The sequence below is a fragment of the Ostrinia furnacalis genome, unplaced genomic scaffold, assembly GCF_004193835.3.
Source record: "Ostrinia furnacalis isolate ACB-3 unplaced genomic scaffold, ASM419383v2 OfSCF4519, whole genome shotgun sequence".
NCBI lineage: Eukaryota > Metazoa > Arthropoda > Insecta > Lepidoptera > Crambidae > Ostrinia > Ostrinia furnacalis.
This window is the reverse complement of record NW_021134758.1, coordinates 336,982-404,402: the sequence shown is the minus strand read 5'-3', so window position 1 is coordinate 404,402 and position 67,421 is coordinate 336,982. Positions and strand designations below refer to the sequence as shown.

The 67,421-nt window shown below is 36.0% G+C and overlaps 1 protein-coding gene across 1 annotated transcript; it reads right to left on the bottom strand.

Annotated features, from left to right (window-relative positions):
- Nucleotides 1–9,981: 9,981 nt before the first annotated feature.
- LOC114359629 (neuroligin-4, Y-linked) lies at nt 9,982–46,732 on the bottom strand. The gene is made up of 10 exons (XM_028314097.1): nt 46,365–46,732; nt 41,275–41,492; nt 27,918–28,070; nt 25,524–25,724; nt 24,069–24,567; nt 23,567–23,657; nt 17,033–17,206; nt 14,909–15,060; nt 12,317–12,435; nt 9,982–11,738 (listed from the first exon to the last, which is right to left on the bottom strand). Exons 1-10 carry the CDS (start codon nt 46,730–46,732, stop codon nt 10,720–10,722), a joined length of 2,994 nt encoding a protein of 997 aa, XP_028169898.1. The 3' UTR covers nt 9,982–10,719.
- Between the last annotated feature and the right edge of the window lie 20,689 nt (nt 46,733–67,421).

Below are 67,421 nucleotides of genomic sequence, written 5' to 3'. Positions count from 1 at the left end.
CGATATTAATTGATTTTAGTTGTGTATCGTTGAGTGTTGCAATTACAGACATTCAATAAATACTTTACGAAATATGAGGGTGGTACAATTTACCCGGCGGTACAATATACCGAACTCTCCCCTAGTTTAATAGAACATGCCATTTTGTGTGATAAAAAAGTAGATCAAAATATAAAATGAAAGTTATCTCTTTCTCTCTATCTATCTGTCTCTCTTCCTCTCTTGATCTTATTTATCGCAAAAGAGTAACTATTAGATCGCTAATCGCCAACTAGTAAATCATTTTATCGAGTTAGATCGATTAGAAAAAGAATGAGGAGTTTCTACATCTCCACACATTTTATAGTTCATATTATTATAATATAATTTTAATTACATTATTTACTACGATAGTTGCCACTTTAAATATCTTTATCAATAAATTTATCTTCAATTTGTAATAGTATAAGTGTTGTAAATTGTGAAGAGATTAAGATTCTGGCAATAAAGTTGTAATATTTTAAAAATAAATTAGTGATGCACTATCCAGAAACATGCCGTTGCCAAATTTTCACCAAAAAAATAAAATAAAAAGAAAGTCTTTCAAGTGACAACCCTACGTGCAGTTGCATACGCGTGGCGGGCGAGAGCCCTCGAGCTCGGAGGGGCCGTAATTTGGGTCAGCCCTAGCTAAAGTTTCTATCTTGCATTTTTTCAAATTTGATTAGATGTCACGTTCGGGTCGCTGGACGTGATTTAAAATATTTTGGGTGTGATCTTTTACGGTGTTAGAAGTCAAGGAAACACCTTTTTCTTTTTTAGGGTTCTGTGTGGATGTTATGAAAGTAAAAAAAAGCCCTGTAAAAGATTTTTGTTGCTTTGAATACTTGCACAAACAGGTTATTTTCATATAGCTAAGAATAAACCTTTTAAAGTGTTTTAGGTAGTATTTGATTTAGGCTTGATTTTTTAATAGCCGGATAACTTTTTTTTTAGGATGGAATGTCCCGCGGATAACTTTTAACTGAAGAATAAGTTTGGAACATTGACAGTTTCAGTGGGAAAATGTCAAAATAAAGTTTATTCTTCACTCTGATTTCCCTTCAATACGAATACGAATTTTATTCTTCAGTTAAAATTTATCCGACGATTGAAAAATCTTCCCTTATGCCCGATTCGACCACTTTTATCTGAGATTATCTGGTAACCTGGTTTAATTGGCACATTGACAGTTTCAGTATGACAAGTTTATTCTGAGATTAATATTTACTCTTGTTTGATCGAACCTACCCTTAGTGACTTGTCTTATCTCTATGTTTAATGCTTTTTTTTAATAATTTGTCAACATCTTAACATGACATCGTGAAATGACAGTCTGTATTGTGTTTAACTTATCACATTATTTTTAAGCGATATCCGTTGGTTAGTTTGTCAATAAAGTACCAATGATTTACTCTGCCCTATGAGTGACGTAATAAACATACCTAAGGTTTCACCTCGACACGCGCCAACTACTGGACATTGGAAGCCAATCTCCAACACCTAACACACTTACGTGACACCCAACACGTTCACTTCACAATATCCTGAAAGTTAAACCTACCTTTTAAAGCAGAGTTCCGCAATTTTTTGTGTCTATCTACGATAACATTTTTCTGGAGGTAGTAGGTTGGTACACTAGAAACTCATTTTTTAAGTAATTACCTTTATTAGTCTTACCCTTACTTACTTACTAAAAATCTTATTTTTCCAAGGCACACCATCATGACAACGGTACACCAGTGTAACAATTACGGTACACCCTTTGCGGAACACTGTTTTAAAGGACACTGGCGCAAAACGAACATAATGTTCGCTATGAAAAAGATTCACAAGATAACTTTGTCAAAGGTGTCTCTATAACGAAAACAGTGAAGCCGAGACTCTGCAGGAAAGTGCTATCCTCTTTGGAGGACCGCCTTTTTGTAGTTTCTGATGAGTGGTAATAGAAGAGGGACGGTGTAAAAGGTTTTAGGATTTACAATGTTTTAAAACACTTGCCTCGCTTTTAGTGGTGAGGTGAAATCGATGAAATTCTGAGAAGTATTCTAATTATTATCTTAATCTTATCGTTATTAATTGTTGAATTCTTGTATTTTCACCATACAGTCTGAAAATTAGGTTTTTATTTTGAATGCTAAATCCAAGTCGGGTTGTATTTAGATATACTTACTATGTTATACAACAACAAAAAATAAGTTAAATTATGCGACTTTTTTCGGATATTATTCCACTCATTATTAAATCAAAAATATACATACTATCAATCAGCCGTACCCTCTAGATTCAATGGTCATTGGCTTCTATTCAATGCTCAATAGTTTATTCTAAAAAAGTAATTACCTAAGTACGAATAAGTACTTCGTACAGAAAAGTTCTCATGTTGCAACCACGGGCCGGAAGACGTAGCGTGGGCAGGCCTCCTACTAGGTGGACCGAAGATTTGATGAAGGTCGCGGGAAGAACCTGGATGTGGGCAGCGCAGGACCGGTCATTAGAGCGCTTTGACATTTAGGCGATTTAGCAGCGCGACAAACGCGCGACAGACGCGCTGCCGAAAATTTCATATTCTATGTGACAGCAGATGCATGCCTTTACATTGTAAAAACGCCTCTGCCGCACTGCTGTCGCGCTTCTGACGCCCTGAGGTGAAAGCGCTCATATGGAAAGCCTATGTCCAGCAGTGGATGTCATTGGCTGAAATGAACGAATGAACGAAGTACTTCGTAGATTTTATCAATGTTTCTTACTTACCCACTACCTACGAGTATAATATTATATCAATAACCCTGGAAGTCGACCCACGACCCTTTCCCGAATTAACCAACTCGTCAAACTGTCGTCCTTAGCCGTCAGCAAAAAAGGAAGTGAGGTTTTGAAATACGGCCCTAAAAGCAGTACGCCATTAATAACAACTTTGTCACTTCGGCCTTAAATCGATATCTATCACAATTTATACCAAAGTTTTTCATGAAAACAACTTCCTAAGTCTCCTAACGAAATTGTTCCTTACCCCTCCAGAGTGAAGTGTTGGGGCAAACTAGTTTTGCCAAGAAAGTTAGAAAATTAGCGATCCGCCGATATCGGCTCGATTTACGTACTAATACATAGTTTAAAGAGATCAGCCGTAACTAATTACATATTTTTCAGCATGGCGGGAAGATTAAATTAAGATTATACTAATTGATCGATCTCATAATGGTTCATAGACAGAATTTTGAAGCAAAATTATCCCCTTTTCAATTACGTAAGATCCCACAGTGGTTTTTTATGCGTAACAAGGCAGGTATTTGACCGCAATCGCACCTGGTGTTTAACTTGACGTACCGTCGTCAGTATTTTCAATAAACTCAAATACATTGCAAACATTACCTTAATCCACTCCTGAGGAAAACCTTCCTCAATGCATCTATCCATGCACCCACATAGCCCACCTCTCGATTATTGTCTTTTAATGTCGTCGCTTCATGTAGATGTGCATGTTTTAATGTATTCTTTAATTTTTTTGCTCAATTGACAAAATGTAACCTAGCATAAAACTAAAATAAGTACTTTATAGTTTTATGGGACTAATCCTACCTTTTGTTCCCACCGTTGCAACTCCTGTTTAGCCAGGATCTACAGCTTGACCGCCAATAAAAACCCAACCAGTGAAGTTCAAGTTTTGTGCAAGTAAGTACTATAATGGTTGTGATGTATTGGTTTATTTACTTTAGCTGCGACTAAGAACTGCTGAACCAATTCGATTTGGCTAAGCCTTGCTTGTATGAATTTTCCTGATCCCATCTTAGTTAGTTAGTCTGGAAGTCCTGTAGGAAAAGATTTCCCCTTTAGAACTGCAATTATATATCCGTTCCTTTCACGACGGAATAGAGTTAAGTGTGTACGGAAGTGTACTTTTGATATAAAATTCAACACGAAAAAGGAATTGTGCAAACACAGGTGGGAACAAAACAAAAAATATGTATTAAATTTTTATAGGTAAGTGCGTGAAATTGTCGCTATTCAGAAGAGAATGGACCATTTTATAACTGCTTTGGCTCTAAGTTACAGTCAGCATCAAATGGTTCGTGACACCCAAAGTAGCCAAAAAGATCGCAACACGTATTCGTTTGGAATAAGGTTGTGTTGTCAACTTTTTGGCTACTTTGGATGTCACGAATTTTTAGACGCTGCATGGTGATGAAAGATGACACTGCAGTTTTTAGTCAATACCACTGTGATACTACGTATTAAAGAGTATAGGTATATTATGTTTAGGTATGGATTATGGACCTGTTTCCATCAAGGCGGAGCGGACAGAGAAGTGTAGTTTTGAATAACCAATCAGATATTTTATTATTACCACTTCTTTTCTTCACTCCACCCCGCGCCGCGCTGTCAAATTCTATGGAAAATTTGACAGCGCCACTTCGCCGCTCAGCTTCGCTTTGGTGTAAACCAGGCCTAATACACCTACAGCAAAAGTAAAATGAAGCATGTTTTGCAGGGCTTTATTTTAAATTAGATCGATCCTCTCTTGATTCTTAGCAAAGCGGTTTACTTTTTCCTTTCGCTGAAAGAACCCATTCATGCGTTCCCTTTGTGTTGTGAATTTGGGAATACACGCGATCGGAAAGTTTTACTCTTTTGTAGCACCTACCTATGCCTTTTTAATATTTTTAATTCTCCAATTTAGCTACAAGTTCTTACCTTGGCTTTGCCTGCAAGAGTTTTGGTCTACTATAGCCTATATTACTTAACAATAATGTAACAATCTAAAGGTGAGTATAAACTAGAGCATTGTAACAGAACAACGAGCCGCTCTTATGATTATGTTCTAGTGTATCACCCTTTAACGAACCAAACGTAGAGCGCGCTTGCCGTTTTGTAACAACCTGAATTTACACACCAACGAGCGTAATAGTGTAACATTTCGTCGAGCTTTTGGACGAGCATAGGCTATGCACATGTGAAAGTGTGAAAGAAAGGTACAGCGATACGATGTACGCTCGCTGTAAGCATTACGGCGATCAAAGCGCCGAGCATTCGCCGGAATGTTAATAGAAACTGAGTTTTAACTTGTGTCATACCATTCATAAGAACGTTACATTACATAGAAATGCTTTAGTCTATACTCATCTTAATGATGAAATATTTTCTCAAATCGGCCTTGTGGTTTATGAGTTAATTCGTAACAAACATTCAATAAATAGAAACATTACCTCTTTACAATATAGTATCACTAAGACTCCATAAATTATTCATATTATTAGCTTTCATCGACAAATGGATGACAGTAATTTTTACCTACTTACCATGGTAATTATCCTCCCACTGTTTTATTATTCATACAGAATGTCATTTGCTTAACTGGGTCACATCACACTTCTTACTTTACCTACATAGCCTGTGTTGTGAAACAATACTATAGCATGTAATTGAGAAAAGAATCGGCTTTAAAATAGCTCTAAATTATGTTCAAAATGAGTTGATATTATAGGATTGGCAACAAATTGTATCTAGTGAACAATCATTCAATAGCCAGCATGTAACTGAGAATTAACTGAATATAAAGGTTCTATTCCAGTTAAAAATTAATAACTTTATTATTTTTAATAACTGTTCTTATTGACTCTGGGAAAAAATAAAACCAAAATTTAGTTTCACGAATTTTATTCTGTTTTATTTTTTTAATTTAATACTTGTCATAAGATTTCGTAGTAACGGTTAGATAACATGTTATCTCATAAACCTTCAACATATCTCGATAATATGGAGTTGCAAAATTTACACAAAAATATACATAACATTACATAAGTTTAAATAGGTACAAATAACAATTAAAACAATCACATAAATAATTCAACTTAAAATGCACGGTGAAATCTTTTCTTATCGATAAGATCTAAATACAAAAAATTTAAAACATTTTGGCCGCAAGTTGGTTTAAATGTTTTTTTCTGTACGCACAACTGTCTTCCCAACTAATATTATAAATGCGAAAGTAACTCTGTCTGTCTGTCTGTCTGTCTGTCTGTCTGTCTGTCTGTTACGCTTTCCCGCTTAAACCTCGCAACCGATTTTGATGAAATTTGGCATAGAGATAGTTTGAGTCCCGGGAAAGAACATAGGATAGTTTTTATCCCGGTTTTTGAAACAGGGACGCGCGCGATAAAGTTTTTCTGTGACAGACAAAATTCCACGCGGGCGAAGCCGCGGGCGGAAAGCTAGTAACAAATAAAAACATAATACATTTTACGGTCGCCGAAAACAAAAAATCCACAAATAAATCGATCAGTTGTTACAATGCTGTAACAAATAATATTGAACGTCAAAGAAACCGAGACAAAAGACATTTTTAAAGTTTTCTCCACTCTGAAAGTACTAGGTAAGACAAAGAATTTCTTGCAAATGGAACTTCAAGATTTATTGCGCACACCACAAATCTTGGAAACATATAATTTGTTCACTTCAAGTGCGGTATGCGGTAGAGAAAAATACGAATACAACGCATGTTTTGCTTCATAGTTTTCTTTTTAATAACAACAGTTTTGAGTTAAAGTATAAATAGCACTTGTAATTACGTAAACAAGTTGGCAAAAGCTTTCAATTTATAAGTCTAGTCACGAAACGTGTACAGTCAACCGAATATTAGACTAACTAGTTATTTTTGCAACGATACCTCTGCTTTATTGGATGTACAGTCGCAGAATGAAAAGGTTCGTCACCTTAGTGTCGGTTTTCGCTTGCACTAGGTACTGTAAGAGTCAAACCTGCCAACATAACAGTGCAAGAAACAGTGCTGCTAACATTTAAATAAATATGACGTTTGCTAACAAATAAAGTTTTGCTTGTGTCTTTTTCTATCCCATCAGTGCAATGCAATGATGACATTGACCAATTGACAATAGTTTTTTTTATTTAATAGAAATAATAATGGCAGGTTGAACCAACAAGAAGGTTTTAGTTTATCAATCATAATCTTCTTGACAAGATAAATCGTCAAACAATTTTGATCTGAATAATTTTGAACTTTACTGACGAACAGTTTTAAAGATTATTTTCTCTAACTCGAGATTATTCTGTAACATAGTTTCAAAAGGTAATAATTATGTGCCAGCGATTCGTTGAAGGAATCAATTTGAAAACTGACGAACCTTTTCATTCCGTGACTGTACGTACAGCCTATTGTACAGTCATTGTCAAAATTGTCAAATACGAGTAGTTCGTGGCCGTATACAGAAAGAAAGCTGGAAACTTATAAGCGCTTACTAGCGCTTGTCAGCGCTGTTCCGTTCGTTCACAAAGGAAGTTGAATGGCATTTTATATGGCAGCGTCCAGCGTGTGTTGAAACTTGTCGGCGCCGTTCAGTGCTTATCGGCGCGTGTTCATATATTTTCCTGCGCGGGTTACCAGCGCTGTCAAGCGCCGGTAAGCGCTTATAAGTTTCCAGCTTTCTTTCTATATAAGGCTTAATACACAAAGTGGCCAAAAAGTTGACAACACAACCTTAATCCAATTGTAAAAAACATACTTTTTGGCTACTTTGGGTGTCACGAACTATTTGACGCTGATTGTGCCAGTGCTTGATTTGACGTACTGTGTTCTGGATGTACTGTGTACATTTAAGGAAACAAGTTACAGCTAGTTACCAGATGTTCTAGTGTTAACGACAACAGCATAACGATTTGACTACTCACTGCATTTGTTTGTCTGTGTTAAGAGACATTATAAATGAGTGCGAACCGTAGGTATAAAATGAACACTGTTGCTAACTTGAGTTTGCCTTTATATTTTAAAAATTGCTTTTGATACCACTCACATTCAGTATACGCACAATGCAACCGTACCTAGTCATTTGATATATTGTCACACATGTTCTGATAAATAAAAATATATTTATCTTTATCTTATCTTTATGATGTAGTGCCACGTTAGAAATTCGCTCGTTTAGTTGTAACTGTAACGAATAAAATGATTGAATTTAATCTCTAAAATTCCAGCTTTAAGTGTATTTTCGCAGTCGTATCTAAATTAAAATTTGTTCTAATAAAAAATAAACATTTACCCACATTTATTAGATTTACTCAAACGGCAAAATGAATGTAACAGAGCGAGACCAAACAGCTTCGCTAACTAGACCGTGAAGGGTGTCTGGTTTACCTTATTTCGCGAAATAATTGTATATATTTTGCTTATGCTAAAACTTTAATTTTTGCATTAAATATTTGGATAGTGTTTATCATTATTTACATAAGTATTTCCCATAGTGGAAAAGTTGTGGTAATTTTAATGGAATTTATTTAAAACACTTTTCATAACGTTACAGTGAAGTACAAATATTAATTTTAACAGATATTTTGAATCATTATCTTTTGAAGCGCTTTGATGTAGGTTCAAAGCTAACCTAGATTTGTATAGAGTGCTGGAATGGAAATATCATTTAGATGTTACTCGAGTGAATGAATATAGTAAGAGAACGTGCTTTATTTAGGTTAGCTTTAATAGTTACTACTTACCATCAGGTGAGATTAAGAATAGTTGGAGACTGTTCCAAATAAAATAAATCTTTGACATTGCAAAGGCTTGTAAAATGCTATAAATTATATTAAATAAAGATTTCGATAAACTACAAAAAAAGTTTATTTTCTGATGACTTTTCAAAATCTGTAATGTTTATTATATCAGAAATAAACTTAAGCCAATAAAAAACTTGAATTTATATGAGATTTAAGATAAAGATTTCACCGTGCATTGACATCAAGTTTCATAAAAAAATGTGATACAGACATTTTTAACATAGTCTTCAAATTACATAATTCAGTTACTTAAAGATCCTATCTAATGAATATTATATGACTAGATGAACTTAAGCCTTAGTGGGCTAGCGAAGAAATATAAAGTAAACAGTTTGACTAATGTTTAAAGTAAATAAAATAGTCTGAGTTTTTTCTTAAAAGCCCTCACTCATGTTTGATGTTACAGACTACGGCATATCAAGCCAAATAAGATGTCATCTAGTAACACTTAGGCTGGGTAGCACCGCCTTATTTTTTTTTTAACTTTAGCTTTGACAAACGTCAAAAATCTGTCAAACTCCATACAAAAAACACCAGTTATCGTTAAAGTTACTGTCAAAGTTAGGTGGTGCAACTCAGCCTAAGTGAAGCAGCAATTCGAATGCACAGCGTTGAATAGAGCTCTGTGATTGGTTCGTGTGTCACCTTGTGCGTCCACACACACTGTGAGACCTCTTAGTAAAGTTTGTGAATACGGGTGTTAGATTCGTTAAGTTTCTAAGCTCTACTTTGAGATACTTTGGGTTTTGTTCATCTCCTTTACACAAATTCAATCGCTGTTGAGAAACAGGGATGATCAAACCTTATAAAAAATATTCATACTCGTACAAAAAACTGATTTGTCGTACTAATCCACGTCGAATTTAAGGAGATTTTATTACATACTTATCTAATAAAACATTGGTGTGGTTTTCGAACGGTTCGGTTCGCCCCATTAGGCGTAGCGCTCAATCGGTACGTGAATTACTATGCTGGTTCGCTGTTAGATTGGCAGTAGAAATAGGTGTCAGTACCTTAGGGTAGGTACACTTCTCTTAGTGCCAAAAATACTGATCAAATATTTAATTTTGATTTTGGTATTTATTGCAAAACGGCTACTCTGAAAACGTTTGAACAACTCATATCAATGGGATATTGATAGCTAGGGTTTGTCTTTTACAGACTCCACATTCCATGAAACTCTACAAATTATGCATGGTTAAATCACATTCGACAGCACGACAGACTTTTCGGAGAGTTCCAAAATTGTCCAAAATTGTTAAATTAAATAATGTTACTGTACACACTCTTATAAAGTTTCATTGATAAACTTTTTAAGGGGCTGCTTATTCAGAGCTTTTGCCAGAAAAAAAGAATGATATAATTTTTAGACTACATTACTACAATATTATTTTCTGCGTCTTCATCGAACTATAGAGAAAAAAGTGAACCCTCTAATCATCACTCCATTGTATTAACCATGGTTGTTGGTTCGCTATTTGTAGTTTAACTGCCGGAAAATCAGGAATTAGGTAAACTTCACACGAAATTACTAGTCGATGAGGATTTCGATTGCTATTGAGAGGGGAAATAATATTGTCAAACGTTCGGCGGTTTATATTACAATCGAGTTTGATCAGAGCAAAGTCAATTCAAGACAAATTTCATTATTAGATTATTTTAACGCAATCAACTTACGCAAAAACAAAATGCTGTCTGTATCACAACAAAAATACAAATGTCCTATTACAGTATACAGTCTTTAAGATTCTAAATATTTACAATAATTATGTCATCAAATGACTATCCGAATGAAACATGCCATTCATTCCAAAACCGCATCGAACAATCGAGATGATTCGAATGATGAATTTATTCATGAACTCTATAATTCGAAATGTACTCATCCGTCCATTTACAATGGTAAAGTTAGTAAAACGTAGATATTTACAAGTTAACAAAAATCGATACAGTTAATGTACACCTTAGCGGAATTACGAATACCATACACGCTATTCTATAACCTTACAACGTTACCTGTATATTACAATAATAGAACGATTTTATATCATTTACAAACTTTTTATCGATATTTACAACCATGTTTAGTCCGTGATTTAGCACACCACTTTACACATAATTGTAAATATCGTCTATTTCTCATACGTTCATTTCGGACATGGCCGCTTGAGGGACTCTAGACTTTTGGAAGTGCGTAGGGGGGGACGAGGGGGGAGGCAGCACTGACCCGTTCCCCGGTCCCTGGGACTGTCCAGTTTGAGCCTGGACGTCAGGCAAATTGCTAGCGCTGCTCATGAACGTAGCGTTTTTAGGCAACGTCATGCAATTCGACGCATTGCAGATCTGATTCTGCTGCTGATAGTTGGTGAACCCAACTTTTCTCGGCAACGTCGTGCATTGACCTCTGTTCGTCGGCGGACTCGTCTTCTGCGACAGATTCGACATCTGTATCCCCGTGTGGCACACATTAGGGCAATTCGAACTCGTGAAATGCGGCACTCGATTCGTCATCGCGATTATCGCGTTCTTGTCCTGATGATCAATGTCGACTATCGTGCTCGAACTTTGAGAATGCCCGACGAAATAATGCGGGTGTTTCGATGATACGCTGTCGAACGTCGAGTTGTGATTCCGTTTCTGCTGTTGCTGCAACGCTTTGACTTGTAACCGAGTTTTGTCTCTTTGGTAGTACACCCCGGCGAAAATTAGCACATTCAGAATCAGCAATGAGCATCCGATCGCTATGGTCACGCTCAAAGCTGTTGAATAGGCCGTGTATCCCGCAACTTCCAGATTCGATACGTCTTGGGTATTTGTGTTGTTTGGCGCGTGATTCTGAGTTACCGCCGACCCGGGACGCGCCGAAATCACACTTATGCAAGTAGTGACGTACGTATCCATTGTTGTGGAGGGCATATCCAGCGTCACGTTGTAGATCGGCTTGCGATACAGCTCGAGGGTGGGGTCGAAATAATTCACCCGCGTCAATGGGTCGGGCCTGACCAGCCCGTCGTATAGTTCCGGGTCATTGTGGTTTCTGAAAAGGTTGTGTTTTGCGACGACGTCCTTCATGCCCGCCCTGTGGATTTCGGGAATCAGCCGGAGCCAGACCGAGAGCTGGTGGGCTCTGTAATGGTTTTTCATGCGAGGCTTCATCCCTGCAATAGAATTTTTGAATGTGAAAGGGTAAGGAATTTTGCGGGGCCCAAATTGCTTTGTTGCTCCCAAAGGGTGGGTCAGCGTAATTAACTTTAAAATTGATATTGCGTGACTGGGCCGGGTAAGATCGTCTCGTCGTATAATTTGGCTAATGTGTCATAAATGTTTATTATACAGTTCGTTGGAAGGAGCTTTTGTAACGTCCGTTTTAATTGACAGACTTTGATGATGAATGATTGAGCGTAATTATCGTGGCTCGCAATTTTCGCTTCTGTAATTCTATTTTGGGACTCGATTGAATATTCCATTATTCAATGGGACAAGCGCCATTAAGGATTCTCAAATAAACGATACAGATTTTATATTAAAAGCCTACCTTTACGCAAGATAAAATGCCAAAAGTAAGGCGAGGAAATTTTATTTACTCTAACAAATTAGGTTACTAAGCAATCACTAAATGGATAATTCTAGTAATCAAGACATTGAAAAGACTTTAGCAAACGCTTTAGCAAATTCTTTTTCCAATAAAATCCGTCCTAAATACGCCAAATTAGACAGAATCGAAATGAATTCTTACCGATTTCCAGATACTTTTGATGTAGTGTGTCGTATTCGTCCCAAACGATGCTTTTGTATCGATTCCTCTCTCTGGATATTGGGAGGACGCCTTCTTGTCGCTGAGCCTCATTGGGGTTCCTATAGAAAGAAACGTGATACTTTTATTAGGCACTTCGAGTAGGTACACGTGACAAATAATGTGAGATTTGTCCCTAACAAAGCTGAATTCAAAATTGAAACTTTATTAGGTAGGTTTATCTTAAATAAGGATACAAATGGAGGCTAAAATTACTTTTTTCTTTGAGATTTGGTAGTACATAATACATTTTTATTGAATTTTTACCTTGTAAAAAGACATTTCGTTGGAATAATTTGGTGACCTTTTACAGACCACTTGTTTTCTAATCATCGCTATCATAATAAAATTTTGGGATCGGATATAATCTAGTTAAGCTAAAAAAACAAACTTATAGGTCTTCAGAAATGAAGCTCAAAATTCAACGTAGGTATTCACAAAAAAATAAATATCAAATTATTAAAATTAAACCAATCAGACTTGGATTAAAGTAAAAATCAGTACTACTTGAACCCTAATTAGTTTTGTACAGTTTTATATTATGGATATAGCTTTGAATTAGGAAATCCCAAATGATTCATCTTTTTATGCTGGAAGTCTTAAAGTCAAACGATGTCCCAAAAGGCTTAAGAATAAATTGAATCAGTTGCTGAATTTTGCGTAACTTTGAAAGTAATAAAAAAGTTGTACGGTTGTCTGGCCTTCTGGTTAATTGCCAGACTATTATACGCTGTGGTTATGGGTTTGAATCCCGGTGGGGAAAATATTAGTGTGAAGAGCACGAACATGTTTTAAATGTAATAATATTTAAATTGAACAAAATACTTACATAGTTAGTTCCGGGATAACCCGGAAAATTCACAAGTAACTAACATGGAATTTGTTTTGAGTCATACAATATCCTCACCATAATGTAACAGGAGTTAAAACGAATGCTTTGGATGAATTAGGTAAGCCGTATGAAATCAATTAAAATTTAAAGAATGAACGTTTAAAACAACACACAAAGTGAGTTGAACCTAAATTAGAAAAAGCTGTTCTCAATTCTGCTATTTCGAATGCTTTCAGGCAAACAAATGAACTGCAAAAGCATTCACAATTAATTTAATGAACTCAAATACAAACAATTCTAGCGCAGAAAGCTTTAACCACAGATGCAAGTCCCGAAACTCATTAACACATTCTTTTATCCCCGAACTGTTCAAAATGAAACTCCCGCAAACTTTGGGGTAAATAATTTTCCATTTTGTTACCAAACACACCGGAACCGGAAGTCGGCCGTTAGCAAGCCTGTAGCTGCTATTTCGTATTCAGCGGATCGCAAAAATAATGATACCGTTATTTTGTTTTACTGAACAGGTTAACATTTTTTGTGCGAGACAAAGGGGGTGATTTTGTATATGTATACAGGGTGAAATTTAGTAATGCCACCTGGAGGGAAAGTACTCTTAATACTGTAGATAGAAAATTTTACTCAAAGAAAACATTCCTTTATTTTCGAAAGATTTTCGAAAAGTTTCCGAAAATTTACCACCATATCATACAATTTTCTGTAAATAATAAGAATTCATGGTTTTCCTTTCATTTGATTTATCATGTTTGTTTGGGAGATTTTAATTGTATACTCAACCCTAACGATTGAAACGAAATTAAAAGACAGAGTGTAATTTTCTACATAATTTAGTGGTATCGATTCCCGGGTGTAGCAAGCAAAATTTTGGAAATCTTTGAATGCAGATCTATTTCTTTACAATAATAAAGGAATGTTTTCTTTGAGTCACATTTTCTATCGACAGTATTAAAAGTATTTTCCCTTCAGGTGGCATTACATAATTTCACCCTGTATGCTGGGGTGAAGAAAATGGCTTGCGTAGATGATTTGCACGGGGAAACACGTAAATGTGTCACACGCATTTTTTAGAAAATACATAATGTGTTGTGGACGAAAAGCTGTGTAATGTGTTTATTGAGCATTTGTTTTTTTGTTTAACTTATGATAATTCTGGTAACAGTCGTTTTAGATGATGAATGAGTCTTGATATAATTAAACAAGATAAAAATACTTAAAGTAATTTTGCAAAATCTTTAATTGCATGTAGGTAAATCCTGTTTTTATTACCTACCAATGATAAAATGAGTCGGCAAAAATGACGGCAAAATATATTTTTTTATCCACAACGAGGAAGCTCTTGGCCTGTATTCTCACCTAATGGTAAGTGATGATCCTGATTGTTTGTATATCAAAGGCAGCCAATTCTTAGTTAAAACAAAATCATTAACAAGCAAAGATTCAAGAGCAGTTCAGACTATATTATTCTAATAATGAGGAAATTCTAAAGTGTTTAGCTTGCTAAGTGTATTTAGCACGTACCTCAGATCCCTTCTATGATCTGAGGCAAGTACGCATCACACCAACAATTAACGTTTGTCTCTACCGAGATTAGATCCCATAACCACTGCGTTACATCCGTATTTTATACTACCCATCAAAATATCCTTCAATAAAAGAACCTCGATCCTTATAATAACACTTACCCAGTCCTTATAAAGTTGGCCATGTACAAAATGAACGCCTCGGACAAAGCCACTTCGGACTTCGTGTAGTTTTTGGGGAAGTGGCCGAGGCCCTCCACGAGAGGCGCTCCGAAGAGGTACGGCAGCTCCTCACCGTGCACTGACCCCATGCGCTGAAATGAGGACGCGCTGTTAGCTTTGGGAACACTATTATTCATATTGTGCGGTAGGATCTTGTAAGGGCCCTTTCCTAGAGTAATCCAGTTTAGCGGGATCCAGTAATGCTCCTGGATCCTGCAAAACTGTACTGTCATGTGACCACAAATATGTTTATTTAAAATTCAAATTATAAATTCGAACGGATCGGTTTATTGCGGGATACCGCAAACGGGAGTTCGTGTGAATGTTACTATTAAAACATGTTTATTATACTACTAAACGGGACCTTTCAAAAAACAGTTATTGCAAAAAACGGCATGTCTCCGTGGGAAAAAGTCCTAATTGGGACGTCATAAAGTCCTAATTTTGTTATGATTAAATCTCTTTATAACTTTTCCTATAAGAATTAGCAAGTAAAGGAAAAATACAAATAAAAGCTACCTGATGTTTTCTACATGTAGTCATGTACACACGTACCTACTTTCTTTTATTTTTGAAAAAAAAATCGCTCTTTTAGAGCGTACTTACTCAATTATCCGTTTTAGAAAAGAAATGTTAAATCATAACGTTTTGATGGATAAATTATACCTAGATAGTAGTAGTAGTAGTAGTAGTAATAGTAAGATAAGAGTATGTTGCTATGCTTTCCCATTTTTCATAGAAAACAGCACTACAAGGACCAAACTGTCCGTTTGTAAAAATGTTTTGAATTTATTACGTAATTATACGTTATTATTTTTCCTAAAGAAACGTTACTATGAGGTCTTTTCAGAAATAATAACTGTTTCTTGGAGGAAAGTCGAAATCAAACAGAGTTATTAATAATATAGGCTACAGCAACAAATTACTCTTATTCAGTAATGTAAGAGCACTATTAATAATTCAGTCCCTCATAATTTATCATAAACGATTTCGTTGGAAAGTGTTCATTAATTTCTTCGTAACATTTTTATAGTTCATTTCCAAACTGATGGATACAACTCTGCTGTGAATAGGTAAAAATAATTGAAATATTTTCCATTTAGTCTGTTCTGAAAATTGTAAATTTGTTTTAAACAATCATTCATTCATGTGAAACAATATTTGATTTCAACCATCAATATTTCATTAAAAAAATTAAATTGTGAAAAATATTTTCATCAATAATTAACTCTGCCCGCGACTTGGTACGCATGAAAATAGTTTGAATATTATACCTTTTTTTTACTACTTCGCCTCTACTGGCCGTAGGGGTTATTAGCCTAAAGCCCAATAAAATGGGCTATCTAACAAAAAAAATCTAATTAGACCAGGTTCCTAGAATTAGCGCGTTCAAGCAAAAAAACAAACAAATTGTTCAGCATTTAGTATAGATTTAATAAAGTTCTTATTCATAAAGTGTCATAATAAAAAGTTTACATCCAAAAAGGAATCCGAATTGGGTTGACTAAACTTTGTGTTTGGTTTAGTTTAAGTTATTCATGGAAGTGTATAACTGATAGAGCACTAATATAATAATCTAGAACTAGCTATAATAGGCACTTAGCAAAGTTTACAAACACACACAGGAAAACTACTACAGCTAAGTTTGCTTTTGACTAACTTTATCTACTTCAAAACGTAATCATTTCACAGAAGTAAAACACGTAACACCTGTTACACACAGCAATGGTTAAGTAAATAAATTATGAAGAAATTTTCATTTTGTATTCCACAAATAGACAAAATACAGGTTGTCCCAAAATTGGCGTCAAACGTCACACTGACATCAGAGGTAAATTAATTTACAAGTTAGGCTTGTTTGATGCATCAGAGGCACAGCTGCCTCCAGTGTCAGTATGACGTACTTATTTTGAGACACTCTATATATTGCACGATTAAGAGATTAAAACATTACTACAAAAAAGGTAAAACAAATTAAAATAAATGGTAAAATAAGGTAAAGTAGAACCAAAATAAAAGCAACAATAAAGTTAATAAACAGTTAAAAGTCAGACATACACCAACCTGCGGGTAGTCCCCATCTTTGGTCTGGTAATCGAACACGTAGAAGAAGGTGTTCGGTCCAGAGTCTGGAGAACTCTTGGCAACACTGAGGAAGTCTCCGGTCTGGACTAAAGGCGCCACGTACTGAGCGTCGGAAATCGCTAGTACTGCTGCATCTCTGGTGTTGATGGGGTGCTGGAAAAGGAGCTTTTATGTACAATCGAATTTAGCCTTTAGTGACGTCTGAAAGCGAGTCATTAGTTTCTTGTTCTTCACTTTATGGGCGAGAACTGGACTATTGTGGTAAAATCACTCTTTATAGTTGTTGCAATTCACGAAGGCGAGTGAGCTTGACATGTGTGGTGGCTCGCTACTGATCGTTTTTCAAAAGCTTTGATAGACTATCCTTATGTGCATGTACTCGTACACAAACAAGTAAAGCTCACTCGCCTTCGTAAGTTGCAAGAACTATAGAAGCATTTGTATTTAGGTCGGCTGAAGAGGCTACCAAAAACAATAATGGTAACACTGAAATTACGAAGTTGAGATAAATATTCATGCGGATAACAAAAAGGGTTATTTCCAAAATATTGAATTTTTGGTCCCTGTATCCAGCAAATGGTGCTAACGGGCTCTGTTTCATGAATATTTTATCCACAATGAGGTCGATAAACAATAAAAATTTTCCAACATGTTATTCCCTATAATTAACGCTCAAAATAGTTATTTTCATCTGTGAAAAGTTACTTTTCTTTTCTTTTACCTATGTAAGATCTAGGCAGAATGGGGAAACCTCCACTAATGGCACCGTATTGTGAGAGTGCCACATATGACGTGGGAGCTCCTTAACAATCTAGGTGATTCAGCACAAATGGGTACTGGATAGTTCGGTATATCCCAGTCTCACCCACTTTATACCTAGGACACCTATGTATTATAGTAGGATTGATAGAGCAGTTGATGGATAGATTTGGAAAACTTTCACATTTATATCCAGAGTGGAAAATCGTAAATAATATTTTGTCATGTTGTTGAAGTAACAATCTCAAGAACTTTTGTTTCTCTAAATAAAGCAGAGTAAAATCCGTTCACGGCAACATGTTTCAACTTGAAGTGAAATTAATGTAATCAGAAATTATGTAGTTTTGTGTTGTTCGGCTTAATTCCTCTTGTTTAATAAAAGCTTCGTAACAAAATTGAATTTTACCGTAGTTTCTACACATTTAGCTACATTGAGAGCATGCCAGAAATCAATTAAGGTCACTGCTTTCTTCGCCGTGTATAGAAAACAAGTTTTAACCTTTCATTGTTAGCAGTCAAATTAATACTGTTACGAACCTATTTCATGGTTGGAATTGCAGGGTGAAATTCTTTTAGTTTTATGTTGATGATATCGACACCTTCAGGTTCAATTGTCGTATAAACCATTTTGGCCAAATCGAGTTATAAGGGAGAGTCCGCTAATTTGGACCAGTTTTTTTCAATCCCATTTTACACATAGTTTTGTTTTGTTTTTGCTAATGTCCATGGTATATAATAAAAGATACATTATTTAACTTACTATTTCATAAGTATTAATTAACATGATTGTTGTATATTTAGCACAAATCAACAAAGTACGAGTTCAGAGCTTCGGTCCAATTTAGCCAACCGGTTCGATAATTTGTACCACAGGGTTACTAAATTGGATTCCAATAAATTTTAAGCCTCTAAAAAAACTTTGGCAAAATATTATACGATACATTCTTAACAAATTAGGAAACGAAAAGGAACAGTAGTTAATAACATAGACAATCGATATTGTTTTACACGTTATCACGATTTTGAGTACAAGTTTTGTAATTCCAATTATCGTAACGCACACGTGTACCTAATCTACTCTGCCAGTCTTTTGCTTTCATTTATAGTTAGTCAAACATAACTACGCTATTATAACTTCAAAATATGATTTACTCAAAAAAATTTCAAAATCCGTTGGTAAAGTTCCATACAACTTGATGTGGTACAATTTAGCCGACTAGGTGATAGTGCTTTTAAAAAATCGGTAAAAAATATAGCTCATAAATACCGAAAAATGTTTCAAATAATTGTAATCCACACTAATTTACGCTTCTAAATAATATATTAGAAACACCCTGTGATTAAATTTAACAAAATTACAAACTAAACATGTATTGTCAAAAGTTACTTGAAAACAATGAAAAAATACTTTTCAAAATAAAACACACGTGTTTATTGTCACGGCAAAAACCACATGGCCGATATTAATTGATTTTAGTTGTGTATCGCCGAGTGTTGCAATTACAGACATTCAATAAATACTTTATGAAATATCAGGGTGGTACAATTTACCCGGCGGTACAATATACCGAACTCTCCCCTATATACCATTTTAATCAGAATTTTTTTCTCTATCGAGCTGTATATTCGAAATATTGAAATTCGCTAAAAAAATGTTTATACGCCCCAAAAAACTAGAGCGTAAAAGATAAATAAATACCTTATAAACAGTGTAAAAACCGAACGCTTGTTTTTGGTATTTTTGCTAAGATGTATCAACCATACAATTTTTTAAGCCAGGACGTAAAACTCTCTCGTAATTGAAAATGGTTTTTACGCCTAAAGACATGGCGTTTTATGTCCAGATTCAACGTCGTAAGTCCACGTATTCAATATGGTAATTATCTGTTTCATATTCATTTATTTATTGCATCACATATGTATGTATGTACAGTAAGTAAGTTTTTCTTATTTATAAAGTTAAATAAAGTTGATTGTTTCTACTTTTAAAGATAATAACTAGATATATAAGGTTGCTTTCCAGGTCCAGTACATCCGTGAATAGTAATGATGACCGGGTCATGAAATCGAAACTCTATTTAGTCCGTCAGACAGAGAATTAGAAAATTTAGACTCATACATTAATTTTTCCCATAATCGAAGAATTACTGTATTATATTGTATTGAGTTGAAATGTCGCGTGACGTCACTTTTGAGTAAAAATTCTACTCAAGAGTGACGTATCGCGCCATTTCAACTCGATGTAGCACTGATATTATTAAATTATGAAAGAAAGTAAAAAATATGAGTCTCATATTTTCTAATTATCTGTTTGACGGACAAATAATTGAAATTTTGTCATCTAGCCTATTGATCTCGACTAAATGTGATGAATTCAAGACTTTTAAACAAAGAAAACAAGCCATAGTGTGCTCATTTTATACCCTTTTGAGATGCTCTGTAATAGTTTATTACTTTACAAGTACTCCAACTTTTAATTGTNTTTATTATTTCTACCTCAACCAAATATAGTTTTTACACTGTTAAATATCTTTGTGCAAATTCTCTAAACAACAAAAGCCTGGAAATAGTAAACAATACATTATTTACATACATAGTTTTAATGATACCTTTGAATAAATCACTTTAGCAATGGGTATATAAACCAAAAAAAATACATCTAATGGTCTTTAAGCCATCAATTTCAGTCTAGTGTTTACAAAAAATTCAAATACGACGTAAAGAGTTATTTTTAGGTCAAATATAATGGGTCGTATAAACCACCGAGTGCCTTTTTCAACGACGTAACTCCAAGCTAACTTTAAAACTACTGAAGACGCCCATTTTTTTAATATTTAGACTTTTTCATCGCAAAAATTGAAAAATGTTTTCTCTTGGACATTTTTTTATAACTTCATAAATAAAAAAGTTACGAATTTTTTATTAAAAAAAAAATCGTTTTTTGGCTCTCCTGAAAAGTAGGGTTTTGGTTTATACGACAATTGAACCTGAAGGTATCGATATCATTTAATTATTATTGATTACTGCCGTTCCAATTTTAGATTTCATAAACATGGTAATTTGGCTTTAGATTAGACATTCCTATGAACCCTTTAAACCTCTGACAACTGACTAATGACTTCTGATGATTACTCCGAGACTGGGCTTAGAGATATTGTGAAATCTAAGGCTAAGAACTCATGGCGCGATTTTCACCCTCGCCCGCGGCGAATGTGGGCCCGCAGCTTCTGTAGAATGCAGATACTTATGAAAAAGTAGGTAATGCACAACTTACGACGCGGTTTTCGCCCGCAATGGGCGCGGTAGAATCACGCTAGCTGCCGTAGGTAACCGCAGCCTCGGCGGTTTTCGCCCGCGCGAAATCCCCCCGATCAGCAAGCGACCATTTTGTACCAGTGTCTTAGCGCGCGGCAGTTCTTAGAATAACCGCGCAAATAACCGCTCCTGTGAGTTTTGAAATAAAACCGCAATTCCACAACCGCCGCGGGCGCAGGTGAATATCGCGCCGTGAGTTCTTAGCCTAACGGTTTTTCCCAATCTCGACTTCTTGTTTCTTTCAACCTTTCATATTTATAATTTAGCGATACAACTCTCTAGCTAATAATTTTAACATCTAGTTGTAGGCACCTACGTATTATTTGAATCAAAATCAAAAAAATCAAAATCAAAATCAAAAATATTTATTCAGTTTAGACCACAAGTGGCACTTATATATAATCATTTCAAAAAGCCCAATTAATGTTGGTTAGAAAACTCTGGTGTAGGAAATTACTAATGACCTTAACAAAAAAGTCACGAATAACGGGTCAGACGACGTTGACTGAATTCAATTTAATTAAAAGGTGCTATCTGGTTACCAGACTTTGAAATAGAACTGAAACAGAAAAACCTTTATTTGACACTAGCTTTCCGCCCGCGGCTTCGCGCGCGTGGACTACATTATCTACATATTTTATGGAACCCTATTTTTTTCCAAAATAAAATTTAGCCCATGTTACTCGTGGATAATGTAGCTTTCGAATGGTGAAAGAATTTTTAAAAACGGTCCAGTAGTTTTTGAGCCTATTCATTACAACCAAACAAACAAACAAAGTTTTCCTCTTTATAATATTAGTGTAGAAAATACAAATAGACAAAAGAAGAGAAAAAAAAACAACAACAAACATTTAAAATATACCTTGCAAGATTTTTTAATAAATACCAAGATTTTTTATCATACTTTTACTGGCGACAAAAATAGAAATAATTTTACTGGCGACACTAAGTCGAACACCAATTCCTAATCTAAGATTATTTCGGGACTAAACTCCGAAGCGTGTGAAATGAACTGACACTATCTGTGCCAAATTCCTTTTCGTTACCAAAACATCGTCGATATATTATGTAAAATCAGCACGGTTTTGGTAATGATAACAAAATAATTGTTCGAATTACTTGGTATGTTGTTTCTGAGAAAGTATTATTTCCGTTGGAAAAAATGAGAGCAATTGTACCGTATTATTCAGGAAGAACTCAATTACTGTGAACCTTGTGGAAAAATACAATAATAATAACGTAGGTAATCATAATATTGGGAGTATTATGACATCGTTAAGTGATCATTTGTATGTAATGTTATCATACAATAATCTGTCCATTCAATGTAGGTCTTTCGTATTCATACAAACAAAATAATATTTATTTGGCAAAAACATCCAAACATTGGTATATTTTGTCAAGTAAAGTAAACTTATTCAGTAGGTTCACTCTGTACGAAGGTAATGTCACAATGGCAAAATAATTGAAATATGTAAATTAACACAAAACCTCATAGCTTTAAAATTAACACTCATAACAATTTTAAATATGAAACGATAACACAAATATGAAAATTTTCACTTCTTTAAAAATTCTGTATTTTTAGATTATTTTGCCCCATAGTAACCCAGATTTGTTTTAAAATACCTGTGACGAGTGACGGTTCCTTTTTGTTACCTTCACTATAATTAGGCCAAAAGTATAAAAAATCGCTCGCAGAATTGCTAAAATCAAGTGGCAGTGGGCGGGGCACATAGCTCGTAGAGACGATGGCCGTTGGGGCAGAAAAGTTCTCGAATGACAACCACGGGCTGAAAGACGTAGCGTGGGCAGGCCTCCTACTAGGTGGACCGACGGTCTGGTAAAGGTCGCGGGAAGAGCCTGGATGCGGGCAGCGCAGAACCGTGCATTGTGGAAAACCCATGGAGGAGGCCTTTGTCCAGTAGTGGACGTCATTTGGCTAAAACGAATAAAAAAATCGGAAGGCTCTACCGTCAACGAGTCAACTGTGCCAATTCGGAAATCAACGTAATAACATAAATTATAGCCAATGATACTGTCAAAGAGGTGAAAGAAGACGTCGATAAAATATTATATCGATGACGTTATGCTTCCTGGATATAGGTACATGTTTGTAACGACGAAATATTTATTTCAGGGATGATGTTAATAAAACTGTCTTTTTACTATGGATAAAATATAGGTATTTCCATTTAATAAGGGTTTTCGTGGAAAAACGTAAAAAAAACTCATAAATTTCATTTATTTTTGCAAATAGGCACTAACACGTCCCAATATTAACCCTACCACTGCTTCGGGACAATAAATGGGCCTGTGCAGTGTAAGCTGATTATACATTTTTTGAGTTTTCATACACGTGTATAGTTTTTACTACTTCTCGGTAATCAAAAAACATAACCCTCCTTCTGGCGTAGTCGGGTAAAAATATGAACTCACCTGAACAGTCCTCTCCCAATCTGTGTACTCGTTGACTATTGTAAAGAATATTTCGCTCAAATGATATGTGTATGCGTTTCTAACGTAGGTCCTGAAACAAGAACAACATTTTGAATAAACTAGATTATGTTAACAAAGTGGTAGAGTCATTAAATTTAATGCAGGAACAAAATACAGTCCTCTTTGAGAGGTAAACTAGGTAGGTAACTGAATATTTTAGTTTTAGAAATGTAGCAGTAGTAGTTGAATTTTCAAATGCAAACGTTGATTATTAAAATTAGTGCGTAGATAAATTTCAATTAAACTCTATTTTGAGTATTCCGTTTCTCAAACACAATATTCACTATTGTATTAGATGTGAGGACCTTTCAAATTATCTATTCATTGGCAATCCTCACATCGTTCAATACGTTGGACCTTTCATTAACACACATTCCTACTGAGACCTTCCTATAAGACCTTGCGGTCGAACACCAATTTGCTGAATAAACATTCCCCTCACCTTATTATTCTATCCCTCCTTTCGCCTTCAAATCCGTTTTGTATGTCCTGCGCCGAGAATTTCCAAAGGGCCTCGCTGGTCACCACACCAAATAGCAAGTCGTATTTGTTTTGACCGCCCCTTATCCCGAAAATCCTATCTCCGCTCCGTTTGTCCGCTTTGAAATTGTTCACTCCAGATACACTGGTGAAACCTTGCAAATCGTTCGGGATGAAAAACGTCAGGAGCTCTTTCGCGTAGTCCGTTTTGACAACTACTCCATCAACGGAGGGACCAAAAGCAGTCAGATAACTTGGCGTACTGATTTCTGCTGACATCAGCTCCTCTAAAGGTACTTCTCGAAGGCAATCGACGATGAGCTCGTGGTCTTTGACGACGTCTTCTGGAAGAGTGCAGTTGGACTGCTTTGCTAACTGGACGGAGTAGCTGACAGGATCTTCTACCAACGCCCATGAGCTTAGAGCCGATCCTGACAGCAAAATCGCTCGGTGGAATAGACCTGGAAACAAGTGACGGTTTCAAACGGTGCTAAAATAATAATAAAATGATTTTATATCGATATTCGTTGTTCACGAAGCAAAATGTATCCTCTATTGTTTCCTGAACAACAAACTATCGATACGTCGCGTATTGTTCCTAACGAAAATAGAAATTCCTTTTTATGGCCCAAGTTTGGTTTTCTAATACTCATTGTAAGAATAGTACTAGTAGTATGATCGTTTTAAGATTATAAAGGCGGTATAAAAATATTTTATTCCAGGTGTTCAAAGACTCAGTTTCAACTTTAGTACTTTGGAAATTGTGATTTTGCTACTAAAAGGCAAATGTAACTTTCATGCCGACCTTCCTCTCGACAATTCGTCATACCGAAAACTTTTAGATTGATGGTCCGACTTCCGCCTACATTAGGTTCTGTAACAAGAACTCTTAATGTTCTATGCCTGAAAATGAATTAACTTGTGACTTGAATGTTGATTTTGCACATAATTTAATTATCCTACTGAAGTCAGGGATGGTAAAGCTAGATTAGATTTGCTTTTGTTTCACGTTTAAAATATTTCATTGAGTAGGATTTTAGTTGGGTTATGCCCGTTTTCACCATCGATCCCTAATTTTAAGGTGACCCCTATGAAAATAAAATGCCTGTTATGTGGTACCACAGGGGTCACTTAAAAATTAGGGATTGATGGTGAAAACGGGCATTAGTCTTTCTATAACTTCTTAGACTGAGTTGCACCATCTTACTTTAACTTTGACAAACGTCAAAAATCTGTCAAACTCCATACAAAAAGCACCTGTTAGTGTTAAGGTAATGATTAAAATAAGGCGGTGCAAATCAGCCTTTGTATGACGCAGTGCTTAGCTGGATGTACCTTATCCGTATCCGTATGCCTACTGGTGTTAATTGGATCGACTAAAGAAATTAACTAAGATAAGTACATAATAATGACTTACCTGCCATCACAGTCGGTGAAATCATCAGGAAGTTTATACACGCAGCACCAGACCCATGTCCCAGCATGGTGACGTTCCCGGCATCGCCTCCAAACAGAGCTATGTTCTGTTGCACCCAATGCAAAGCCGCTATCTGATCCATCAGCCCGTAGTTGGCTACTCTTGCCTTTAAGTGCGGGATTGGGTTGGCGTTTAGGAACCCTAGAAAGAGGTTTATGATTAGTTTCGTCCGTCTAAAAGATAAATGTTTGAATGTTTTTTTTTTAAAGATTATTAGTATTTTGTCACAAATTACTAATAGTCCCGTTAGCCCCTTGTACTAAGCTAAATGATTATGCTTGTGTCACGAGTGAGCTCACCACAATAGTCGAGCGGCGGCGGGGACCGAACACGCGTTCCCCGGATCACGAGTCTGCCTGTCCGACCCCTTCACCGTTCGGCTATCGTGGCTTCTTTGCAACACTGATCAATCAAAGTGATCACGTGAACGCATCACTTGTGAACAACATTGTCGGTCTTTAAACATTTGTATTGATGCGATCAGACAGTGCCGGCATGAGCAAAGAACGCAAACTGACAAATTGTGGGCTGCATTCATTTGATCTGCAGGCCGAAGAACGCACACAGAGTGTCAAATATTGAGAGTTTCAATGAGGTTTAGAGTGAGGGAGATAGAAAACGAGCTTGATTGATAAGTACCACAGCTTTTTAATGCCATTTATTGTAATGTTTCTTCTTTGCAGCAATTTTCATGTTATTCCAGGATCCTCCTATTTTTCTTAATAATTATTATCAACACTAAATTATGATTTCTCTGTTCTGTATCCATAAAATTGTTTCATAATAATTTCGATGGAAATCAAATTGTTTTTCCATTTTGATTGCACAAAAGCAAGGCTAATATTGTTTTGTAATTATTTGAAAATGCTAATAAGAGGATAACGAAAACAAAAACTGAATTATGAATGCATTGATTTTATTTAATTTAATGCTGATAACGTTGTTTATTGAATTATCTAGTAATACCAACAACTGATTTTAACGTTAAAATACGATATTCCAATAGCAGTTAGTCAAATAAATGAATATAATATTACGTAACTAGTATTTCACGAAACGCAGCAAATACAAATTTGAATACACATGAACAGAAACTAAAACCTCAAAGGAACAAAAAAGTAAAAGAGCACCAGAAGCACGCCCATCACCAAGCTCAATTTGTTAAGTAATACATCATATTTTTATTTCGGCCACAGTTTTCGTATTAATTAACATGGCCGTATTACTACGAGTTTTCAGCAAAATAATTTTCTCTCGCGTACGCGTCGCATTCAAAAAAATTGTTGGTGCCGTTAATTTCAAACTTGGAGACGGATCAGCCGAAAATGGTTTTTATGGTGTACGAGAGTGAGTTTAAGTTCGGAATGGTCTTGTTGTGGGTGTACGACGAGAAATGTTTAATTACGCTAAGTGAGACGTGACGAAACCATAGACAGAGAGCTGGGCGTCACGTAATTAGATTGAAGAAAAATAAAACTACGCTGATGCAGTTAGTAGCGTTAATCATTTCGCCGCCTCCTGTTGGTACTTATAAGTTGATTTGTGACGTCTAATTTAAGTTTACGGCCCCTGGGAACGGAATGGATGTTGTAACGGGAACACTTCATAAACGAGCACTGTAATATTCACATATAGGTGCCTTAGATAGTTGTTAGACAAATTGTTGTTTGAGTTCGCGCGCAATAATTATGGAATGTTACGGAAGTTCTGGATACTTAGCAACAGAAGGTGTTTAATATTAGTATGGAAATTGGTTGACGCATAATATGTTAGTAAAATGGGTACACATAATTCTCAGAACGAAGTTATATCGCACTTTATTTGGACATCCAGTGTAACATGATCTTTTTATGGCGTTCCAATGAACTGTTTCTGAAGTTCTAAGAACTGTCCTTTCTGGAGGATCAAAAGAATGTAGTTTGTCAGAAAATGAAGTAAATTATTCTTGAAAAACAATATTCTTTAACATGAAATAACAGAATATACGTGTACTTGTAGTTATTTATTCACTTAGGGTGGATTCGACCAAACAAGATTAAATAAATATTAATCTCAGAATGAATCTTCTTTTTTTAACATTTTGAATTTCTCATACTGAAACTGTCAATGTGCCATACTGAAACTGTCAATGTGCCAGTTATACCAGGAGTTATTCTCGGATAAAAGTTTGGTCGAATCGGGCCTTACTAAAATAACGGTATTAGCATAAATGAAAATACATTATTATGTCTCGATGTTTACATACCTAAAGCCAACATAATTTTGTAAGACAGGAAAACATCTGATCTGACTAGTGCTAGTTCTCGAGTTATTTAAACTTCAAGTTTCACTTACCTAAGATACCAAGTCTGTAGTTGATAGTAATAACGACTACTCCAGCGTAGCTCGCGAGGACTGCGCCATCGTAGACGTTTCCAGAGTTCCACTCGAAAGACTCCCCGTGGATGAAGATGACTACTGGATACTTGGCTTGTAACGTTGGACCGACTGCAACAAAAATGGACTCTTTTAATTCACATTCAATTGTTTCTTCCTTTTATTTGTAGGCACTTGTATAGATAAAACACTTGTAGCTTTGCTACACGCCCGTATTCACAAACATTACTACGAGGTCTCACAGTGCGCGTGTATGAGGTCGACATGGACGCACAGGGTGACACACGAACCAATTATTAGCTCTATTCAACACTGTGCGTTCGATTTGCTGCTTCACTTAAGCAAGCATCGTTTGTGAATACGGGCATAAGGCGGTTATCACACTGCGCCGCGGTCCGCCGCGGAGCGCGGGACGACAGATTTAATCATTGTATGCAAGTAGGTACCTCAGTTTGTATAGAAAACACGCGCGGCACTTCACACTGACAACGCATCTGCGCGCGTGATTTTTTATATGAATTCACGCAGGCGCAGTGTGATAACCGCCTTAGTCACTTAAGTTTATCTGCTGTAAGATAATGTTTTTGTATAAAGATTTTTCATGACTTTCACACTACTTTTAGTATTCAGTTCTTCAGGAATGAACTAAACTTACGTAACGTGAAGAGTGAAACGGCAAGTTTATTCTTATTTCTGTTATTGTAGAGACGATCGTCACTTTTTATGTTACTCTACGAATACACGTTACGTGATATCTAAAAAACAAACAAATTAAACGAACAACACATAATTTTATTGTTATCCATCAAAACTCACATTATTAGGCCAGTTCTACGAATATGAGATTTGATCACTGCCATGATTTTGATGTATTAACATAACAATTAACTAGTAAGTTAAAACTAAAACCTATTTAGCACAACAATGCAATAATAATTTAAATTATTCAAACACTTGAAGACAGTTTTAGTTCCAAAAGCTTATGTATATTCAACAATTCCACCGAAGGTTCCCGTGAAACAATACGACCGTTTTCATCGGAATCCAATGAGAAAAACATAATTCATTTCCGTTGGACCGTATCCAAAGTGAAGTTAACCATAGACAACCAAATCTTTAGACGTGGCACATAAGAGGTATGGCCACACCTCAAAATGTTTGTATTTTTTAAGCACAAATCATTTTTTCAACTTTGTGATTTCATAATTATATGAATTATTATAGAATACATTTTGTAATCTTACAAATAAAACCTAATCAAATTCGGAAAAATATTTTACTTGCAATGCTTGCTACGCCAAAAACAACAACGTTTTCTTCTCGTTCGAACTACATATTATTATTTATCGAGTTCTGTGCAAAAGCAAATAATACGTCATGTCGTCGTCACATAACTGACGCTATGTAATTAACAAGCCAATTTCATAATAATTATGACTGTTAGCTTTTTAAAAGCTTGTTTGCAGAAAATTATTTACTTTAATGACTGTCTACAAAAAAGATTATTATGTGAGTTACATTCGACTTACGGGGCAAGAAAATTAAAAAAAAATTCAAATAGGTACAAACCAACTTCAGAATTAAAATTTCGTTGAATGAAGTGTTTTCTCAGCGTAATAAGTAAATATTATGTTAATTTATTATTTTTTCAACCTTTCAATATTCGTCGGGTCTATCCCAGTTGATGTCTACGCATTTTATCTGACGCGCAAAAGTCTGCCATGCGAGATGCGATAGCAAAACAACTGCGTCGACAGAAAACGCCTTTAAAGGATATGGTGAGGGCCGTTCTATAAATACAATTACAATCATTCCCTATGAGTTTTATTAGAGGTTAAGTTGAGGGTTACAGGGGTTGACCCTTTCGAACTGTGGTGTATAAAAATACATCAGCCGTTGCTATGTATCCTAATAATAATATCTCTTACTGGCAGTAGAAGTTCCTATCAAGTAACTAAAATAATCTTTCGTTTTTAGAATCATTGTTTGTAAGAACCTATTTATTGAGGGTTCCAGATACATTATCCCTACCTTGGTTCTTTAATTAATGATATCACCCATACATACTCGTATCATTAGATCTTCGATAGACATAGTTATTTTCAGGGTGACTGGAACTAGACCCACCATGCCATTGCAAATTCTCATGTAGAGGAGGTCGTTTGCGAACTTTGAAAATGAACATCCATTCTCATAATAGGTACATCTTAGTTCATAAAGTTTTTGGCAGGTTCATCAGATTTATACGAGGTTACTGAAAGTCACGCACTTTTTTACCTTGGTTAAGAAAATTTTCGTTATTTTACGTACCTAATACCTTAATTATTTTTGTTGATAGGTTTCAAACAGTTTCAAAGCAATCACGCAAATATTATTATAAGCAATATTTTATAAGATTTTAAACTTTCGCATTCCATTTCAATTAAAATAGCAAGATATATAAGTATAGTAAGTCAAGCCGTGAGTACATAATGTAACTCATTAATAAACGTCGCGTTAAGACCCGTGTCTCAATATTTTAACAATATTTTAATCTAAGTGATTAATAAGTATAATCTTTCCTATTGTTGATGGTATTCAAGAGAGCAACAAGGTAATGTATTAAGTTTCTCCATGGTTTTTCCTCTGAGAAAATTCTAAGAAAGTTGTCACAAAGAAATTAGTAGGTAATCTAATCATGTTTAGCTTCATTTGGGTCGATTTGGTTTATCACAGCAAGGACAAGTTGTCCCATTTTTTTATCCAGTCACTTTCTTGAAGTTACTGGTCCATCGAGTCGGGAACCATTTTGTTTGTCATAACGTCATAGTGCCCGTAGCTCTTTTACTCCACCTTTCATCAAATCTACATTTTTGGATGATGTTCCTTAGGTACTTTAATTTTGTTAAATAACCCATTTCTGGATATATTCCTTTTAAAGATATCCCAAGGATTTCACCTTTCCATCACTTTATTTCATCTCTTATCCCTTTCTCTTCTTTTCGTTCCAAAAATCCATAAAAATCTCAATACGCTGTTAAAGTGTATGTGTGTGACAAACAGACATCCAAGTTAATCTATACTAATATTATAAAGAGGAAAGATTTGTACCTATTTTTGTATGTTTGTATGTTTGTAATGAATAGGCTCAAAAACCACTGAACGGGTTTTGATGAAACTTTACAGTATTATTGTTCATAATCCAGAATAACATATAGGCTATAATTTATGACGATCTGTGACAAACGAAATTTCACGCGTGCGAAGCCGCGGGCGGAAAGCTAGTCTCTCATATAAACGAGTAATATCAAATTTTAGTAAATTCAGCTACATAAGAGCTTATTACACAAATTTACCGGGAATAGGTACTTAAACCTACCTCTTACCGTCGTAACATTTTACCGTAGGCCATACCAATTAGTTTCGGTAAACTGATAGCTGATCTTTGATACCTGAGCGAATAGAGAGGGTCTATCAGTATATTATACATACTCGTACATAAAGTTAGTAGGTAAATGGGCCTATTCGTAGGGATTGCTTGCAATTTGACTACGAAGGGTGACGGTGGACATGTAAAATAAATATTATGAGATACCTGAGACATTTATAGGTACGTTTTGATACTATAATTAATTAGCATTTAATCCTGAAAAAGCCTAAGTAGAGCTTGAGAGATAACCTGAAAGTAGAGTTGATATTTTACTATTCTTATTAAACATCTTTAAGACCAACAGTAATGAATTTGAAAAATAATGCAGTAAAAAAAGAACAATAGTTGTACCAAATGTACTAGATAATCATAAAAATAGTCCAATAAATGAAGTTTTGATAAAATAAAGTTCAATTGCGATACAAATCATTCTTATAATATCCCAAAATTGCAACACACTGCACAAATTGCTAATGTCCGACCTGTAACATCCAGAAGAAATTTAATTTTTCCCTCACAATACATAAAAATGTAGCAGATATCCCCAACCCGTAGCAAATTTGAAACGACGATCGTCCAGAACGTTCTTACAAAATGACAAAATGAAGTCGTGACTAAAAAGAAATTACTCTCCGCAAACTAAAACCCAGCTTTCATTGTGAACGTTTTAATATTTCATGTCAATAGTGTTCATTCAGAAAATAATGGAGACGCCGCGGAGATGATTTGGAGTCTTAACTTGGGGGGAAATTTTAATCACAGTTCTAAAGCTTCCAGTTTTGTAGATAGAGTTTTCATTGTTCGTCAGACAATGAGCACGTGTGTCTGTTTACTGGGGAAAGGAACGGCTCTCAAAGGCATTCTTAGTCAGTATTGTTGCGTGGCTAGTTTCTTTCAGCGGGCATGATATACGAGTATAAATTGTTGAGGGATTAAGCGTTACGCCACCCAGGATCGGGCGCAACTTGCTTGTCTGTACAAGTTAAATATAGGATCTTATGTGTACACTAGCGGCCGCCCGCGACTTCGTGCGCGTGGATCTCGTTTTACCCCCCTTTCATCTATCTTACGCGGTTCAGATTTTTTGATACAAATGTTTTTTCCCGCTAACTCCCGTTCCCGTGAGAATTTTGCAATATACTGTTGTAACTAAGCTTTAAGTTTACTAAGGTACCTGCATGCCAAATTTCAAGCGTCTAACTTAAGCGGTTTAGATTTTTCGTACAAAAGGATTTTCCCGCTAATTCCCGTTCCCGTGGTAATTCCTAAGTATCCTACAACCTGCCCAGGAGTATGAAGAATAATTGTACCAAGTTTCGTTAAAATCCGTCAAGTAGTTTTTGTTTCTATAAGGAACATACAGACAGACAGACAGACAGACAGACAGACAGACAAAAATTTTACTGATTGCATTTTTGGCATCAGTATCGATCATTAATCACCCCCTGATAGTTATTTTGAAAATATATTTCATGTACAGAATTGACCTTTCTACAGATTTATTATAAGTATAGATAGATAATAGAGGTGCGATCTCGCTATGAACATTTGTACATCAGGACTGTACATTTTTACTCATGTTACTAAGCACTTGTATTGTATAAGCATACTATGGTGAATTTAAATGGATGGAGGCCTGCATCCATCCACTTCCACATGTGGAAGTCATTGGGGGAGGCCTATGTTCAGCAGTGTGGACGTCTTGTGGCTGAAATTATGATGATGACTATTATGGTGAAACCCAGCTTTTATTTATTTTCGAAACAGGCACCACTTTGGTAACTGAGATTCAAAATAATATATCTATAGTGAATCATTCATATTTTGGACTGTTTTACGTACATGCGTAATTACAGACACTTCCACAGAATCAGATATCGTTAGCAGTTCTACTCTATATTAAAAAAAAACATCTATTTTTCTATGGCAAAAATAAGCAAATACCAATTTACTTCATAAAATTAACTCGAACAGAAAGTCTTTACTCCAAATTACTGGGTAGCTTATATCATAATTTATGGGTTTGACGTTCATGTCCGATTCCATTTTTCGTAAAGTGTAATTACATAAAACGTATAATTTCGTGTTATTTATAAAACGTCTATAGATTTGCATCAAAAAAGTTTTTATGAAACCATTAAACTACTCTATTAAAAACTAAATTATGGGTAGCAAAAGTATTAAAATAATAATGTTAGTAGGTACTTAATGTAAAATCACTGATTTCTTTACGTGAACGTAAATAATACAGTACAATAAGCAACGAGGCTACAGTCGTGTCATATCAAAACATGCACATCATCATCATCATCATTTCAGCCATAGAACGTCCACTGCTGAACATAGGCCTCCCCCAATGCTTTCCATGTTGATCAATTGGTGGCGGCCTGCGTCCAGCGCTTCCCTGCTATCTTTACGATGTCGTCGGACTACCTTGTGAATGGACGTCTCACGCTCGTTTTCTGGTACGCGGACTCCATTACAGAACCTTGCTAGCCCATCGGCCGTCAGTTCTACGTACTATGTGCGCTGCCCATTGCCACTTCAGCTTGCTAATCCGTCGGGCTATGTCAGCGACTTTAGTTCGTTTACGGATCTCCTCATTTCTTATTCGATCTCGCACACCAAGCATAGCCCTCTTCATAGCACAATAAAACATAAAACATACACATAGAAATAAGTAAAATCCTTTATAAAGACTTTATAATAACAGTGTAGAATGTTGAAAGAAAGTAATACGGAATACAGTTTAGTCTGCCAATAGTGATTTCTTTTCAGTCACGATTTCAATTCTAGAATATGCGGTTGACATTGTGAAATCACATTTTCTGTATTCAATTCCACACTGGGAAGGAAAATGGTTTTTCTATATTTGAATTGAGAATTCAGTATTCTGGAGCGGATTAAATATTAAAAGGGGAATTGAGTAATTGTAAAGAATATGGTTATCATATTGTATTTGATGAAACGTATTGAAGATTGTACGGGCAAGTCACCGTGCATTGTTATTAGTTTTACGCTAACGTTTGCATCCTACTTTCTTACGTCAAGAACCGTTCTACCTAACACTACTTACTCAAGGAAAGATGCCACAGTAAGTTTGTAACTATTATACGTTAGTAAACTTTAAACATTGGAGATCTTTTCTATTCGACGTGCTCATCAAATAACTTCAACTCTACTTCTGTAAATCTATGGCCACTACAAATTTTACAAAGATAATACTCATATTTCAAACATTTCCACTATTTTGCAAGGTTACAGACAATTAATCTGTTTGAATCTCTTTTTTTCTTAGTCAACAATATGTCACAATCAATCGTATTTGATTGGATCAATTCCCGGGCTCGGGACGGAACTAATATACCAAAAAAGTTTGACATGATATTAAATTTCAGGCTCTTGAATCAACGTAGTTGTCTGGAAAGAAATATTCCGACCCTAGGTCTGACTGAGACATGACTGATACCGGTGTGACCGGTAAATTATGATGATCAAGTATTCTTTTTGTTATACTGTAACATTGAAATGTTACTATAAATGTTACAGTTCATAGGAAAAATAATACGTGAATAGGACTGGCTCGGCGGTCACCAAGGCGGTGCAGAGCAGAGCGGAGAAGTGTTGTGAATAACCAATCAGTTTTAATTATTTCCACATCTCCTCTCCGCTCTGCATAGTTCCAATCCATGCCGCATCGCCGCTGCTGTCAAGTTATAAGAAAAATTTGTCCATCCGACTCAATGTGCTCTCTTCTCCGCTCCGCCTAAAGGGAACCGGGCGTCAACTTAAAACATTTTTTTTTTATTCACAACGAGGAAGCTCTTGGCCTGTATCTCACCTGATGGTAAGTGACGATCAGGCCGAAGGTGGAAGCGAGCTTCACCGGAACCTCAACCACGGAGGAACTGGCTATCTTACCTCTAACGGAACACAATAATTCTGTTTACATTGTTGTTATGGTGACAGACTTAGGTAAGATGGTGGTTAGCTAGCCAGGAGGACTTAGACAAGCCCTACCACCAACCAAACCGAACAGAAAAATCTGCCCCCACTGGGTGTCAAACCCGGAACTTCTGCGTCTGAAGCAAGCGGTCTTACCACTAGACCACAGAGGCGCACATTAATTTCAGCTGCATAATTTTATTCTTCAATTTGGACCTGAAATACGAGTATCCTGGCTAAATACTAATCTGCGTTTAAACGCTGTATTCGCGAAATAGAAAATAACTTTATCCGTTCAAAATTAAACTTTAGCCGAAATTGCTTGGCTTTTGACTACGGAGCCTAATGTTCAGTTAAATATTATTTAACTTCGCGAACTCCCAGTTTTGTTCTACTAAAGGGTAATTAGTTGTTTGTCGAACAACAGTGGAAGTAAATAGTCAGATAATTAGGACATTGTGAAGGAGATTTCGGTTCGTTTCAAAGTCAATTAGGTTACCTATTAAGAATAAGTTCTTAGACAAATCAGTACTGCATTGTCAACCAAATCCCAAATTAATTATTTCATAAAATATCCCAATTAATAAATTAAGTAGATTTTAAAATTTTTCGTCTGCAATTCTTAGACACTATTTTATATGTAAGTTTTATTTTATAACAATGACTTTTTGGTAATCTAATTTTCTCAGAATACCAAGATAGCTAGCAGCAGACTTAAAAAGAATTTATCCACCTCAAGAAAAAGATTAAAATGTATTTCTCAGTGATTGACCCTTACTTACCTCATTCCTATCATATCGTTAAATAATCAAAAACAGATTTCACTAAATAAAGAAAAAAACTATTAACTTAGATAATTGGGTATGGATAAGTTAATGGGATCCGGAGAAAATAAGCAAGATCCTAAGTTTTATATTACTTCATCCAATAAACCTGCCTGAATAGCAAATTCTAACGACTAGAAACGACAATATCCTGTTGGAAAATAACAAATTGTTCGTCATATTCGATATAATAAATCGACAGTCGAGGGATCGACGTGGATCAGGGGTTCATTGAACTGGATGAAACAGGTGTATAACATAATAGAAATAGAGAGAAAAGGGTCACTCGTTACACGCGAGTCACACGCATTTTCAATTGTTTTCGATCTTGTTCTTACCACTTCATTTCTATGTAGAGCGAATCTACGGCTGGGTAAGCAATGAAAGGAGGACCAAAGTGACCGACATAGCTCGCAGAATTGCTAAAATCAAGTGGCAGTGGGCGGGGCACATAGCTCGTAGAGACGATGGCCGTTGGGGCAGAAAAGTTCTCGAGTGGCGACCACGGGCTGGAAGACGTAGCGTGGGCAGGCCTCCTACTAGGTGGACCGACGATCTGGTAAAGGTCGCGGGAAGAGCCTGGATGCGGGCAGCGCAGGACCGTGCATTGTGGAAAACCTTGGAGGAGGCCTTTGTCCAGCAGTGGACGTCATTTGGCTGAAAAGAACGAACGAACGAACGAAGCAATGAAAGCCAGGTTGAGTGGTCCAGGGGAATAGTAAAGTATCTTGTAACCCAAAAATATTAGAATAATGATGTCCACTTCACTTTCCGTGGATGTCGTAGGAGGCGGACTCAGAGATTTGCGAACATCAGGCCTCCCCAACTCTTCTGGCCATTGTAGGTAATGTAGGCCAACTCCTCCATTTGCTTCTAATAAATTAAAGAGGATCGTTCTCTACCTGATATCTGACCACGCAAAAAAATTAATGCTAAAAATATTTGAATACGTTTAGTAGTTATTTTATTTGTGATGTTCAGTGATGTTGTATTGTAACCGAAACTACTTTGAGGCGATATTGTGTGCACAGAGTGAAAACAGACTTATAAATCCAAATAAATTGAATACGTTCGATGGGTCGGAAGAACGGAAAAGGTATTGAATCACTTTTAGAAGTTTTTGTAAGAAACTACTTTTCAACTAAATTTATCTCAGCGTCATAAGAATAATTTAATATTACATCGATAACATAACAGAGATTACAGGGAAAAAGATATTTACAATACTTAGTAACAACTAGCGGCCGCCCGCGACTTCGTACGCGTGGATCCCGTTTCTTAGCGGATGCCAAAGTCAAAGTCAAAGTCAAAATTTTCTTTATTTGTTTGGACTAATAAATAGTTCTTACAAATCGTCATTTTGCTCTTAAGGAGCCTCTACATGTCTCATAATCTTTTTACCCTACCAGCGCTTCGAGACCAACATTTGGCAAGTGCTGAGAAGAAGCGCCGCAACAAACTCAGTCACCACTGTCTGCCGGTTAATATAAATAAATAGAAATAGTAGTAGTAGGTACATTCGATTCAGGAGCAGTTCACTGAATTTACCATGCATTCTTGTATGGTGTATCTTATAAGAATGGGTATACAAGATTGCGTGGTATATTAAACAAGGTAGTGACGTGCTAATATCTAGACTTACATATTAAGATACTAGTAGAAATGACTCGCATACATAAATTTGAATAACTTGGATTGACCAGTCCCCGAAAGCAGCGCCTGTTCACAGACATGACGAGTGAACCAGCCATCGCTTCACTCGACCATATTAGAGGGAATGTAACGTAATGCCTTCGTCATAACATCTACCTGCATGCCAAATTTCAGCCCGATCCGTCCAGTGGTTTGGGCTGTGCGTTGATAGATCACTATGTCAGTCAGTCAGTCAGTCACCTTTGAGTTATATAAATTTAGATTTGATATTCTGAAAAAAAGATACGATTTAAACGTAGATTTTAAAGCCTCGTTGTAAAGTAAAAGCTATCGTGTTTACGAGTTGATGATGAGAGAGACCCTTTTATGTAAAAAAATGTTATAACAATAACGTCAAAGTACAAGTGTTGATTTAGACTGTGATAATATAAAGTTTGCGCTCAAACGGGAGTGCGATGCCAAACTTATAATGTGACTAATCAATGTTCCATCAAAGTTAAGCAACACTAACAACCCTAGCATCAGACGTTATAAACCGTTCAATTAAATAGATTAACGTCATGCTTTGAAGCACGAAATCTTACCTACACACATTCTCACTCATGTTGATTTGAGCTTGCAAAATGTTACGCCCTTTCCCAATCATGAGTATATTATTATGACAAAAGCCGCGAATATACATTTAAATGATTACTCGTTAACATCAAACCGCTGTGTGGGATGCACTTTGGAAATCACTAATGAAGCGATATCGCCACCGCAAATTATTATAATAACTACATAGTTTCCAGTACACCCACGCAAAAATATAATAAATGTTTTAACAAAGCTTCACACTTAATTAAACCAACTAATTGTTTTAACATTCACACTTAATTATACCTGCTACAAATACAGGACTACTATAAAGGCGATGATTACAAAAGATAAAAATATTTAACTGCCTAGCTCGCATCAATGTTTACTATGTATATTTTAAAGACAATAGTGACCGAGTGTCTTGCGCTGCTTCTGCCATATTTTAAACCCTTGAAAAAGAAGCTGACAATAGTGACCGAGTGTCTTGCGCTGCTTCTTCTCAGCACTGGCCCATTTATTGTCCCGAAGCAGTGGTAGGAATACTGGGACGTGTAAAAGTGATTTTGAAAAGCCAATTTGCAAAAATAAATGAGTTTTATGCGAGTTTTTATGAGTTTTAGATGCGGATCTGATCCCGCAATCTATTAAAGGAATAAAATTGATAACAGCAATCGTCTAAGCGCTTGTTCCCACGGAGATATCCGTTGTCCATCCACAATAGGAATGTTTTTTGCAGGATGCCGTTTATTCATCATCATAGTTAGCATCATCATCATCATTTCAAGTAAAAAATATGGGGTAACAATACAGACATCACTGTTAGAAAGGGTTAAACCATACTGATTAAAATTTAAAATTCCCTTCTATTAGAAAGTTCGAGACATTTTAAGCTAAATACATGTTAAATTTTAAAGCTCCAGCCTTTTCGTTCGCATACATTATGCAGGACGCCCTACATAGTAGCTTCTGGAGATGGGTATGAATATGAAATGTCGACACTAGCAATTAAAAATGAAAATAAAAAACCGGCCAAGTGCGATACACGCTTGCTGAGCATTCCGTATAATATTTTCTTGATGAATTTTGGCAGTAAAATTATTATCAAATTGGCACATTACTAATTACTATAAAAAACAGTTTTTATGTATGTAGATTTTTAAGTGATATTTTGGCTGTAAGCAAAGAGCCTTTTAAACTTTTCTTTCAACGACGAGGAAACTTTTGCCTTCTCTTCTCTTCTCTTCTTCTCTCTATCTTACCTCTAACTGCCGGAAAACAACAATGCTGTTAACATTGTTGTTTTGGCGACAGACTTAGATAAGATGGTGTGGTGGCTAGTCAGGCTTTTTTAAGTACACTTTTACTAACTGGCTACTTTGGGAATGAAAAGTTTACCGCTCTAGAGACTTTTTCATAGCCAAAACGTGGCTTCTGTCAGAATATTCTCCTTCCGAAGTAGACACAGGGTAGCGTGCCAATTCTACTTCATTGTATAAGAAAGCATTTCGGTAACCGTTTCGTTAAAACTAAGAATTGATATTCTTTGTTTACCGGGATTCGGTGTTTGTCCCAAACCAGACTGGATTTACACTTAGCATTAGTGAAAACGCGGTCAATCGCCTGCAATATGATTGTTTTACTGCAAAAACGATACTGAGACTGTTTGCATGACTCATAAAATATGATATGGCTTAAACTACTATGTGTAGTGGGTGTGGTTTTTGCCAGACTGGGTAATTCGTACATTTCATCATTTAAGGACGAAGCACACTTATCAACCTGGAAACGGATCGTAACCGTATCAATATAATCAGTAATAATCAGTATCCTTTCTATGAAACATTCTGCAATGCACACTTATCCGCACCGTAACGTAATTCACATTCTGTTATATTTCCAAGAACATACTGACCCAATTTAGAGGCGCTGATGAAACTAAACTAAGAGATACATTGTACAAGATTTTAAATATTCATGTACAGCACAGACAATCTTCACTTTGATTCCCCAAGCGAGGCAGCAATCGCCACAGGAATTCAAGTCTGCCTTTGAGGTATCCTCTCCAAGACTAGGTCGTGATGAATAATGGGCATCGATCTTAGACGTGCAGAGAAATAGGTTTATATGTTTCAAGCTGCACTTACTCGTATTTGATAAACAAGAAATGATTTTTATTGACCAGTAAGGCGAAAGATAATTTCTAATGTTGACGTCACGAAATCATAATTTTCAAAGCAATAAAACTTATTAATCATCAGATCATGACTGTAGTCTATTTTAGTGGAAAATTATTGAGGATTTGGCCCACACTCTCCACGTTGCCGCGTTGGCCAGACGAGTTCGAGAAGTGTATCTTATAAACATAATAATAATAAAAGTCTTATCTCTACAATTTTACACACATTCTTCTCACTTTTGATAAATAACGTTATCATTTTTATGATTATATTCATCTTAGTGAATCGCCTAAGTGCTTGTTTTGTAATCATTCAAGAGTTTTATACGTTCCATTTTATACAAACAGCGCCCTCTTCTACTATCACATAAGTTATAAGAACACGAGCTATTTCTAAGCTTAGGCTGGGTTGCACCATCTTACTTTAACTTTGAGAAACGTCAAAAATCTGTCAAACGCCATACGAAAAGCACCGGTTATCGTTATAGTTACCGTTAAAGTTAGGTGGTGCAACTCGGTCTAAGAGTAGGCGCACACCGTTGATTTTTTATCGGCCGATAGTTTAGTCGGGCAGTTGATCAGTATGGACATGTATGGGAGTGCGCACACTACGCCGATTCGATTTGGCCGATTCTTCATAAGTACAAATTAAAATAGGGCACAACTATCGGCCAACTAAAAATCAACGGTGTGCGCCTACTCTTAGTAAGTATTAAAATTGAAACTTACCTTGCACAGGCGTGTAAATATTCATATACAGACAATCCTCGCTCTGGTTCTTCAGTCGAGGCAGCAGCCGTCGCAGGTACTCCAGCCTTCCTTTAGGCATCCTCTCCAGAACCAGGGTCTCGTTGGAGATGTCTGGTAGCCGTTGGGGACAGACTGGCCCCATCTGATCGACTGTTTTGACGTCGTCCCACGGCGCCGGCGCACGGGTTGGGGCAAATCTGAGGAAAATTATTTAACTGAGCATTTGTGTCACCCAAAGGGCGATGGAGCGGGGTATGCTCGGAGTTTCCCTGCGTGATCGAATTAGAAATGAGTAGATCCGCAGGAGAATTAAAGTGACCAACGTAGCTCAAATAACTACTAAAACCAAGTGGCAGTGGACGGGGCACATAGCTCGTAGAGACGATGGCCATTGGGACAGAAAAGTTCTCGAGTGGCGACCACGGGCTGAAAGACGTAGCGTGGGAAGGCTTCCAACTAGGTGGACCGACGTTCTGGTAAAAATCGCGGGAAGAGCCTGGATGCGGGCAGCGCAGGACCGTTCATTGTGGAAAACCTTGGAGGAGGCCTTTGTCCAGCAGTGGACGTCATTTGGCTGAAACGAACGAACGAAAGAGCATTAATTTGTGTTGGTACAACCCGTAATGTTTTATGTGCATAAAGATTTAAATAAATAATGATGATATGAAAATATTAGGAATTTGGTAATGGTAATGGACTGACTTTAATAAACATTTGTTTGATGATTTATTATTGAATAAAAAGTTGTTTGTTTGCTGACGGTTTATTTACTTAAATTAAACGAAACTGACTGAAATATTTTACATTGACGATAAAATATTATGATTAATAGGTATTATGTGTATGCCGATGAATTTTTTAGGATTTTCCATACAAACAATGCATGGAAAATAAGACAAAAATCGAAAATAATGCTATGTAAAAGTTAAAGAAATAATAAATTATAGGTCCAGCGCAGCAGCATGGGAGGGACGTTTTTGTGAAGTCAAACGTCAGCGAAACTTCAGATGTTTTTTTTATCCACAACTAGGAAGTGACAATCAGGCCGAAGGTGGAAGCGAACTTCACCCGGAACGCTCAACCACAAAGGAACTGGCTATCTATCTTACCTCTAACTGCCGGAACACAACAATGCTGTTAACATTGTAGTTATGGCGACAGACTTAGGCAAGATGGTGGTAGCTAGCCAGGCGGACTTGAAACAAGCCCTCCCACCAACCAAACAAAACACCAAACTAAACAGAAAATTCTGCCCCCACTGGGAATCGAACCCGGGACCTCTGCGTCTGAAGCAGGTGGTGTAACCACTAGGCCACAGAGGCGGTTAACTTCAGATGTGCTTCAGACTTGTATGCTCTGTCACGTCATAATCAATGTCACCCCTCCCGTGCCGCTCTCATACCTCAGGCACTGACTCTAGAACAGGGATGTTATGGATATCCGAAACCGTTACCGTAACCGATTCAAAAGTTTCGGATAGTTTCGGATGTAGGCAGTTTAAATTGTTTTTTATAGCATTATAATATGTAAAGGCATAACAGCCTGATTTACCTTATTAATGCAATCTAGTATAAATATTTTATTTTTTTATTACTTTTTATTCGATGTAAAGTGTGCGGCCATGAATATACCGTGTTAGACAACTATTGCAAATTGCATTCTAAAGCAATATCCGAAATAAAAAAATATCCGTAACCGTAACCGAAACCGGTATAATATTATTCCTATATCCGTTACCGTATCCATAACCAAAACTACATACATATCCATAACATCCCTACTTTAGACCTATTTTTCTAACTGAAAAACGTTAGCAACAAGGGCAAAGAAAAAGAAACAAAACTTATACATAATTCAAAATGAAAAGAAAAACTATAGACACTATATCTAAATTTATTCAAATACTTTACGAGAAAGGAAATTGCTGTAACTTCCAAACTATTACCATATCCGCCTATCGAACTCAATATAATTTCGACGAATTTATATCTGAATAAGGGAACTGTTCGAACTAGTGTTGTGAGAATATCAAGGTTGGGGTATTTTATTTTATCGACAGATACAAGAACATCGATGGTTCTGTTGATAACTTTGTTGATTTTTATAAGCTATCAAAATGTGGTTTTCTTTAAACGTTTCAATCGCATTAGTATTTAGAACGTCATTTCTTAAATAAATAAGTAGATAGTAAAAATGATAATCCTTCATAATAAAATATGCGTGGCAAAGCAGTGCTATGTTAGGACATAGGTAGGTATATTATTCAGGTGAGCTTAAATTCGACATGGTTTAATAATGTTGTTTCAAATGAATATGATAAAAAATACATTTAAAGCGAGCATAAAATTAAATGAATGAGCATAAACGTTCGAACAATACAGTCGACTGACATAAACCTTAAATCCAGAGCCCGTTTTTCATCGGCTCAACGGCACCTCTGCGCTATCGTCCTTAATAAAGTATCGATCCCATCAAAAACAATACTTGTCAAAAAAACCAAGTCTCGCAACTCAGTTGTTCTACGGTAAAAAGTTGTGAGATCCATGTAATACCAAGTCCAGGCCAGGAAATCTTTAACGTTTTACATAAATTATTGACTTGGCCATCGCACTAAATAATTTAATTTACACGTGTTTTCATGCGATGGCCAAGTCAATATATTTATGTAAAACGTTAAAGATTTCCTGGCCTGGACTTGGTATTACATGGATCTCACAACTTTTTACCGTAGAACAACTGAGTTGCGAGACTTGGTTTTTTTGACAAGTATTGTTTTTGATGGGATCTCATTTCTTTTTGTATTTTGTAGACAGCAGTTATGTATCTAGAAAACTGGACCGAAATTGAAAAATTTTACTCGACTTGGCGGTTGCACTACCGTGCCCCCAAATATTTTAGTTTTTCCTTGATTCATACACCAAACACTACTTATATTCCAAATTTGAAGCTTCTAGGTCTGCTAGAAGTGCCTTAGGCCCAGTTTTTTGATTCATAGTTAAAATAACTAATTGTTAAATTTTGCTACTAATGGTTAAATATTAACAAAATGCTAACTAATAGTTAAAAAATGTACGAAAAGTCAAGCTAACCATTGTTCGAAAAACATTTTTTTCTGATATTTAACCACTTGTCATTTGACATCTGTCAAATTTGACCATTGGTTATTTTAACTACGATTCAAAAAACCGGGCCTTAGAGTTTTGATGATCGGTGAGTCAGTGAGTCAGTGAGTGACAAAATTAAGTAACTTTGACCCGTTATAATTCTTAAACTACTGGTTCAAATTGAATGAAATTTTAAATATACGTGTCTTTACAAAGCCTGCATAGCTAATGAAAATTCAGCCTTCTAGTTTTATCCACAATGAAGTTACAGGCGGTCGAAAATGGCCTGAATTGCTTCGAGAAAAGGATGGTACGGCCGTGCCGCTTTTTTGCTCGACTTGGTGGGGGCACTGCCGTGCCCCCAGATCGATACATACAGCTGACCAACTCGTTAACCCTAACCGAGCAGCACTATTTCGGCCTCCCGATTTAGCACACATAAATTGTCGAAACATTTTATTGGGGGTAGATATTTGGGGTAAATTTAACCCTTTTTGCTCTGGCCAAGAAATATCCATTACAGAAATATAAAATGTATGGACTGCACTTACAGATATCTTAAATGAATTGGTGCGTTTTATTGCTTGGATTGAGCAAATATTTAGGTCAATGCTATAGCAACAGAAACGGCACGACACTTCTTTTAATGTAGCCTAATAAAATTCCCAATCATCTGCAACCCAAGTCTCGATATAAAGCTGAAAGTTTGATTCACATTCAAGCATGCTAAGAATTGCAATCTATGGTATGGTTTTAACACGAGTCTATATATTTTATAAGTTTACATGCGACTGCGTAAAAAAATACATGAAATGTATGACAGGTTGCACAGCGTCCCTAGTGGTTACTTTCAATCACTCAACAACATCTTCTATTTTTTTTAATCACTCGCTAGCGATGACGTTTCATGTAAACTCTCACTACGCACACTTGTGCAGGCGACTTCGTAAGGGATGTATTGTCTGTTGTTCTATGTATAAATGAAAAATATGTGGTTATTATAGCGAATACTCCTTCCATTTCCCTAGAAATCTCATTTAAATGGTCGGTCCAATCAACGTCATGTACTCTATCTAAAGTTCTAAACGATCTTGATTACTTTATTCAAGAAATCAAGTTCCAAGGCTCACTTCATACCTGTGAAGCGGGCACCAAGCCTCTTAACTGCAATTCAATTCTGTTATTTTTTGTTTCTCCCAACACAATCAACTTATATCCAATCTAAGTTTGCGGTCTCCGAACTGAAAAATGAAATTGTTTTGCAAAAATTGTGTGATCGTACTATCCTATGTGTACAAAACTAGTTCTAGAGACGTTCAAGATAATAAGAAAGTTGTTTGTAGTGTCGTTTCTTTGTCCTCGCCCCTTCCTTTGCTGGGTCGACTTCAGAGATGTTTGTGTTACTATGAGGATGATAATATGACAATCGTTTATTCTTTCATAAGTTTTTATTTTTATCTCTGATATGTTTGGATACAATGTACAGTTTTTTCTTAATGTTATATGGTGGTATAATTGTGGTCATTCACGTTCTTCCTCTTTTATAGGACAGAAAAATACAACCTGGTTGATTGATTGCTACCGATATGCTGAAATGACAAATAGTACTTATTTTACACTAGGTATGTGTATGCAATATGTGTGTCGAACCTCTATATACAGAGGAGTCACCCTCTCAAATCAATGGTCCCCGGAGGTGATAATTCACGAAATCATAAAGCTGATTGAAATCGTATGAAAACTAAAAGCTCATATTAAAGCTGATAATCAGCCTGTCCTTTCCGTAAATTGTTATGTGTTCCGTAGATAGTTGGACGGAAAGGACAGTGGTATGAAATAAAAGTCAAGGGTGCTGAAAAATATGAAACAATAAAAAAGAAATGCTATACTACGGTATTAGTGTTAAAAGCTCTTTTGAGGTGTTAGGTGAACCATACCGGAAGAGTTATAACAGCTTTATATTACCTGTTAGATCCAGTAGGCGGAGTAGCGTACGGAACCCCGAGATACGCCTCGACGGGTTTCAAGTATTTATGCTGATCCATCGGCAATATAACGCCTTGCAATTTCCCGTACCTCGTGCCAATAACTCTGGTCCTTAACATAGAATTTCTACTACCCCCAAAGTTATTACCGTTCGAGTCCTGAGTCAGTAATAGCACTAACAGTAAAACTAATTTGATTCTCTCCTGCGAGTCCAATTTCAAACTTTTTCGTAACTTCACTTGAGTCTGCTTAAAAAAACTTAATTGATTCTTTATACTACTTTCCAGTATCAGCCAGTACTGTTTTATTGAATTGCAGAGGTGTAGTGGCAATCTATCGGTGGCCATTTTCTGCAAATATCACCTTTCCAACCCCATTTCTTTATACAGTCTCTATTGTATCCGGATTTATAACCATTTGTTCAACTACTACGCCATTTTGATTGCTTCTGTTTTTGAGTCCATAGCTGTTTATTGCGCATTTCCAGACCTGAAACAAAGAGAAAATAATTAATAAACCAATTATGTTCCGTCAAATTTTGAAAGGTTTCAATTTAGTTTGTCTGTCTACAAATTGGTTTTCAGAACTCAACAGATTAATTAGTGTATTCAACCATCATTATTACGACAAAGCGAGGCCTTTGAAATTATGTGAAATGAAATCTTTCGGTAGACTTTATTGGTTTTCTTTCCTACTTCTTTGGAGTAACAAGATGAAAAGTTTTACTATGAGGAAGGCATTCCTATTAAACGATATTATGATAAGGAATTCCTTTCATGGTGCATGACTCATTTTGCTCGCATTTTCTGAACGTAATAATAGCGCCTAGTAAAAGTGATGTCATCTCATTAATTAAAGTGATCTCATTAATTATGAAAGGTTATGACCTGTATAGCACGTACATAAAGGTTTGCGAAAAGAACTAACAGCATGGTATCATTTACGATATCTTTTTGGTATAGCTACATTTTGAATCAGAATTTGCAATCTTACGAGTGTTTTCACAAGGTTTTATTTCAAAAGCAGCATTTTTTTGCACTTTATAGACAGGAAGTAAGAGTAGCCATTTCTTTTTCAACATCCAACAATCTTAGTCTTCCGTAAAAATAACACAAAACACGCAGCAGTTTTACGAGCAGTTTCATATAAATTAGTAGAAAATTATTCAGTGAATTTACTGTCTCTTCTTTTGTATGCTTTGCCAACTCCTAGCTTTTGCCAATTGACCTAATTAAGGCAAGAATTGCGGCAGAACCCACAGAATATTGAACAATAAGAAGTTATGATAGCCCGATAATTTTAAAGAGAGGTCAAACCATTAGGCGGATTGTTGTGCAAATGTAAGGGCTTTTAGGTATGAACAGAAAGACAGTCATGCGTGAATTTTATTCGAGGCTGTAGTAAAAAACCGGATAAGCCCCAACCGTGTTTGCTCGTTAACTTGAATTAATTATAGGGAAAAATTGTGTACCCTTTTCGGCATATAGATATTCAATCATATAAACGGCGGATCCGCGTTTTTTGTTTCATACAAGCTTTTGTTCTGCCCGAAATGTTATCCTAAAATCCGCTTTGTTTTTTCGTTTGTGGTGTTGTTCTGGTTTGGATATATTATTCACAAACTGTCTAACGTTATTCTGGAAAATTCTGACGGTAAAATGTACAGAGTTTTTCGTTTATTAAATTTGACGATGTTGATAAGAGCCTTGTTATTTTAAAGGTCAAAGTCTGCGGAGATAATTTTTAGCTGTAGTTAAGTGTACCTCCTTCCTTCCTCCCTCCGCTAAAATTTTCTGCCGAGAAGGAACATTTTTTGGAATAAACATGTTCTAAAATATAAATAGTATATTTTTCTAGTAACAGATGAAAATTAGGAATGAACGAAACGATAACAAACAAGATATTTGATAAAATCGCACTACATAGTAGTACACAGTTTTATAATCTACATCAATATTGTTGTCAGTCAAAGGCAGTCTTTTACTGGACGAAAGCCAGGAAATGCTACTACTTGATAAAAGTTCTAGAGTCAAGAAGATACTTGAGATCGTGATCGATCAATAAGAACAATATTGCGTTGAGCCTACAGCAAAAACTAAGCCCGAATTCTTCTCCCATCAAAAATGGTAATTTGCCCACATTAATAACCTCTCAGGATAACATGAAATGATCGGAATCCTTCCGAACGTTTGATGCTATATTGGGTTACATCGATCTCAGAGCTGGCTCGTTCCCTGGGGACGTTAAAAAAGATGACAAATGGCGTATTCGATATTCGCTGCGAAGCCTTGTAATAAATCAATAAAGCTATTATACGGAAAGGAATACTGATAGGGAAGTAAAGAGGTCTAATGAGCCAGTAAAGTATTACCTCAGGATATAAGAAATTTAAGGAATCTGAATGATTGGATGATGGAATAAGGAGATTGTATTAAAGAAGCTTGCTATTTTGTTATACCTGTGTATTTAACCTATTTATTTTACATTCATAATTGTTTTATACCCTTTTAAAATATGATAAAAAATGATGGTATCAGCTTAAGGCAAACAATGAAGTTACTTCACTTGGAAAGATACGCACGAACCAACGATTAGGTTCTAGAAAAAATCTGAATACGAAATCACATTTGGAGAATTCCCTTCGAAAACTAAAGAAAGACTATCTAACTGCCCTAAAAACTAAGTTATGACGTCACCCACAAAAATATATTTTGCAAAGTTTCAATCAATACAGTATTCCGGAGCTCACGTCGCCGCCATAAATTCCAAACGGTCGAAGTACAATATCATATTCTGCAAAAACAATGATCTTCGTTCCCATATGCAAATAGGCCAACTTTTCCCGATGCCAAATAAAATTTTTGGTTACTTCTTTTGTTAAGGACGGATAAAATACTGGAAGCTTACCCCCGGTCTCGTGCCAAAATTGTTTTCTTTTCTATTTACTTTCTGTTCTGTTATAACTTTTTCCGGGATAGGTTTCGATAGTAAGTATAAATACCTTTTAGCATTTGCATTGCAAAAATGTTGGACTATATTTTTAGGGACATTGCTTTCTTGAGATCCTTAGTACCTATTCGGTGTCATATTACGAGTACATGCATTTAAAATACAAATGTTTTGTATAGTTCTCGTACAATGTATTAATTGGTTGCTGAAATGAATTAGGAAATAATGGGGTAAAATTTAACAGTCGTTTCAATGGACTATCCGATCCTGTGTTGAGGCAACTTATCGACAATTTCATTACATAGTTGAAAATATAAAAGAACGGACTACTACTTAGTACTTGTAGTAGTAGATAATTATGTAATACTAATGATAATAATGTAATCAGACCTTAAACTCTCAAATGGATAGGTACTTAAGTGTAAAAAGTCTGAAATTTAAGTGCCCTATTTTTAAATGTCATTCACGAGTAATTCTGTTTTAATTTAACCACCAACCATCCTACGTAAATTTTCTTATTCCACGTCTGCACCAACTTGTAAAGTTTCAATGCACTCAAACTCCCCAAATAGTGAAGTACCCATTCTCTGCCTGCTGCAGGCTGTACTAAAATTCGGAACATAAGAAAATCGTGACACCGCTCGCTTCGGTGCAGTCGTAAAATTTAATTCAAGTTTTATTGAAGGGCACGCTAGAACGGATTCGTAATAAACCCAATATTACGATTGTTAGGCTCTAACCACAAGGCTTTGTTGGAACTTTTCGGCCAGTGGAATTTTTTACCCACATTTATACAATTAAATTGATTTGATTTGAATGAGGAGATTTTTGTGATGTGGAGTTTTATCACTCTTTAGACTTTTTTTTTAAATTAATTAATTATAATTTCTAAGCTAAAATATTAGAAAATGAGTCACATTTTCTAATATTTTAGCAATACTTACTGTTATGTTTTGTGGTATATTGGTTGGAATTTCGATTCAGAGGTTTGCAGATCGATTCTTAGATGGGATACACAAAATAAATTGAAAAGGTTGAGGTTTCTGGGTGAAGCTCGTTTCCATCTTTGGCTTGATCATCAACTACCATCAGGTGAGATGTAGGCCAAGAGCTTCCTCGTTTTGGATAAAAGAAATGTTGTGGCTCATAAAGTTTGAAATTATTGTCCTTTCCTTTCACTGATCTCAAATATACCAATACACAAAACAAAATATTACCATGAACGAAATTAACAATAGGTTGGTAGGTATCACAAACATTTATTATTTTCAATAAAATATCTAAAATTAAAACGCTGTGAAGCACGTAGCAACTCCCACACTCACATCAGAAAATTACTCAATCGTCCAACACATGTTTTGTTCAACGCTCAGGTTTAACACAATTAATTAAAATAAAACAAAGCAATGTACAGACTATTGTTCCTAAATTTGCATTTCTCAGCAGCTCCAGTTTTCAGAGGGAATTAATAATACATTGTAGCGTCTAAGCCTAATTAAATGGAGAGGAACGGTTATTCTAGCCAGCTGTACTTAGAAACATAGTGGGAACGCATTTTGAATGTATTTTCTGAACACATTGTGCTTTTAAGGAAAACAACTTAACAAGTGTACAAGAATGGTAATTTAATTAATTAAAACCTTGAAGCAGCTAAAGGTCAGCGCACACACAGGCGAGAAGCACGAAAAAGCGGTCACGATCCGGGACGATATTCTATTGTTATGTTCTAATTTGTATAAAATCAGTCACATTCTTGGATGGCTCAAACTTGGAGTGCAAGTGTGGTTTTGTTCCCCAGTCGACGAAGCACATGATGTCGTGACCTGCGTGCCCAAACAACTGCACGCAGGAAGATTTAATGAAGGCTACTGACAACGCCATCCTTGTGGCGGAGTTTTGGGCTGACGCTGTGTAGGATTGTTGTCGACAAGACAAGAAGAAGTCACATTGAAAGTAGACGCCTTCCGGCGCGATACGCGTCCACCGCTTCGCTCTGAATCGCTATCGGATCGTTTTCGCGCCCTTCCCGCCTCTGTGTGCGCTGACTTAAGGCTGACTTGCACCATCTTACTTTTACGTTAATAAACGTCAAAAATCTGTCAAACTCCATACAAAAACACCGGTTAGTGTTACAGTTACTGTTAAAGTAAGTTGGTGTCTCAGTCTTAAGTGTGTTTAAATGGAAACAGCATAATTGAATGTGGTAATTTTTATTGTCTATGAAACTTTTAATAAGATAAAAGCTTTTCCAATCTCCAATTCCAATTTGAAATTCACAAAGCTAAGTTTGTAAGTAAATAATGTAGGCCCAGAGTGAAAATGTTAATGTAATTTAAGGTACAGTTAGTTTTTTATAAATAAAACCACAAAATAAACAGGCGATGAAGGTCAAAACAAGAATTTTTATGCTAAAAAACTTCAAAGTATTTAAAGTTAGTTATAGAAAGCTTAAAAAACTATACTAACTGACTTATACAAAAAAAAGCTTTTAGATTTTTAGTGAATAGTTAATTAAAAAAATAATAAGATATCGATTTTAAGGCGATAAGACCGCCTAAATTATGCTCTCTCTCTCTCGTTTCTTATTTTGTGTAGTATACGATCAATGATCTAAATCTAAATGTACTATCGTGAACTCACTCCAGTATACACAAACCCTAACCTTTTGACATGAACTATACCCCCAGTAATTCTTCACAATGAGGGTTTTCGCGAATGAAAGATCCGCTGGATGGCGGGACGTGGATGTGGGGTCTGACTGCTGCGTGATTAGTGGATTTTGACATATCTGTCAATGTCATGTCAAAAATAACCAATCATGCAGCATTTGGACCTCGCGTCTACGTATTGCCATCTGGCGGATTTTTCATTCGCGAAAGACCTCATTCCTCAATCCCCCGATTCGTCACATCGCCCAAATTTTTCGCGTACCCCTTAATTCATTAGCTTCCAGCTCCACTGTTTTCATTTTCTTTTTATGGATCTCTAAAATTATCTGGTAGGTATTTTTAGCCGGAAAGCTTTCGGCACTTGTTCGTTCATTTCGAGCTATTAACGTTTCAAAGACTGGAAGCCGTAAATCTGCTCAGTGACGGTCGGAATTCAAGAATTTGGATCTTACAGTTTATTATCATGGTCATAAAGATACTTGAGTCTATAGGATTAATGAAAAACGCCAGAGAAAAACTACGCCGCGATTTCAAATTATGTATATTTTTTTCTTCTTTTTAAATGACATTAATTTCGGCACGCACCGGTTCTGATGATTATTGAAGTGTAAAAAGGTCTGCTAATGAACAAACAATTATTATCCTTAATAAATATTCAACAGGGTTTTCATTATGTTGCCTTTGTTATTTCTCTCATAAAACGCCTTTTCGGCTGTTTGGTCCATGGGTCATCGCTCCACAGGGTCACAGCTACAAAAACAAAATGTATAAAAAATGTTATTTAGAAGTTACCGTAATCGATCCTACTCTTCTGATTTGCCGTGGCAAAGCTTAAAAACTTGATATTTAAATAGTAAGACACGGGTCTTGAGTCGGCTTGAGTCAAGCCGTGAGTACATAATGTAACTCATTAATAAACGTCGCGTTAAGACGCGTGTCTTACTATTTTAATTGAAATGGAACGCGAAAGTTTAAAATCTTATATTTAACTTGATATTGGTTCCTTTGATCATGGCATTATTGTTTTTTAGGGTTCCGTACCTCAAAAGGAAAAAACGGAACCCTTATAGGATCACTTTGTTGTCCGTCCGTCAGTCTGTCAAGACCCTTTTTCTCAGGAACGCGTGGAGGTATGAAGCTGAAATTTATATCAATTACTCAGGTCTACTGTCCCTTGAAGCTGTGAAAAAATCAAACTTCTAAGCCAACGCAATCAAAAGATACAGCCGTTTATGCCGCAAATTTTCGACACTTGCAAGGGAATCAAAACCTACAGGGTGCTTTCCGTGAACTCAGAATCTTGAAATTTGGTACGAAGCAACGTCTTATAGCATAGATAAAGGAAAAATTACGAAAACCATACATTTTTAGTTACATCACATAATTATTTTTTTTAAATAATTTTAAACTTACTACCCATTTCCTCATAAACGCGTAGAGGTATTAAATTGAAATTCATACCAAATACTCAGGTCTATAATACCTTTAAGTTGTAACAAAATCAAACTTCTATGTCAACGCAATCAAAAGAAACAGCAATTTAAGCTGCATATTTTGAAACTCGCAAGTACTCGCAAGGGAATCAAAACCTAAAGGGTACTTCCAGTCGACCTAGAATCTTGAAATTTGGCATGAAGCAACGTTTTATAGCACACATGAAGGAAAAATTCCGAAAACCTTAAATTTTTAGTTACATTACAAAATATATATTTTTTAATAAATATAAACTTATGAATTTCATTTTGCAATAAAAATACCATAGTTATGACTCGATTGTCGTAATGAACGAACTTTGTAAACCTTGCAGGTTTGTACGGAACCCTCGGCTTGGCCGGTTTTTTTTATCCACAACGAGGAAGCTCTTGGCTTGTGTCTCACCTGATGGTAAGTGATGATCAGGCCGAAGGTGGAAACGAGCTTCACCCGGAATCCTCGAATCTTACCTCTCTAACTGCCGGAACACAACAATGATTCAACCAAATGACGAACGCTACTGGACAAAGAATTGCTCTAGGATTTCCTACGAGTATGAATCCTGAATCCAGTTGCTTCTCACGACTTTCACTTGACCATCAGTCTATCGAGTTGATAGCTATTGGTATTCTGTGGTTATTATTTGAGTATTACCAGCACAAGAAAAATACAATTTACCCCTTATTAACTTGAATCAGTCTCATAAACTTTAAATGAGATCAAGTTAAATAAATAGCAAACATTTCTTTGTTTTCCCATTATATATTAATTCGAAAATTTCCGAGAACTCAACTGCGGCCACGTGCATTGAAAACCCAGCGGTATAAAAACAATATTATTCCTATCTTTGCTTGTCAGTATCAACATTACTGACCCGCGTCAGTTTCCTTATTTATTGTGTGTAGAAGTAGAAATATTGGAGAGGAATGAATAGTCGTTTGGAAGCCCTTTATCGGGGCCGACCTCGTGAAGATACGAGTGGTGGAATCGATGCTGCTGTTAAGAGTTAAGGCACACTTAAACTCTGACAGGATTAAAAGGGAGAATTTGGGTGAAAAAAAATCTTCAAACTAACTAACTTTACCTACTGACATAAAAACTTCTTGAATTCTAATAAGTCGTCCTCTTGCGACGACTGTGTGATAGAACGAATTGTGGATTAGAATGTTTCTGTTATTCTTGAATTCACTATCATACAACAAACAAATAGTTTTGATATTAGTATTTAAAGAGATTGGAGGTGACCACCACATAACAGTTAAAATCCTAACCCATTCTAATCCTTTGTGAATCAAATGTTAATATTTATCTATCAGCTATCGTTAAATAAGTTAAATGATTATTAAATAATCATACGTCATACATCTTTTGAAGCTGCAACGAGCTTAAATACCTATTTAGAAGGAACATTTTCCTTACAACGTATACTCAGCGTTCGCTGCAAAATTGTGCGATTAAGTCAGTGTAAGCCTTCAAGATGCATGATATATGGAAGCAATTTTATCTGGAAGTCTCACTCGTCTAACCCCTTGTCATAATGCCGGCGAATGGAATCGGGGAATTACCCAGTAATGCCTTTGAGTTGACGTAAAAAGGTTACCGATATTACAAATTGAGGTATGCGGGATGTAGGGATTATATTTTTATATTAAACTGTACGTACTTTGAAAAGGTATGCGTTTCTTTCAGATCTGAAGACTGAAATTAATATTTAAATGGTAAAGGATTATTTATTCATATACGAGGTTCAATTTAGATGTGGGTTGAAGAATATAATTTTTGGATCTTTTACACTGATATTATAAAAAAGAAAGATTTGATTGTTTGTTTATGCTTAAAAATTACTGGACCGATTGGAATAAAGTCTTGTGTCCTACATCATTTTTGATGAACTTATGATACAAAGTCCACCCAGTCAGCTAGTATTTAGTTATACTCGGCCTTAATGAAATATCTGAAACAGCTTTTTATAATTTTTCTTCATAAAAAGTTACAGAGACCCTAATTATTCCGAAAGATATTATCATTCTGTTAAAGCAAAATCAAAGACTACCAAACCCTTGGAGCCTTAAACGTAATCCCTAAATAAATTGTAACCATTAAAAAAAGGTTCCGAGTTCACTGAACTCCGTAATTAAAATCCGCAGAATGGCTTTTTTATAATTAAAATTCATTGTACCGTTAACAATGTGACTGATTGTCGTGGTCATTAAGACCAGTGTGAAGATAAAAACATTTTCTTTGTTGAAAACAATTTTTCTTTTACAGAAACTAATTTCCTGTTTACTTTCAGTCGGAAAATTTATGTCCCCAACTTCTTTTGGTGAGATGACGTTTGACAGTTTGTGAAAGATTTTCCTTTATCAGTCAATACACACTTATTTTTATTCGTTGTTTTTGGACCTTAATCTATGATAATAATATTCAAAATTATGTTTTGCAGCTATATTAAGAGCCGTTGTAAGGCAGCCTTGTTAAGAGTAAATATCATTTAATTTTTATTTTAGCCATTTCCGCAACTTCAAACCCACAGTTTTCGTTTTCCAACCATATTTTTGTACTCCACTAATTTAGAAGGCTTTTAAGGTGGTTTGTATTACCTAAACTTAAACTATAACTATAACCTTAACCGGTGTTTTGGATAGAGTTTCACCGACTTTTGACGTTTATTAAGATGGTGCAACCCATGCTATTTGTAAATATTAATAGGCCCTTTAATATACTTAGGCTGAGTTGCACCACCTTGCTTTAACTTTAACAAACGTCAAAAATCTGTCTAACTCCATACAATAAACACTAGTTATCGTAATAGTTAGTACTGTTGAAGTTAGATGGTGCAAAGTTAGGTGGTGCAACTTAGCCTCAAAAGGTTGACAATTTACTAGATGTCCAAAATTTCAGCGTTATTTTAATCACTTTGAATATTTTATATTAATCGAGAGATGTCATTATTTTTAAGGTAATTGGTGCAACCCAGGCTTGGTTTTTATACAAAAATACACTAAATCTAACGATGAACTGATAGACAGTGACAACCTCTATCACTTACGAGTATAATACCTAATTATAGACAGTTACTTACTTTTTTCGGATCTAAAGCTAAATATTTATCTCTAGCCCTCTAGAAACAGCGAGAAAAAATTTCGCCCAGCAACAAAATCTTCCATTTCGCTCGCGTTTCTCTCGTGATTAACGCCTACGTCTCGCAAGACAGGGCTTTCATTTCCCCGAAGACTAACAGCATAATCATGGCTTGGACTATCGTACGGCTTGGGAAGTGCACAAAGTGCACATACGAAATATCTGTTTAAGAAAATGATAAAGTTACTGTTTTGCTAGTATAGTCTATATTCAACTAGGTAGGTGCAATTTCGAGAAGGAGGTCAATCGTCGAACCTAACTCGGCTGGGCAGCGTTCGGGAAACTACGCAACATCTTTTCATCCAAAATACCTCAGTGCCTGAAGACGAAAGTCCACAACCAATGTGTGTTACCAGTGATGACTTATGGCTTGGAAACGTGGCCTCTCATTGTAGGCCTTATACAGAAGCTCAAAGTTGCACAGCGTGCTATGGAGAGGGCTATGCTCGGTGTTTCTTTACGAGATCAACAGAACGTGAGATTTAGGAAGGAGGCAAGTCATTTGATATAATCAGTATCAAACTCCTACGCTATTGGGTAGGTGCGGGTAGTACCCACGTTATGTATGTAACTCATACGTTTGGGCGCGCTTTTAGCAGCTGACCGAATAATTATGTCTTCAAAGGTTAGGGCTATTAGTTTATAAGAACTTAATACCTAATATAATGTATTACCTAATAGACCACTTAACATAAAAGGTTTCAAACCAATTTTATTGATAGCAGTAGTAACAGTGTGTGAAAACTGCGATAATTTAATCTCTTTGAACGTTTTTTTTCTCTTTTGCTTCATAATAATATCTATTTATAGTAGCCAGTATCCCGCACAGTACAAACATTTGTATGCATGAACATATTTGTTTGTATTGGACTGGGTGTTTTCTATGTATGCTAAGTATGTATTTACGAAAAAAAAGTATTTAAGTATGTTTATATCCGTTGTCTAGTACCCATAGTACAAGCTTTGCTTAGTTTGGGACTAGAAGCGCAGTGTAAAAAATGTCCAAGGATATTTATTATTATTATTTATTTATTACCAATTGTTATACGATATTAATTCCAGCTGACAACCCAGCATTAGTAGCCTTCCGAATGGTAAAGCAAACATTAACTTCCCTCCGCCATTATCGTGAGTGGTCGCGGAATGCTTTCACCCGGTATGTTACCAATAAAACCTAATGCCGGCCTTCAATTGGTATTTGTATCGTTTTTAGGATCTTTTAGACTATACATGAAGCAAAATCGCCTCTATTGCAACTGCTTAAGGCGTAGTAAGAGTGCAGGTACTTATGTAGAAGCTTGGTTTATTTAAGTGATTGTAGAAGTTACCAGAGAATCCTGCCTGAGCCTTGCTGTAGAGTTCTTCTCCAGTATATTCTTTGCTTTTGTACATTATTTTTGAACATCGATATTAGAGTTTGAGTTCTCTTTTTATGGAGGTTCTAAGATTGGAAATCGTATGGCATATTATCAATGTGTGACATTACGAAATAAAATTAATATCTTTTTTTATGCTTGACAAGGCAGGTATTTGACCGCAATCGCACCTGGTGCAATTCAAACTCAAGTGCGGGAAGTAAGGGAAATAATAATATTAAGACAATCTACTAAGGCTTGAATAAATCCGTATAATTCAATAAGTATAATTAAGTTTGAGCATTGTTTTGTAATACGAACCGTAGTATCAGAGGCAAATACACTTATTTATCATATCGATTAGCAGCCGTTTACTACGCACCAACCAAATCACTACGATTAGATTCCTAAACGTAATCGGGAATCGTAAACTATTCTAGACTATGAAAACAACTTGAACATGAGACGACAAAACATGATCACCAAATTGTTCACTTCTAAGAATGAACCTTATAATTTTAAGAATGCTTGTAAAAGAGGCTTATTTTCATAAAAGTACACGGCTTAAAATAAAAGTAAGTTATTTCGTACCTCTTCCAGGCGTAGAGATAAATAAGTAAGCCATTCGTTAAAAAGCGCTTAGCGTACTCCAAAATGGGGTCGAGCAATAAAGTGCACTAGGGTTGTCACTATTTGTTATGTCAAGTGAATAAATATTGTGAAAGTTTGGCTGTTACGTAAGCAAAAAGGTTGCACGTCCCTGAGCAGAGCGAAGCGAGCAAACTGACAAATAATAATCGCTGTATTTTACAGTTCTTTTGCTGACTACTTACTGAAAAAGTAACATTGATAAAAATTTATTGTTCGTGACGTTTTGTTTGACAAAAATACTTAAGTGACGAGAAAATTACTATGCAAATAGTTTCAAGAAAAGTGGCTAGCAATTGACTTTGTAAGTACACAGTAGATTAGGGACTGATTAAAATGAAAAATAAACAAAGCTTAGCGTCAATCAAACTACGAGTATTATACTAAAAACTTTTTAGAGCTTAGCGTCAAGCAACTCGGCTCCAGAACAAGAAACCAATTAAAATAGAGTCTCAAAGGAACATTATTTTATTTACATAAGTTACAGCTTGACGTTTCAGCGTTAATACCCGTGATTCTTCCCCCAAACCAATCCAAATATTCCCTAAACACGACCATTCCATAAGTAAATGTCCATATTAGCCCTAATACCTTTCGTTCCCTTTGCGATAGTACAGTCGCACTCGACCGACATGCCAGCCCTGCGGTATCTTGACCCGTTTCTGCGTTTGAGAGGGGCATTACTTTGCGGATTTCTCCGCTGGCAACCGTGAAAGGAGGTTTTTTTTACCGGAAATTAGCGGGCCACATTTGCCGAGTCAGTGGGACGATGGGATTGGACGCTATGAATTCGGATTTGAGCTTATTTGGAAACGACACGACGACGAAATGTTCGATATTTCGATTCAATTTTGTGTAAGTCATGATTATTCTTCTTTTTTTTTGGTTTGTTTGTTTCTTTTGTTTTATGTCAGTCTAGTGCTTATTTCACCCTCATTAAACTGTATTCATGTATTAAAAAGTACCTANATTTTGTTGAATAAATAGAATACAGTTTAAGATGTATTGTGAAGATTTCTTTACTACTTTCTTATTATTTAGATACTTTCACCAATATTGATTAGATACTTTCACCAATAGAAAGCCACATTATATATAAAAAACCGAAAAATTCCACGCAGGCGAAGCCGCAGGCGGAAAGCTAGTTTAAATATAAAATACCAGCTAATTACCCTACACTAACAAGCATGACCGGACACTGTGTTGACGTAGAATATAATTTATATTCCATCAATGCGTCATTATGCCATGTTGTCATTACAATGGATCGATTGTTATCTAATATCAAACAATTTCGACGCGCTTTTATGATTAACAACTCTGAACTATTCAGCCGTTTGAATAATGAGGCCATATTCAATCACGAATACCTAAATTGACATCGAAAATTATATACTCGTTATGATACACAGTTTTATTCAATAAATCTTTATCGGAAAATAGTTATTTCACGTAGGTACAGTACCTCTAGTAGGAAAAACTTTCGCCTTCCCTATATTATAGCCGCCCTAGGGGGCGCTGTTTAATTTTTCATACAAAATTTTTCGATGACACTTTGAATACGCAACGAAACGAACTCGAAAGTTTTTCCTACTAGAGGTACTGTTCTTTCGTTCGTTCGATCATTTCAGCCGAAAGACGTCCACTGCTGGACAAAGACCTCCCCCAAGGATTTCCACAAAGACCGGTCCTGCGCCGCTCGTATCCAGGCACCTCCCGCAACCTTCACCAGTTCATTCTTTACAAGAATCTAAATGAAACGGATATTAAATGAAGTAACAACACTTTTTATTTATTAACAGTCACGGCCATTTCCTACGACAATCCAAAACTGGACTGTCGTGTGAACTCACGTGTGAAATTCGAACTCTTTGGTTTTTGCGGGTCACTGTAAAAGGGATGTGCGTGTGAATGTCATTTTTAAAACACGTACTGCTAAACGGATCCTGCAATAAACGGGATGTCTCCGTGGAAAGAAGCCCCCACTCTCAGTTAATAAGCACAAGAATCTAGGTTAGTAATAAAATATAATTTTGGGGCTCTTCAACTCTTTCCGTGGAATCTTATATTGTGGGTAATTTCACAAAGTAAGAATTTCTAAGGAGAAATTTCTTTCAAGGTAATACCTGCCTTTGTTGTTATGATACTAATACTATCCTTTATACTAAACAAAAGATTATTTGTATGTCCTAACAGACTTAATTGAAGACTGTTCTGACATGACAATATAATACTTAGTCTGACGCAATGACGCCTTTTATATGAAACTAGGTTAAGCGCGCGGCTTCACCCGCGTGGAGTTTGATATAATATTACAGTATAAAGTGTATCTAAATCATGCGTACGCACATGCTCGGACCAAGTTTAGTCTATTATTGGCAAAAATGTATAAAAAATAGTAATAGTTTTAATCTTCTTCTTCATGTTTTCCTTTTATTTTACATGGACATTTTTATGGTAAAAAAAATTGGAACAATAGAGTATACAATTTATTTTCTGTGCGAGTCTGAAATCCACGCTACGTGAGCAGAACATAATATTGTAGATTAAAATGCAAATTTAAGTTTTCTCATAAAATTATAATCGTATTATTTGATGGTCGCTATCTAAAGTTATAATCGCTATCACTTTTAAAGCACTTGCTAAGTATGATGATAGATACTGCTTTAGCATTGTGCGCCTTTGTATCCACCCCTAGGCTAATATCTCAGCCCCTGTTTCCCAAATTAATAAGACCTCAATTTTAATTAATTATCTTTACATCGAGAAAATTACTCCATAACAGTCTTACAGATTCTAATTTGAATTTGAGATATTTTAGCCCTTTCATATTACGAAGGTTAACTTACTTCTGAAGGTAAAATTATTTGAACATTAGATGTAATTAATTCCTTTAAGATGCTACACGAAGCACTGCGTTGGGATGCGAGCTTCTTTCAATTTTAAATTGATATTGAAAAAGTTTCATCATTTTGTTACTCAAAATGCGAGCAAATTAAAACTGAATATGTAAGGTACAATGACGACTAGATTATCGGTTTATCACAATTTTTAAATCCCAACTAATATTATAAATGCGAAAGTAACTCTGTCTGTCTGTCTGTCTGTCTGTCTGTCTGTCTGTCTGTCTGTCTGTTACGCTTTCCCGCTTAAACCTAGCAAACGATTATGATGAAATTTGGCATAGAGATAGTTTGAGTCCCGGGAAAGAACATAGGATAGTTTTTATCCCAGTTTTTGAAACAGGGACGCGCGCGATAAAGTTTTTCTGTGACAGACAAAATTCCACGCGGGCGAAGCCGCGGGCGGAAAGCTAGTGTAACATAAGGATACTTTTACAATGCTAGTCTCTTTCATAGTCTTTTATTATACAATCGCCTCCGGTACCACTGTTTACCAGCTTACTATTTTCTCATTATAATGGTAGCAATCCCGTAAATAATCATATATTATTCTAATGACAACAAACCAGTTTCATTTAAGCCGTGACAAAACCAAATTCAAGCACACACACTGTAGCGAAACAACGTAAGATACAAATCTACCGTTTTGCGTATACGACTGAGATACAATCAGAGGACGCTCTAAAAAGTTTTTATGGCACACACCGCCACCGAATTAGGACGAAAAGTTCCCAATTTCGTTGCCCGAGTTTTGGAGGACATAAAATATTTATTTGTAGCACTTTCGGGATGCTGAAATATCCTAGAGTTAGAATAGTAATGATTTCAGCTTGAGTGGCTCTCATGGGTTTTGTAAACCAAATGGCGCTCATACACTATTGAATACGAAAGAATTATTTAAACAAGACGTTATTAATGATTATATTATCTGTAGTGTAGTACCTACTCGTGTTACATTGTAGAGTCACTTATAAACTTACAGTCGAGCCGAATGGGCGTATAGCTAAGACTATTTCGAATAGAATAGAAACCGGTGTATTTATTTGTTTATCCCACACCTTTGAGTTTTAGTAGAGCCTATGGAACCCATAGGCTTGAAGGTTCAAGGTGTGAGCAAACGGGCATTTATGGCACGCTCTTTCTACCATAGACTTAGCCCCCTAGATAAAAAAAGTTTTCTACCAACGTATAAAGCAGTGGTTCTTAATCTTTAAGTCACGAAGGACCGTTTTACCAAATTTCTGTCTTGTCAGGGACCACTTTTTTTATCAAAATCCTATGAAAGGGGAGGTCGATTTCTCGCCCACTGTTCGCCGTTTGCATTGTGTTGACTCGACTCATCACGTCACGTCACTGGTTTATTACGATGTCTTGGTGGACCACTTGGAATGCCTCCAGGGACCACCAGTGGTCCGCGGACCACCGTTTAAGAACCACTGGACTATAAAGAAAGGTNAGAAAGGACTTAAGGTTTTTATATTCTCATTTATTTCTTTAAAATGTATTAAAAATATAACAGTACGAGTACATACCTATTCCTATTTTCCCACAGAAATAAACGCGCACTTACAACAGTAAGCATTTCCATTTAGCACCGCTGATTACAACCTTTCCCCCAAATAAACCAGCGTTCAAATTCCATTCAACCGGAGAAACATAAAACGCTAAATAGCCACATCCAACACAAATTCTTATCTGCCTCATCACTCCTCGACGAAGGTCTTCCTAAATGTCCCGTTTATTTTTTCTTCGGTCGTACCTAAGCTTTACTATTACCAGTTTCACAATACACGTCTGAGAACAATGTGGAGCTATTTTTGTAGAATATAAAATGTAGGCTGCCTAAATAAGAATGTTGGGTAGTAAAATATTTTTTATACTGTTAAATGTAAGTATAGTGTGCACAAACGACGGTACCTAAAGCTTTGAATATGATTATAACAAAATGGATAGATTTATAATATTTTTTCAATATTATATTTTTTTAATGACTCTGATCAGGGACTCTTTTTAAACTCATTGTTAATCTCTCTTTTATCTGTAAAAATATTTAAAATTCATCAAAGAAACTTTTTTAAAAACAATTTATTGGTAAGTGACAAACGGCGCAACTAACGCCAGTATTCACAAACGATGCTTGCTTAAGTGAAGCAGCAAATCGAACGCACAGCGTTGAATAGAGCTCTGTGATTGGTTCGTGTGTCACCCTTTGCGTCCACGCGCACTGTAAGACCTCATAGTAATGTTTGTGTATACGGGCGTAAGTCTCATATCTCTTCACCGATTACCTTTAGGTGAGATTCTATTCTATCAAAACCAACACAAAGTGACAAAAGATAATCTTTGGGAGCTCCTTCGAAATGTTCGCAATGTATAATGTTTTATTCCATAGTGCGTTAGTCACGAAACAACAAATAATGTTCGGTTAGGCTTAATAAAGCGAGTAACAAAGGAACGTAATGGAACGCATCAATCCTTCGCGCCACTACGCGTTTCTAATTGTAATGAAACCTAAGGTACTGCTTACACTAGCGTTTGTAAGGATTTATATCATTGGTACAGGTTTCCCTTTTAACACTAGAAGTGCCGAAGATTACGACCCCCCTAAAAGCGCCGCTGGGTCAATTTTGTCCCAGCATATATTTTGTAACATTTTTTAGTTTCAGGCATGAATATTATGGTTATAACTATATGTCGTATCCTTAAAAAAAGGTTTATCTATGTAGTTAAATCAATATGTACTTATTTCTTTAAAAATATATATTTATTCAATTTTAATTTTGAATTATTAAATGTCAGATATTTTTGGTTTCATTTAAAAATAGTCACATACTACGTGGTGTTATACTGTATTAAAATAATGAAATTACTACTTTAACTAGTCGTTATTATTTTTAAAGGAAAAATAAATATCTTACAAATAATAGTGCACATTTTGCACTAAGTTTTTTTGAAAGGTTTTTTGTCTCTCTGGTGTACTATGTGTTTAGGAATTTTTATAGGTATGGTTATTTTTCTGTTATCTGTACACAAACTGTAAAGTTTTTTACCAATTACAATGAAAAGTATGTACGTTTAATATTAAAAATTTTATAAGTCACACATTTTAAAAATGTATCAAATCATACAATATATGAACTGGCTTATGTCTAGAAGACACCTTTCTACTAATATCATAAATGTAAAAGTTAATAAATATTGATGAATTGAAGGATGGATGGACTGATGAATGAATAGGAAGGATGAATGGGTGGATATATGCCTGGAAGTTGAACTAAATGAGTATGAATTCATGGTTAGATCGATGGATCTTTTTTAACTCTTTTACGCAAAAAATACTAAGCTGATCTTAATAAAACTTTGCAGTTTTATTGTTAATACTTCAGAATAACATAATATAGGCTATAATTTAGAATAATATTCAGTTATTTGGTCAAAAAGCAACGATAAGTGTCAAGAAATCAGGTCTTTCTATGATAAACTTAATTTCTCACGGGTGAAGTCACAGGCAAAAACTAGTACAATATATTTACATTTCTGCATTGTCACGAGTCACCTAAACTCTCCTCACCTCTCCACTTTCGTATCTCCTCGAAACAAGGACTCTTCATCGAATTATTGTGGCAAATACCAGGGTGGGACAAAAATGACCCAGTGGCGCTTCTAGGTAAAACAGATTTTTAAAATTTTTCTATTAATGTTATATTATCAAAAACATTAAAAAATTATAAAATTCAATAAATCAGTAAAAGTAAAAAAGTTTCATGGACTTTCGTTAAAAAATAAAAAACTTAGAGACGATCAAACTCGCGAGTGGGACAAAAATGGGACGGCGGCCTTTCTAGTGTTAAGTGTGTTAATTTATACGTTTGTAAGCACTATTTCATTAAAAAACATCAATATTTTAAACTGCGATCTCCAACCCGCCTGCCAAGCGTGGAGATTATGGCAAAACCCTCCACTATAGTGGAGGAGGCTCATAGTCCAGCAGTGGACTGTAAAGGGCTGTTGATGAAGCACTATTTCTACCTCTAGTCTCACAACTATAACTCCTGTGTAGCTAGTTAGTCTGTAGTTATCTTTATACACAGCATTTGTGAAGCTTATGAAAAGCAAAGCTTAGGCTCCTCTTTAGTCGAAAAACGTCTATTATTGCTGGACAAAGGCATCTCTTAAAGATTTCTTTTGTAACTGGTCCTGCGCTGTCAGAATCCAGGCGCTTCCCACGACCTTCTTCTGATTATACTATCAGTCCACCGAGTGAGAAATTTGTCTGAATTATTTCTTCCAACGTAAGGTCACCACTTGAGAACTTCTCTACCCGAATTACACCAATTCTATGAAATTATAATTGGTCTTCGCTTATTTCACTTACTGCTGGACGTAGGTTTAACCCAAGGGTTTACACAATGACCGGTCCTACGCTACCCGCATCCAGGTACTTCCCGCGACCTTGATCAGATCGTCGGTCTAAATATTCAAAATTCAACTAATCATCGTATATTAAGACCCTAATATTCCATCGAGAATTTATGTTCCATTTGAGGTTACGACGAGCGTAATTTGAATGAAAAACCTGCGTAGCCTACATCGCTTCATTTATAGCTTAATTTATCAACGTAGCAAAGAATAAGTAAACAAATTCGACGCGATTTCTTACACTCGGAGAAGTTATTTATACTTTTTACTCCGTTCCCTTTTTGGTTGGTTAAGATGGAAGATGTAAGGGACCTACTTGAATAAAGTAGAATTGTCGTTGTGGGAATACATTTTTTTTTACGAATTTCACGTTAGCCTGATTTGCTAGTTACGGGCGGTTACGCCTACGGAACTTACGGCATGTAATATTCTGAAAACTTTTGTTTTTATGTGTAAAAGAGGAAATTTTTAGAACTGTATCTACATAATCACAACCACAGTTAATAAAAGCAATCAAAAATAAATCAGTTTGTTTGTGATTGGCGTAGATAACTCTTTAAAACGCTAGTGGGAGGCACATATAGTTCGCAGAGCTGATGACCGCTGGGGTAGAAAAGTTCTCAAGTAGCGACCACGAGCCGGAAGACGTGTATAGGGCCCAGGCCCTAGGTGGACCGACGATCTGGTGGGTCGTGAAAGGTGCCTAGATACGGGCGGCACAGGATCGGTCTTTGTAGAAATCCTTGAGGGAGGCCTTTGTCCAGCGTGTAAAAAAAAACGAATGAAGGAACGAACTCTATCTTCCAGTATTTTAAGTCAGAAAAACTGCTGCCAAGTAATATAACTTTTACGTTATACATACTCGTCCACAGTTCTTGTCTATATCGATCGACACGTAACCATCAAACATAGTTTGTACTCGTAATCCCAACCCGAGTTGTCTTGGCGTGCTCCACAACAATAATTACGTCTAAAGCACGTACGATGCCAATTACAAGAGAGCACGAACGTCGTCTGAATTTCAATTCGTTGATCGTGGGGGTAATCTTTTATGAAACGAGAGAGCTTAATAGAATGTATAGAAGGCACATCAAGCTTAGTAGTGTTTTGTGTGGAATAGGTGCGATTTTGCAACGAGAATGACTACTCCAGTATGGAAATACCTACAGAAGTTTTATTTTAACGCCCGTCTTCACAAACATTACTATGAGGTCTCACGGTACGCGTGGACGCACCGGGTGACACACGAACCAATCACAGAGCTCTATTCAACGCTGTGCGTTCGATTTGCTGCTTCACTTGAGGAATTATTCAAGCATCGTTTGTAAATACGTGCGATAAAAACGTAATCATTATCAAATAGAGGTGGATTTACGCGTTCTAATAATTAGTATGACGATAAATATAATTAAAATAGGAGGTATCTATTATCATCAATATGTATGTCATTATAGTAGTAGTCAGTAAAGTCTATACATC

What these genes read in the sequence shown, in the direction of transcription:
- LOC114359629 (XM_028314097.1), bottom strand. Translation starts at nt 46,732, where the DNA reads ATGGCCACCGATAGATTGCCACTACACCTCTGCAATTCAATAAAACAG. An exon ending in AGGAGGGATAGAATAATAAG is followed by an intron (nt 23,658 to 24,068) that starts GTGAGGGGAATG and finishes TTCTTGTTTCAG; the next exon opens with GACCTACGTTAGAAACGCAT. An exon ending in ATTGGGAGAGGACTGTTCAG is followed by an intron (nt 17,207 to 23,566) that starts GTGAGTTCATAT and finishes CTCCTTTTCCAG; the next exon opens with CACCCCATCAACACCAGAGA.